Source organism: Bombus vosnesenskii, unplaced genomic scaffold (assembly GCF_011952255.1).
Source record: "Bombus vosnesenskii isolate JDL3184/JDL3185 unplaced genomic scaffold, Bvos_JDL3184-5_v1.1 scf7180000013368, whole genome shotgun sequence".
Classification (NCBI taxonomy): Eukaryota; Metazoa; Arthropoda; class Insecta; order Hymenoptera; family Apidae; genus Bombus; species Bombus vosnesenskii.
The window spans coordinates 78,533-150,621 of NW_022883001.1; the positions used below are offsets into that span (position 1 = coordinate 78,533).

Below are 72,089 nucleotides of genomic sequence, written 5' to 3' on the forward strand. Positions count from 1 at the left end.
TTTGAATTGCGCGCGGTAATAAATTTGTTTGATGTGGTTGGTTTTCAGAGACTTGGTTTCGGCTTATTCCTTGTCTTAGGATGTCTGAGAACTACGGCATGAAATTGCGGCTTATTTGCGCAACACGTTTGTTATTGATGCTTTGCATTTGTTGATATTTTCCCAAAGTTTTTTGCAAAGTTCCACGAGTTTTGAGCATCCTTTATACAAAGCAGGATATCCGTAGTTTTTACAGTTCACGCACTGCACTTAGTCTTTGTTTACCGCGTCTTCTTTTTTGATTTGCACTCGCTTGCTCCGTGCGACTCCCTGAAGTTTACATTTGTGACATTGCGTTATGTCATTTTTCTGATTCTTTCCCAATTTACCCTAAAGTAATTTAGACGGTTCATTTTTAGTAGGCTATTCATATTGCTTTGTGGGAATACTTGGATTATGCAAACTGGAAGCAATACATTGTTCTCTATTGATCTTTTTGTTGAGAAGCGCCAAACTTTTGTCAATTGGACGTCGCACATCTATAGTTGCAACTCTGCGAATATCTCTGTCTCGGAGAAGCTATTGTTTAGACCCTTTAGTAAGACCGTGTGGCACTTCTCTGATTTGGATGTATATGCGTAAACGTTGTCTTAACCGCAATTAGAATTTTTTTCGCTTTGTTAAAGTCTGGTACACTTCGTAGGAATAGCACGTGTTTATCTGCGTGTAATGTGGAATGACTTTTGTATTTAGAGTCTCTTCAATGAGTTTTACTGTCTCCTTCGGGTCTTGGTGGGTGATGTATATTGGAGGCGATTTGTCTCTATTTGTGGGTGCTGTGGTGTCAGCGTTCTTCCTTGGAAAGGTTAGTGACCTGTCCAGGTTGTGTCTGGCTTCTCGGTAGCGTTGTCGCTGGCGATGGACCCCCTGCGTTGTCCATTTCGCTGGGCTGTGTCTGGGACGTTGAGGGTTTCGTGGATGATGGTATACCTCTTCATCCATTCTTTATTCTCTTTCAGCTTGTAATTTCCCGTCCTGAGAGGCCGTATGTCTACTTACTTTCTTCGGTACGTTTTCGTTCTTTTTCTGGCTGGACTCTTGTGATTGCAATACGCTGAACCTATTTTCCGTTCGTATTGCAGATAATGGGAAACTATCTGCTGAATTTATGATTTCGTTTGTTTCGTGGTCCGCGTCTCCTGTTCTGCTTTCCTCTTTGATTACACTTTCCTGGCTACTTTCTGCCCTTTTATTCCTGTTCACCAGGTTTGGCAGACGGTTCAGTGTCCGCTTCCTTTGGGAGCCAAAGCTTGTGTTGCTAAGGAAGTTCTTGATCCATTTTTGCTGTAGTATTTTTCTTTTGGTTGTTCTATTCATTCTTTTTCTTTTCTTCCCTTCTCTTTTCTTGTTTTTTTTTATAGTGAGTATTATTTATCACTTTTCGTTATTGAATATCACAGTATAAATTGGCAAACTCATTAACGAGTTTAACGCCTGGTATTTTGGCCAGTGAAGTCCGACCTGCTAGGGGGTTCACAGCATTCTGACGAGAAACAATGCATTCAGCTCGGTATGAGCGTTACCTGAAGTAATCAATTTTCTTATTTAATATTATTGAATAAAAAATATTTACGACGTACAATTATGTAGGAGGATAAAAAAGATATGTAAAACCTTGCCCGACTTCGTTTTCAAGAAAATGGACTGTGAAGTTAAGTAGGGGCAATTTCATAATTGATTTTCGCGAAAACAAAGCGAAAAATGTCATTTTACATTTTCGACTTCATTTTCGCCACGCGCAGGGAATCATCACCCTTCGGTTTGTATCACAATTTTCAGCACATGTATTTTTGCATTCTTTCAAACGACATACGTATGTATAATACTTGTACATTCTCCAATTCCGAATATTAAATACATATAACATTATCGGAAAATATAAACAAAGCAATATATAAGTAAGCGTATATGCGAGTATGATATAACCTATGGTGATAATCGCTTAATGCTAAAAAGATATTTTCTTGATGTATACGACCATAGCTTATTAACACTTAGCCAACCGCGCGCCAGAGCGAACTATACCCTTCTCTGTCCACCGTGCCCACACAGGCCAACCTATTCGCTGTTTAATAGAATTTTTGGGTTTAAGCCGCTGGGGAGCGGAGCTTTCATGTGATTTTGTTTTTATTTGATTTTTTCTGTCCTGAAAACTTGGTCGTAAAACAGGACGCTTTGGTCGCAAAACAGGACGCTTCATGAGAACGAGTACTTTCAACGCGGTATGAACGTTGCCTGAAGTAATCAGTTTTGTTATTTCATGTTATCAAATAAATGAAATATTTAAGAAAACATACATTTATGTATGAGGATAAATGGTATTCTTAAACGTGCATTCAGATATATAAAATTTCTCCTGCCTTCGTTTCCCAAACAATGGATTGTAAAGTTCCGTCACATAGGTACGCGTATACTTAACAAGTAGCGAGTAAAGAGGACGAAACTTCATAATTGATTTTCTAGAAAACCAAGTCGTGTGTCAAAACTTGTCACTTCGTACTCGATTTATTTTTGTATAGGAAATCAGGCCCTTTCGTCTTGCACGATCGTAATACTCTAATTTTCTCGACTACTTCAATCTTAAAACAATTTAGTTTCACTGGATTGCGTATAACTACCAGCAGCAAAATACTAACATTCACGGACGACACGACTGTACTAGTCAGGTGACACTGTAGAACGGCTTCTTTGTTCTCTATTATAGTAACGTGGATAAAGCGCAACTGCCTACAAGCAGAAAGGGTCGGAAAACTTGAATAGGCCTGTAGCGGCACTCGACAACAAAACTTTCCAACGGTATCACCGAAGAGCAAGTGCCGACAGACCTAATAAGCCATCGATATCAGTAAGGTCCTTCCGCCGAATATTTGGAAGAAGGCGTAGGTGGCAACGATTGCGGACGCGTAACGAACACGTGCATAGGAGGGATATTGACGGATGACAAAAGACACGAATCGGATCAACAAAACAGTTGAGTTGTAACCGAGGGGAGAGAATCGTCAGTTGGAATCAGGAGTTGTACGTAGAGTCGAAATCGTGAATGGTACGTAAAGAGTCGAAAGCGAGAATTATTAATAAATATACTGTTAAACACCACCGAGTATTTCTCTGATACCTTACACGTCCTACACCAAAATCACCTCAGGGCTGACGGCCATCAATATATTTCGCCACCGCAGACCTCAGTTGATCCTCAGTTAGCCACCGAAGAGTCAAGAGTCGTCAACCGAGAGTCGTTATATCACGCACTGTCCAACATTCTTAACCGTCACTCTGTTGAATTCACATAATAAACGTCTGAATTTTTCTTACCTTGCTCGTGAAACGTTTGAACCTAAGCGAAATCACTCGAACGACGACGGAAACGATCAGTGATTTCTTAATTTCACTACTCCCCGTGCCTTCGACGTAACACAAGCACTCTAATCCAAAAACAGCAGTCATATTACTACCAGAACGTATCAGAAAAATAGAAAAATGACTGCAAGATAAAAGCAAACCTCAGTCGATTTAACCACGTTACATTTACAATACGAAAGCGGAAACCACCTAATATCCAAATAAATGGCATGCACATAACACAAACAAAGCAAGTTAAATACTAAGACTCCACTTAGATTCATAATTTACATGAAAGCAACATACTAAATCAATTATAGACAAAATACGGATAAAAGACAGATGTACTGGCTAACTAGTCTAAAATCTAAAGTCAGCGTGGAAAATAAACTAAAAGGTTACTAAACGATAATAACACCAATTTGGAATACCACTATGGGGGACAAGAGCAATGAGTCATGTAAATAAACCAGAGTTGCTTCTAGAAGATTCAGAACAATAGCTAACGCCCCATGGTATGTCAGAAACGAGGATATACACAACTCTTATTTCCTCTTTGAAATGTTCCAATGTATTTATAACACTCTCTGCTATTTCTTTTGTAGCTTTCCTACGCGGGTCATATTACCGTCATATAATATAATTTTGTATCTGTTCGTTCCTTAAATTTTCCATGATCGCACGTCTTTTTCTCAAATATGTCGGTTTCAACAGTCGGATAACATTTTGCTCTACACACTTAAAGAATACAGAAGTTCTTAGAGAAAGAAGGGAGAGCAGTAAGAACAAAGAGACCCGGAGACCGCAGCAGGGTTAAATAAAATAAATATTTATCACAAATATGAAACAATTACAAATAACAATTGCTTAATTACAGCTATGGTAAAATCTAGGCTAAAGCATTAGAAGACTTTCTCAAAATTGCAAAGGGAAGGCTCCGGTTTTCCTTTCATCTCCGACATATATATATATGTCGATTTATCATTGGTGTAAGGGGCGTATAATGAATCACCACGTGAATTGGCCATCGTTGTTATGTATGATAAATGATATCTTACTGATGCTAATGTAATTATTACAGAGTTTAACAAGTAATAGCGGCGATTAGATAATCAATGAATTTAGGTTCGATAACGAATCCACGGTCAACGGGATGACGTATGCGATTTCTGCCACAGTCTAAGTCGAACTTAACTTACTGATCCACGATTCGAGTATGTCTCAACGTACTTGTCCACGGTACAAGTAGAACTTATCTGACTGAATCTCAATCCAAATGGAACTGCCCTTATATACTCCTCTCCGTACCTCTCGGGTCAATCTTTGTTATTCCATACCTCTGTTAGGTACACGTCTCTCCCGTAATCGTGGCTACGTCCAGTGATCCGTTGTCACTTCGAGCCCAAGCCCACAAACCTCGGGCCTCCATAACATTACAACTATTTTTCAGTTTTATTATTGAAGTGTAGCTATAATAAAAGCTTGAACTAAAATATTGGGGACCTTCCCAAACATTTCAAAAGAAAGGCCCCGATGTCCTTTCATCTCCGACATATATTATATATGCTACATATTCAGATAATATATGTCGGAGATGAAAGGACACCGGAGCCTTCCCTCTGGAACTTCGGGAAAATCCATTAACACCGTAATTTAGATTCTACCTCAGGTGTAATTAAACAATTGTCGCCATTCAAATCGATTGTATTTGAGCGAGATTTATGATAATGAGCTTGAGCTCGAGGCGACAATCAGTCGCCTAACGTAGCCGCGGTCAGGAGACGAACGTTTTTACCTAACAGAGGTATGGAGTAATTCTATAGCTCTCCTTAAAAGAAATATTTGCAGCGGCACGCGACAGTAAACATCCCAATGGTTTCTATGATTTGTGTTGCTTTTGAATAATTAGCTGTGTGAGATGGCAGCTTCGCGTACATTAATCATCTTCAACCATTATTATGCCATCTTTGTTAATGAAAGGACTTAACGATAATAATTCATTATTTCGACTCACGGTAGAGTTTTTCATCAATGTATTGAGTGTTCATTATGAAGTGCTGCTAGTTATAGTAACTTAATGATCGCAAAGAACGATGTACAGTATTTTCTCCGTAATTGGTCGAAAATCGAGACTCCACGGCGATAAATTATCGCGTACAAAACTCGATCGTATATAATTACATGCAAAATACGTTGAGTCTGTGTCACCTGCTAGCGTGATTTTTCCATTTGTAAGGAGGTCCTAAGGCACCGACAAGATTATCCATTTCAGATATTTTCTGAACTGTCGCGTCTGCAAGGTAGATATCGACTGCTAAACCGTTATGTTGCTAAACCGTTTCAGACATCATTGATGATTAAAAATGTTAAACTGTGTAACAATTATAACGTGAGATTATTTTGGTTATTGCCAGATGGTTTGGTTCGAATGCCATTTCTTTGGTAACGATAACGAGTATAGATAGCTTTTGTGCTTTTAAACCTAATTTTTTGTGCAGTTATTAAATATGTTTGAGAACTGCAGTCTACTAACAACATGCATTCTTACGTTTGACCTTGATTTTTTAGGATGTTAACCCTAACCTTACCAGGCCCGGTCAAATGACCGGTTTCAAAATTTGATTTAAAATTGCACATTCATTGTTATTTTTTTTTTTGTTCATTTAACTTTATGGAAATTCATATATCATCTCATTAATCAGATTGTCAATTTTTATTAATGCAAGAATGATAAAACAGTAGAAGAATTAGAAAATTCTAATACAGAAACGAAAAAATTCCCTCTTGTGAAACGTCCTGTGTTTTACAATATTAACCCACTACGCGCCAGGGCAATTTGCTGCTGAAGTCACGTCGAAGACGGTTAGACGAGGTTAGGCTTCTTTAGTTTTTCTATTGCTAATTGATGGCTCTGTGACATTCCTCCCTTCTTAGCTTTGTTTTGCTCTGTTGAAGCGTGTGACTCTAGTGGTTCGTCTAGGTTGAATGGTCCATTTATCTTCGTTGTCAGTTGTGTTTTGGAGAGTGACTGTCTACTAGACTGCCACAGATGTATTCAAGGGTCGAAGTTGTTAATATTACGGCCTTCTTTCTGGATAGTAAAGTTGTAATCTGTTGCCATGGATTATTTGCGTTTAATATTCAATAAAATAGGTGGGTCGATTGGATAAAAGAATTTCTGCTGGTCCCAGCCATTCGTGGTCTCGTCAGTGAACTATATACTCGTTATGTTTCAATAACTTTTCGTGTCTGGTCGCTCTGATATCGCCTTTTGTTCCATTCGGTTATTTGTCTTGTTTTTTGTCTTGTTTTTTGTCTTGTCTTTGTTATTTTTGCAGAGGTTAAACAATTGTTCTTTAATTAGGCTGGGCTGTAGTTGATATTGAGATTAGCATGTTAGCTTGTCGCCCAAATGTTCGTTCAAACGAGGTATGGTCTCGTTGTTTCGTGTACTGAAGTATTATATCTTATACATATTAGATTTAGGTTTTTGTTCCAGTCGTTTTGTCGCACAGTCGTGCAAGTTCGAATAAGGTCTGAGGTGTATGTGATGTCCGTGACGATTGGAGATGCTGGTTGTAGATGTCGCTGCTGGGGTACTGCTATTTTTCTTCTAATTTAGATGCGTGGAAGAAAAATAGGATTACGGGCGCCGGGATTCGAACCCGGGTCCCGAACGTTCGTAACCTAAGGCGCCAACCACTGCGCCACCGTCATCCGGTTGAAGTTAGTGCCGAGTGGCGGTATTTGTTGTCGAGTGCTGCCACAGGTCTTTTACCACAGCATATGTCCGTTAGATCGCGGGTGAAAAGATGGTAGTTTTTATGTATCGCATCTCGAACGTTTGTTCAAATGTATTTATCGATTTACACACGAAATTCCGTCCCATATACCACAGGATACTTTCAGGTACGGAAAATATGTATGCGTAGTGATCCAAAATTCCGTTAATGGTCGACTTGGCTGTTTGGCCTTTCAAAGGGAGAGAATAAGGTATTTGGTCAATTGGATAGACAGGGTAAATTGGTTCCCTTGTTTGGTTTTTGTGAGAGATCCGAATATGTCCATTGCGACTTTGTTATTTGGGTTGACGGATCTGTCAGTTATTACTGTTAGCTCTTTTGCTTTGATACGTTTTCTCGTTGACAATTTCGTGTGATTCGGCAACGATCTCTGACGCAGCTACTTAAGTTCGGTGTTCTACTGATTTCCCTATTGCTTCGATCTGATATATAGTGTCGGCTACAGTGTTATCTAGCCCCTTTATATACTGGATGTTGTCGTGAATTGTCCAATATAGTCAAGGTGATGGAATTGTCGCGGCAAACACTTGTCGAGATTTTGATTGAATGCGTATGTAAGGTGTTTGTGATCTCTATAAATCGCAAAGTCTGTCCCTTCGACGGCGTGTCTAAAGCGTTTAACCGCGGTGTACATCGCGAGTAGTTCGCGATCATACGCGTTAACTTTCGCTGCGCCGGGGTCAAGGATTTCATAAGGAATCCTAACGGCTGTCATATATCGTTGACGTGTTGTTGCAGAACTGCTTCGATCGCGTAATCGGATGCGTTAGAACACATTTCGGTTCGCTAGAACTGCCTCGAATTTGCTCCGACCATTCGATGGGCGCGTCGCCCTCTTTCGTACCTTTTAACAGGTAGTTAAATGGTTGTAGATTTGCTGCGTGCTCCTGTATGAAACGTCGGTAGAAGTTGATCGTTTTGAGGTACCTTTGCAGATAATGGCGTCAACATGGTTCAGCTAACGGTGTTATCTCGTCAGCGGTTACACTGTATCCTAAAAATGTTATTTCGCTCGCGCCACATTCAGATTTCGCGGGATTTATTATTGCTCGTCTAAGCGTTTAAACGAAGTTCGTAAGAGTTCGCGGTGTTGTCCTCCGTCTTCCGAAGCTATCTGAAAGTCGTCGACGCACGCGTGAACGAAATCTAAACCGCGTATGATTTCATCGACGAACCTTCGATATGTCTGTGTCACATTTCGAAATCCGAACGAGGTATGAATTGCAGCGAACAATCTGAAAGATGATCGAGATTTTCGACGTCGTCGGGCGCTACCGGAATTTCGTGATACACGCGCACGAGATCGATTTTCGAGAAGATGCGCTTATTATGTGGTCGCTGTGCAAAATCTTCCATGCGCTGTGGCAAATACCTATCGAGTACGTTGTGAGCGTTCAGCTCACCGGTAGTCGCCACAGATTGTAGGCCTCCGCCTTTTTTGGAAACGGCATGCAACGGACAATTCGACGGTCTAATCACTCCTTGCTCTATCATCATCTCGAATTCCACTTTCATCTGTTGAACTGGTCGGGGGCGATACGTCATTGAGATTTGCAGTTGACGGGAGATCCTGACGTCGTCTTCACGTGTTGTTCCAGACCGCGCCGTGGTATACTTCTTCCGAAAAGGAACGGCCGGGATAGATCCAAGAATTTCGGCCGAACTTGATAGTAGGTTTTTTTCGCCGATTATCGTCTTTATCGATGATACGGGGACTTGGCCGCATATCCCATTGATGATAATTGTGTTGTCGTGTAAAGCAATGGTCAGTCTCGCGAGTTGACGGGCAACCCATAGCAACTCAAAAAGTCTATGCTGATGTTGAGAGTTTGATTGTCAGCTAGAACAAAACGCCATTTGAAAGCTCGCCTGAGCGACAGGTTCAGGTTAATCATAATGATACCGTATGTCGCGATTTTCTTTCCGTTTCCTAAGAACAGTTCCTAATCGTTTCCGATCGGGGGTCTGCGTAATCAGTTTTGCAAGTACACACATATATCGCCTGTGTCCATAAGGAAGGAAATTCTCGAACTCAAGTGTGTGACAAATATACGGCGGGATACAGAACCGTCTTCGTGCGTCGCGTTCACGGACAGCTGTTTCCGTGACTCTACGTGCATGGGCAGTGACACTTTTTTGCGTGGTCTTGGAACGTCGCGTGGCGGTAGCAGAGGCCGGGCTGCCGCAGTTTTTCTCTCGAATACGATCTACGACGAATTCTGCTTTTTCGCCGTGTAGGGCGGCCATTGCCGAAATTCAGCGAGCTTATTTGCACCCACAGTTGAATAATTTGTTCATTCAACGCATTGTTGCGCCCAACCTATCGTTCGCTTGCTCTAGTGTTTTGTATTCGTTCGCGTAGCTTGCTGACCGCTGCAATTCGGGATGTGCCCGTTCGAGTCTAATGGACCCTGTCCGCCAGCTCCTTCAGGGCTTTCGGCTTGGAATCCGTCGCGGCGGCTAGGACTAACTGTACGTCTACCGGCAAGTGGATCTTCCAAGGCGTCAGAACGAACTCGTCTGAGACCATAAGGGATAGTTTCTTCAGGTGACGGTAATACTGGAACGACATCCAGTCTCCGATTTCCTCGGTCTCGAGCAATTTTTTCATTTCTGTACCGTCGGAATCGGCCAGTCGTTTAACCAGCTCGCTTTTAATTCGTTCGTAGCGTCCCGTCTCCGGCTGATCGACCACTATATCCTTCACTTGAGCCAGGATTGTTTCATCTAGGTTCCCGATAGTAGTAGAATACTTCAGCTCGTCACTCGCGCTACGAGCGAATTTAAAGTACGTTTCTAACGTGACGTACCACAGCGCCACCCTATGCAGCCAAAACGTCTGTATGCGGTGTCGTTGCACTGCGTCAACTCTGTCGGCGGCATTCGACGCGGGTATTTGCTCGCTCGCTCGCTCTTTCCATTGCACAAACGCTCTCAATTTGCGGCAATCGAGGTCTCTGTAGCGCTATCACGTTCACCTCTTTCACGGAATTTTCCTTTGATGTATTGGGTTGAAGTCGGAGTTTGACCAGGTCTTATCTGATGTTTTGACTTTGATGTAGTGACTTTGTAAGGAATGGAATTCGGAGTATTCCATCTTCGATTAGACGAAAGTGGTTAGAGACTACGTTGAATTGATAGTTTTCTTTTAGCATGATCAGATAGCAAATTTTGTTGCTGGCGAGTTCGTTATTTGTCCATTAGGAAACTCTTTGGGAAAGAGGTTTTGTCGTTTGGTGGCGCTTTTTCTTGTATGAGGTTTATTCCTGTTCCGATATCGACGAGGAAGAAGGCTCCTCTCCATCCCTTCGTTGCAATACAATTGACAGTAATCTTCCGGTGGTGGTGCAGTTGACTCTAAATATGTTGCTTCTGAATTCCTCTATTGTTTGGGTCACTCGAGGTGGGATCTTTCCATGGTGGGTGAATCGAAAATTTCGAGAATAACAGCTCTCGGTTGAGCGTCCGATCCATAAACACTTGGAACACATTAGTTTCGTTCATTATTCATCATTTCGGAGGGTCATTATTTACGTATTCAAATTTTCTTTCGGCTTCATTCAGTTCGCGGGATGCCAGTGTTATGGCTGGTTTCCGTGCTCTTTGTTTCTTTCTGATATGTAGCTCCATTTTCGATGCGAGGTTCTGGGCTTTGACCAGTATATCTGGTTGACTTGGGATAACTTATTGTCCGATGTCTTCTTCGAGGTTCATGACGTATGTTTTAATAGAGTCGTTTCTCTTACGGGTTTTGAACGTTTGATTAGAATGACATAAATTAATTCGTTTAATTGTTGTCTGAAGCGCATATTCCATGATTGTACGCTTTCCGTGTTTCCTTGTCTAATCATTCTAAGTTTGTAGTGGTAACTGGTTACTGTATTTGGTATTGAAAGGTTTTGCCTCTGAGTAACGTATATATCTTCGCAGTTTTCTATTACCATGAAGGAGATACTTCTTTTCGCACTTTTATTTTCTTGTAAGATAGCAATTTTAGAAATAATGGTTTTCGTAGCATTGGCTTCTGATGTATCTGACATTATTTATGAAATCTATTAGACCAACGTCGTCTCTTCGTTAACAAGGTTTCGATTTATTCGTTGGTAGCTTTTGCAGGTAGCTCGCCAATTTCTTGTTGGTATTGCTGCTAATGGGGAGCATTCTGTTGAGTTCATGATTTCGTGTCTTTCGCGATTTGTGTCTCCTATTTTGTTTTTTTCTTTGCTTTTACCTTCTACTTTCTTTCTTTTTGTTCCTGTTCATTAGGTTTGGAGGAGGCTTGAGTTTCCGCGTCTTTTGGAAAGCCAGGCTTGAGAAACTAAGAAGGTCCGTGGTCGATTTTAGTAGTATCTTCTTTTGTTCTTTTATTTTCTTGATTGTTTTCATAGAGAGGATGACACGTGCACTATTTATCACTTTTGTTGCTAAATGTCATTGTATAATTTGACACACTCACTGACAAGTCCTACGCGTGGTATCTTTTTTGGGTACTGCGGTCCGAATTGCTCGGGTTTCGCTAACTGACGACAACCAGAGCACTCGGCGCGGTATAAAGGTTGGCTGATATAACTAGTTTTCTTATTTGTTTTTGATCTTCAAAGAAATAGAATACTTGAAGAAATATGAATTGGTGTAAAAATAAGTTGTATTCGCATACCTTCAAAAAAGTGGCTATGAGGTTCCGTCATGTACGTGTGCACTTGGATAGCGAGGATAAAGTGGACGGAACTTTTTAAATTAATTTTTTTCAAACTGAAGCTTTGCATTTAAAAATTATGATGTTACATTTTCGACACACTGTGTGCAAGAAATAAATACGATTGGTACCACCCAATTGAGAACTTAAGTCCGCAGGAAGCTTCCCGTGTCTTTGACCTAACAAATTTGGCCATCCCTCCCAGGATACTCATCATCCTCAAGGGGAAAACTTCCAACCAACTCTACGGACGTTTGGCAACCGAAGGACTACGGTCATCCCAGTTGAAGACACGAGTATTCTACGAGCCCAGGTAATGTACCAAACTGGCTTTCATAAGCCATAGGAATCGAAGACCTACGATTCTACGAGTTCTATGGAAAACCCTGGCGAAATACTATTAAAAGCTGTCAACGTATAAGTCGAAACCTTGTGACGCAGACACGCCGTTCGTGTAGAAGACTTTATAAAGAACGTCAGATACGCCAAAAGCCAATGCTACCAAAAACCATTGCTTCTAAAATTAATTCTTGCGAAGAAAATAATTGAAAGTGAGAAAAGAAGTAGCCGCTTCGTCGGAATAGAAAACGGAGCACAAAGGCAAAAAAAATCTATATGGAGCACAAAGGCAAAACGTTTCAATCCCAAATACAGTGACCAGTTGCCGCGACAAACTTAGAACGACTAGACAAGCAAACACGGAAAGCGTACAAGCAGCTGTAAGCAGCAAAATCGCTACAAAAGAAGAGAAAGCCAAAGCAATAAAAGCATACATCATGAACCTCAAAGAAGACATCGGACAATAAGTCAACCCAAATCAACAAGATACGCTGGTCAAAGCCCAGAATCTCACATCGGAAATGGAGCTATATATCAGAGAAGAAGAAGGTGCACGGCGACCAGCGATAACACTGGCATCACGCAAACCGAACGAAGCTCAATGAAGATTCGAACACGTAAATAACGAATGGACGAACGAAACTAATATATCCCAAGTGTTACGGATCGGACACTCGAACGAGAACTGTTCACACGGCATGGAAAGATCGCATGCAAGTGAACCAAACAGTAGAGGAACCCAGAAGCAACGTACCTAGAGTCAATTGCACCACAGAAAGATTACTGGCAATTTTATTGCAACGAGAAGATGAAGAGGAGCCACATTCCTCATCGATAGCGGAGTAGTAATAAACCTCATAAAGGGAGAAGTCCCACTAAACGACAACCTAAACCTCTAACCTAAAGAGTTTCCTAATGGGCAATGACAAACACACCAGCTATAAAATTTGCAACCTGACCATGCCCAAGAGAAATTATCAATTCGACATAGTCCCTAACAACTTTCCTCTAATCCAAGATGGAATACTCCGAAGCTATTCCTTACAAAGTATCAGTACAACGTCGCTAACAACGCACAATCTGTATACGAGATTATATAACCATTTCAGAACACCAGACAGAGCAAGGTCAAACTCCGACTTCAAGCTAATACATCGAAGGACAGCCCACACTAATATGTTTAGTCAACACCGGTAAACAAATCTGTCACGTTACAAACGAAATAGAAAGACCTGACAAACTAAATCGAATCAAGAAATTTGCACAATTCGTACTCTCGAGAAAACCATTATCAACTACCTAGACGTTTGGCCGCATAAGTTTGAAACGTACCTTAAGTTTGCGCGTAACGCGAGTCACAAATTGAAGTACCTTACCATTGTCGCGAACCTCGATGAAACAATCCTAGCTCAGGTGGAGGATATAGTGGTCGATCCGCCGGAGACGGGACGCTATGAACGCATTAAAAGCGAGCTGATTAAAGGACTGGCCAATTCCGACGGTATAAAAATGAGAAAATTTCTCGAGAGCGAGGAAATCGGAGACCGAATGCCGTTCCAGTTCTACCGCGACTTGAAGGAAATAGCCATCCCCATGCTCTTATACCAGCTTGTCCTGACGCTTTGGAAGAACCGCCTGCAAGCAGAGACATAGCTGATACCAGTCGCCGCGACGGAATCCAACCCGAAAGGACTGGCGTTGACGAACTGTATCCATGAGACCCGAGCAGGCACATCCCGAATGACAGCGGTAAGCGAGACACGGGAACGAATACCAAACGACAGAGAAAGCGAATCATGGGCCAGGAGCAGCAATGCGTTGAACGAACAAATTATTCAACTGCGGGCCCATAGAAGCGCGTTGACTTTCGGCAATGGCACTTCACGATGACGAAGCAGGAGCCGTCGTAGATCGTATTCGAAGAAAAGATTGCATCTATCCGGCCTCTGTTACAGCCACGTAATGATGCAAAACCGCGCAAAGAGGTGTCGTTCCCCGAGCACCTGGAATCACGGAAGCAGCCGTCCGTGAATGCAACACGCGAAGACGGTTCTGTATCCCGCCGATATTTGTCACAAATGAGAGTCTGAGGATTCCCCCCTTGTGGACACAGGCGCCGATATATGTGCGCACTAGCAGAGCAGATCACGCACACCCTCGATCAGAAGCGAGTATGAACTCGTGGCCAACAGAAAACAATCTATGACATACAGTCACATCGTGGTTAACTTGAACCTGTCCCTCGGACGAGATTTCAAATGGCGTTTTGTTCTAGCTAACAATCAATCTCTCATCATAGACATGGACTTTTTGACTTGGTATGGGTTGCAACTGAACCCACGAGATAAACCACTCTCTACACGATAACACAATTGTTATCAATAGGATACGCGGCCAAGGCCCACGTAGCGTCAATAAAGACGATAATCCGCGAATAAACCTACTATGAAGTCTGCCGAGATTCTCGGAACTAACTCAGGCGTTCCTTTTCGGAAGAAGTACAGAGCGGCACGGTGTGGAACACCACATCAAGACGACGCCATGATCACCATCAATAACAAACTTCAACGAAGCCTCAGTCCCGACCACATGAAAGTGGAATTCGAGACGATGATAGAGTAAGGAGTGATTAGACCGTCGAATTGTCCATGGGCATTATCCTTACTCGTCGTGCCCAAAAAAGGCGGAGGCGTAGGATTTGTGACGATTACCGAACGCTAAACGCTCATAACATACCCGATAGGTATGCACCGCACATCGAAGATTTCGCACAGAAACACATAATAAGCACATCTTTTCGAAAATCGATCTTGTACACGCGTATCATGAAATTTCGAGGTCATCGAAGAAACAACGATCACGACCTCGTTCAGATTGTTCGAAGCAATTAATACCATGTTCAGATTTCGAAATGCGGCACAAACGTATCGGAGCTTTAGATTTCGTTTACGCTTATATCGACGATTTTCTGATCGCTTCGGAACACGAAGAACAACACCGCCAACACTTTCGAACTTTGTTCAAACGCTTAGACGAGTACACCTTAGTAATAAATCCTGCAAAATGTGAATGTGACGCGGGCAAAATCACATTTTTAGGATACATCGTAACCACCGACGGGATAAAACCGCTAGTCGAACCTTGTTCACGCCATTTTCGAAGTACCGCACCCTGACAAACATCCGCAAAGACACCTCGAAATAATTAACTTCTACCGACGTTTCATACACAGCAAATCTACAACCATTCAACGACCTGTTAAAAGGTGCGAAAGAGGACAACACGCCCATCGAATCAGATCACAAACCCCTTACATGAGCGTTCAATCAAAATGTCGACAAGTGTTTGCCGCGACAATTCCGTCACTTGACTATATTAGACAATTCCGGTATACCAACATCCGGTATGTAAAGGCTAGATAATAATGTAGCCGACACTTTGCCTCGGATCGAAGAGATAGGGAAATCGGTAAATCACCGAATTTTAGAACACCGCGCCAGAGAACATTGCCGAGTTACGCGAAATTGTCAACGAGAGGACCTGGACCTTATAAGGGCAAGAGAGCAACCCGTAATAACTGACACACCCATCAACCCAAATAAGAAAATCACAATGGACATATTCGGATTTCTCAGGAAAACCAAACAAGGTAATCAATTTATCCTGTCTATTCAAGAGCAATTGATCAAATACCTGATTCTCTTCCTTTAAAAGGCCAATCAGCCAAGTCGATCATTAACCAAATTTTGGACCACTATGCTTAAATATTTTCCACACCTAAAAGTATCCTGTCGAATATGGGACGGAATTTCGTATGTAAATCGATCTAGATCTGAGACATAAAAGCTACTTCTTTCCACCCGCGATCTAACGGATCCCTCGAACGAACACATGCTGTAATAAAAGACCTTATTCGAACTTACACGACCGACCGGCAAAGCAACTGGGACGAAAACCTAAAACTAATATGTATGGTGTTACGTTTTGTCTGGCTCGTTTTGGTTGCGTTGCCGTTAATTTTTGAGTTTAGATTGAATTTGAAGTTGTAGTATTGTCTGTTATTTAATGCGATTTGAAATTAAACTCCACATTTCGGCTAACCTGCTATGCGCAGGAATACTGGCACGGGAGAGGATTAAAGTCGGTGAAAATAAATGTTCGCTTAATCCTGCTATATTATTAGACAAATATTCTTCACAAAAAAATGTTTATTCGTATTCTAATTGGATATTGTTAGAATAGTCGTTGAAATTTCGAATGCTCGGAGTTACAATCGTTCGCAATACGTTTCGCTCTTATTGATTACAAGATTTTAATTTCGATAGATTTTCAATAGTTTACAAATTGACAAATACAAACACGTCGATTAACAAGACTAACAAGAATTGGAAACTAATAAAACAAAGAACTAAAAGCTAAAGAACTAAAGGACTAAAGAACCTAAAAGCTGAGAGCAAAACTAAGAGCTAAAGGAATTAAGAGCTGAAAACTAAGAAACTGAAGAATTAAAAACAAAGGAATTGAGAAATTAAGAGCTAGAGGAATTAAGAATTAATCGCTATGAACAAGAAATTACTTGCCAGGAAATGGGAACTGATCGCCAAGAACCAAGGAGTTAATCACCAAGAACTGAGAAAACTAATCACCCAAAACTGAGGAATTAACTACTCTAAAACTAAGGAATTATTACCGCTTCTTCTATGCCGCTACGCTTATTTATATTTAGGTCTACCGTGGAGGGGTTGCCATGTGACGGGTTATTCCGTGGGGGTTGTGAGGTTCGGATTTGGTTTATATACAAATTGTTAAAATTTATTTAAATTTCAAATTGGAACGCTCACTCGCGCTATTGGTAGTTTTAGCCTACGTTACGGCGCGTGCGCAGCGCGGGACGTGACAATGGACATTAACATTATAACATTAACAATTCTAACCCTTGAGTACATCAATGGCAATCTAGTAGACAGTCACTCTCCAAAACACCACCGAAAACGAAGATAAATGGATCATTCGACCTAGACGATCTACTGGAGCCACACGCTTTTACGAAGCAAAGCGTAGCTAAAAAGGGGGGTATTAAATTAGCATTACAAAAACCAGGGGGATAGAGCCCTAAGGAACATCCTGCATGCCATCGAAACAACAACGTTGTTAGACCGTTCCCAGAGAGACATGATCGCGAGGAAGCACGCCAACGGGAGCCGTAGATTCCCGTTAGGATTAGGCAATCGACGGCGTGAAATAATCGATCTCCTATTTCGTTTAGGATAATAAAGGGGTGGTTGAATTGATGATAACACTGAGGTAACAGATTACAATACACACTTTATTCCAACAACTTTATAGACAAGATAGTTACGCTCGGTGCGTATAGGTATAAGTTAACTAGGTGATTGAACTAAGACATAAACAATGAGTTAAGATTGAGAATGAGCAGAGTACGCAATATAAGTTAACTAGATGATTGAACTAAGTGTAGAAACCCGATCAAGAGATTGACTGAATTAAGGATGGAAAATCAGTCTAGAGATGTTGACTGATCTAAAAATGTAAGACCAGTGAAGTTCGGTCACGATGCGGTGGTGAAGGAAAACTAGTGATGGGAGTATCTAGCGCACGGGACCATCGAATCGTTGCTCCTGATTGGATAAGAAAAAGGTTGGTGGGTAAGGAAGGGTTCTAGCCGCGCCTGAGACACCAAACGTGAGAAAAACCAACTGTCCGGTATTTTCACGTAGTAGACAATAAATTTACGGAACACTTGAAATAAAAGATACTTGCTTGGTCTGAACCTTGCTCGTGAAAAGTTTAAACCTACGCAAAATCATTCGAACGCCGCGAGGAAACGATCAATGTTTTCTTAGTTTCACTACTCCCCGTGCCTTCGACGTAACACACTCGTTTAAATCCGATTACGAAAGTTAAGCAACGCCGAGCGCGCATTGTACTACTTAGATGGGTGAACGCTTGGAACGCTGGAACATCAGAGACAAATAAGAGAACCAAACTATTTTAGCCAACGCTCATACCGCGCGTTCTCGTCTGAAGGCGTTTTGAGAGATAGAATAGAGTTTGGTTCATTTGATGTAAAAATTTGATTTCTCTGTAGTCATGCTAGCGGAGTCCTTTTCAGAGATATTTTTTATTTTGTTTGCCCAGTGTTGATTTATAGAGTTTGCGAATTCTTGTTTTAAGCACAACTTTATTTTGTGCAAAAGGTACTTCTCTTTTATCGTAGGAATAGTTTTATTTTACATTGTTTATTTTGCATAGTATGAAGCTTTTGCCTCCTAATTTTTTTTTTATTATTGATATAGAGCTCGAAAATCGACTTTTGTTTTATTTCTAGTGCGGATTCTTGAAGGGCGGTTTGTACATGTTTTTCTATTTCGTCTATAAACGAGTCGATTTGCCTCTTTGTTAGGTTGACGTTGTTGTGGATATTTAAGTCGCAGTTCTTTTCGAGCTGATTTTGTAATATTTCCTACTTTCTTGTCTTTGTACTTGTACCTGGGTCCGCCACTCCGTGTTTCTAGCGTTAGGAAGTCAGATGTATTTTTGTTTATCTGGAATACGAGAGCGTTATGGTCGCAATCGTAGTCTATGGTTTTGAGCGTGTTAGTTACCCGTAAATTAAGGAATTGTAATTGTGTGTCTCCAAGGCATATGACTAGGTAATGAGCCTCCTTTTGGTTAAGACTCAATCCTTCCTTCGTGCGTTTTTAATGATTGTTTTAGTTCGTTTAATTGTATTTTTTGTTCATTTAAGGCTTTGAATATGCTTTCTTTGAAGGTTCGATAAGTTTATTACGTTCAGTTGTGGTATGGTTTTAATTGGGTTTAGATTTTGAATTGCGCGCGGTAATAAATTTGTTTGATGTGGTTGGTTTTCAGAGACTTGGTTTCGGCTTATTCCTTGTCTTAGGATGTCTGAGAACTACGGCATGAAATTGCGGCTTATTTGCGCAACACGTTTGTTATTGATGCTTTGCATTTGTTGATATTTTCCCAAAGTTTTTTGCAAAGTTCCACGAGTTTTGAGCATCCTTTATACAAAGCAGGATATCCGTAGTTTTTACAGTTCACGCACTGCACTTAGTCTTTGTTTACCGCGTCTTCTTTTTTGATTTGCACTCGCTTGCTCCGTGCGACTCCCTGAAGTTTACATTTGTGACATTGCGTTATGTCATTTTTCTGATTCTTTCCCAATTTACCCTAAAGTAATTTAGACGGTTCATTTTTAGTAGGCTATTCATATTGCTTTGTGGGAATACTTGGATTATGCAAACTGGAAGCAATACATTGTTCTCTATTGATCTTTTTGTTGAGAAGCGCCAAACTTTTGTCAATTGGACGTCGCACATCTATAGTTGCAACTCTGCGAATATCTCTGTCTCGGAGAAGCTATTGTTTAGACCCTTTAGTAAGACCGTGTGGCACTTCTCTGATTTGGATGTATATGCGTAAACGTTGTCTTAACCGCAATTAGAATTTTTTTCGCTTTGTTAAAGTCTGGTACACTTCGTAGGAATAGCACGTGTTTATCTGCGTGTAATGTGGAATGACTTTTGTATTTAGAGTCTCTTCAATGAGTTTTACTGTCTCCTTCGGGTCTTGGTGGGTGATGTATATTGGAGGCGATTTGTCTCTATTTGTGGGTGCTGTGGTGTCAGCGTTCTTCCTTGGAAAGGTTAGTGACCTGTCCAGGTTGTGTCTGGCTTCTCGGTAGCGTTGTCGCTGGCGATGGACCCCCTGCGTTGTCCATTTCGCTGGGCTGTGTCTGGGACGTTGAGGGTTTCGTGGATGATGGTATACCTCTTCATCCATTCTTTATTCTCTTTCAGCTTGTAATTTCCCGTCCTGAGAGGCCGTATGTCTACTTACTTTCTTCGGTACGTTTTCGTTCTTTTTCTGGCTGGACTCTTGTGATTGCAATACGCTGAACCTATTTTCCGTTCGTATTGCAGATAATGGGAAACTATCTGCTGAATTTATGATTTCGTTTGTTTCGTGGTCCGCGTCTCCTGTTCTGCTTTCCTCTTTGATTACACTTTCCTGGCTACTTTCTGCCCTTTTATTCCTGTTCACCAGGTTTGGCAGACGGTTCAGTGTCCGCTTCCTTTGGGAGCCAAAGCTTGTGTTGCTAAGGAAGTTCTTGATCCATTTTTGCTGTAGTATTTTTCTTTTGGTTGTTCTATTCATTCTTTTTCTTTTCTTCCCTTCTCTTTTCTTGTTTTTTTTTATAGTGAGTATTATTTATCACTTTTCGTTATTGAATATCACAGTATAAATTGGCAAACTCATTAACGAGTTTAACGCCTGGTATTTTGGCCAGTGAAGTCCGACCTGCTAGGGGGTTCACAGCATTCTGACGAGAAACAATGCATTCAGCTCGGTATGAGCGTTACCTGAAGTAATCAATTTTCTTATTTAATATTATTGAATAAAAAATATTTACGACGTACAATTATGTAGGAGGATAAAAAAGATATGTAAAACCTTGCCCGACTTCGTTTTCAAGAAAATGGACTGTGAAGTTAAGTAGGGGCAATTTCATAATTGATTTTCGCGAAAACAAAGCGAAAAATGTCATTTTACATTTTCGACTTCATTTTCGCCACGCGCAGGGAATCATCACCCTTCGGTTTGTATCACAATTTTCAGCACATGTATTTTTGCATTCTTTCAAACGACATACGTATGTATAATACTTGTACATTCTCCAATTCCGAATATTAAATACATATAACATTATCGGAAAATATAAACAAAGCAATATATAAGTAAGCGTATATGCGAGTATGATATAACCTATGGTGATAATCGCTTAATGCTAAAAAGATATTTTCTTGATGTATACGACCATAGCTTATTAACACTTAGCCAACCGCGCGCCAGAGCGAACTATACCCTTCTCTGTCCACCGTGCCCACACAGGCCAACCTATTCGCTGTTTAATAGAATTTTTGGGTTTAAGCCGCTGGGGAGCGGAGCTTTCATGTGATTTTGTTTTTATTTGATTTTTTCTGTCCTGAAAACTTGGTCGTAAAACAGGACGCTTTGGTCGCAAAACAGGACGCTTCATGAGAACGAGTACTTTCAACGCGGTATGAACGTTGCCTGAAGTAATCAGTTTTGTTATTTCATGTTATCAAATAAATGAAATATTTAAGAAAACATACATTTATGTATGAGGATAAATGGTATTCTTAAACGTGCATTCAGATATATAAAATTTCTCCTGCCTTCGTTTCCCAAACAATGGATTGTAAAGTTCCGTCACATAGGTACGCGTATACTTAACAAGTAGCGAGTAAAGAGGACGAAACTTCATAATTGATTTTCTAGAAAACCAAGTCGTGTGTCAAAACTTGTCACTTCGTACTCGATTTATTTTTGTATAGGAAATCAGGCCCTTTCGTCTTGCGCGATCGTAATACTCTAATTTTCTCGACTACTTCAATCTTAAAACAATTTAGTTTCACTGGATTGCGTATAACTACCAGCAGCAAAATACTAACATTCACGGACGACACGACTGTACTAGTCAGGTGACACTGTAGAACGGCTTCTTTGTTCTCTATTATAGTAACGTGGATAAAGCGCAACTGCCTACAAGCAGAAAGGGTCGGAAAACTTGAATAGGCCTGTAGCGGCACTCGACAACAAAACTTTCCAACGGTATCACCGAAGAGCAAGTGCCGACAGACCTAATAAGCCATCGATATCAGTAAGGTCCTTCCGCCGAATATTTGGAAGAAGGCGTAGGTGGCAACGATTGCGGACGCGTAACGAACACGTGCATAGGAGGGATATTGACGGATGACAAAAGACACGAATCGGATCAACAAAACAGTTGAGTTGTAACCGAGGGGAGAGAATCGTCAGTTGGAATCAGGAGTTGTACGTAGAGTCGAAATCGTGAATGGTACGTAAAGAGTCGAAAGCGAGAATTATTAATAAATATACTGTTAAACACCACCGAGTATTTCTTTGATACCTTACACGTCCTACACCAAAATCACCTCAGGGCTGACGGCCATCAATATATTTCGCCACCGCAGACCTCAGTTGATCCTCAGTTAGCCACCGAAGAGTCAAGAGTCGTCAACCGAGAGTCGTTATATCACGCACTGTCCAAACATTCTTAACCGTCACTCTGTTGAATTCACATAATAAACGTCTGAATTTTTCTTACCTTGCTCGTGAAACGTTTGAACCTAAGCGAAATCACTCGAACGACGACGGAAACGATCAGTGATTTCTTAATTTCACTACTCCCCGTGCCTTCGACGTAACACAAGCACTCTAATCCAAAAACAGCAGTCATATTACTACCAGAACGTATCAGAAAAATAGAAAAATGACTGCAAGATAAAAGCAAACCTCAGTCGATTTAACCACGTTACATTTACAATACGAAAGCGGAAACCACCTAATATCCAAATAAATGGCATGCACATAACACAAACAAAGCAAGTTAAATACTAAGACTCCACTTAGATTCATAATTTACATGAAAGCAACATACTAAATCAATTATAGACAAAATACGGATAAAAGACAGATGTACTGGCTAACTAGTCTAAAATCTAAAGTCAGCGTGGAAAATAAACTAAAAGGTTACTAAACGATAATAACACCAATTTGGAATACCACTATGGGGGACAAGAGCAATGAGTCATGTAAATAAACCAGAGTTGCTTCTAGAAGATTCAGAACAATAGCTAACGCCCCATGGTATGTCAGAAACGAGGATATACACAACTCTTATTTTCTCTTTGAAATGTTCCAATGTATTTATAACACTCTCTGCTATTTCTTTTGTAGCTTTCCTACGCGGGTCATATTACCGTCATATAATATAATTTTGTATCTGTTCGTTCCTTAAATTTTCCATGATCGCACGTCTTTTTCTCAAATATGTCGGTTTCAACAGTCGGATAACATTTTGCTCTACACACTTAAAGAATACAGAAGTTCTTAGAGAAAGAAAGGAGTAAGAACAAAGAGACCCGGAGACTGCAGCAGGGTTGAAAAGAACATGAATTTAATTTGTAAATATTTTGGATTCTTGCATCCTGATATTAACATTCTGCTTAATCTATTTTCAATATTAAGAAACATTTTAAACACTATTTACAATACAAAGATAAAATACTTTATTTTGTATACCACATTGTGAAAGTAAAGGTAGTTTCTTTATTATGACATATTTAAAATATTTTATTCAGCCTGTAGACCAACAACTACTTAAAATAGTATTTAAAACATTTTTCCTATAAATTTGACCCATCACTGCTCAAGCACAGTTAACATATTCGCAAGAAAATTCAGAAATAGAAATAACTTTTAATTATATAAATATCTAACTCATCGATTTCATCAGTCTCTGTAAAATACTACTTCGAATCAATTTTACAGTCTCTCACACCAGTAGTGACAAGTTTAACCGTAATTAAAAAAGTATTGTAATCAATATTGAAGTAGTCGAGTAATAATAATCTTTTAATGTTTTGAAAATTATATAGAGTAAATAGAACAAAAATTATTTGCTTATAATATTGACATAATTTAACCGTTTGAGTCCTAGGGGTGTTTGAAAAACCAGGTTTGAAAAATCCCGAACGTCACGATAGCCTCTTAATCGATTGCGAAGAGAAACGAGCGGCACATTAGTTTATAAATATTTTAAGCTTTGTTCAATAAAAATTATTAAGATAACAATGAAATACAAAATACCGTCAGTCGTGCGTAGCGTTCAAATGTACCGAGACTTTTCGACACAAAATCTAAACAGCGCAATTACGCTGCTTGGTACTCAAGCGTTTAAAGAATAACGATATCTCTAACATGCGCGTGTGTCTGATATCGACGATACCGCGCTGTGTAACTTGTTCCCCGTCGAATTAACCTTGGGTAACAGATTTACGAAGGAGAGTAATAACTCAATGCGCGAAGAACAATTGACGAAGTTAAAACTCGAAAACAAAATATCGAAGAACAAACGTTGAGAAAGTTTCGACGTTTAGGATGAAATTTATCTATGCTTACTGCGGATGATTATGCGATACGAAGCAACTAAAGCGAATGCCGCGACGCGATATATGATTGAACGAATGTGACTGAATTATTGTACGACGATAGGAATGATTAACGATACACTCGTCCGCAAACGCGTGTCGATGCCGCTCGCATTTGAACGATCCGCACGATGCGGTTTACTAATCGTTCGCTCACTAAAATGATACTTACCTTCGCGTATGCTTGGAGATGCTGTTCACAACTGAAGATTTCGCATAGGACTGTCCACGTTAAGCCTGATGGAACGACTCTGTCTCCACCAACGTTTACAGCCATGTCCACGAATGCTTGAAGATATTGACGCACCGAAGAAGCCAGCTCTGAAAAGTATCAACTGATAATTACGACTGACGAAACGATTTCGCCTGCACGAGCGCTTAAAGAGCACTGAGAGATTCGTTCTGAGCACTGAGTGGTTCGTTACTCCACGTTTAGCGATTCGAAGGCACAGAAGCTGACTCTCTCGTCAACGTTCACCACTGAAATACTCGAACGAGACAGCCGCTACCGTTATTATACTCGGGCGGGCCCAACTCCTGCTAGCGACTCCAACAAGGCTCAAAACAGAGGACCCGAAATACGCATGCTGATTGGTTTTCAAGAAAGTCGTCAAGCGGCATATTCGCCAACAAGATGGCGTTTACTGCGTGAATACGCCCCAAGTGAGGGGGATCCTCCGCGGGAAGAGCGTGAACGATACCTGGATGAATGCGAGGCTTATTGGTTAAGGGTGGCGCTCGACCTCTCGGACCATTAATATCCGTCAATTATCCTTACAAGAAACTCATAGCATAGGAAATCAAAAATACTGCTACGAATGTTGAAGGGAATCGTTTTAGCTATTGAAGTACCATTGTAAAATAGCGCCTTAACTACGAAAGCGAGCTACAATGAGCTACAACGAGACAAAAGCTACATAGTATCCAAAATAAACAATCTAAAGTACAACAATTCTTACGATAAAAGAGAAGATGGACAAACAAAATAAAAAAATATGTCTAAGAAGACTCAGCTAGCATATTACCACAGACAAATCAAATTTTTAAGTCAAAAGAACTCTAACTCTAACTCTATCCCTTCTTTCAAACTGCCTCCAGAGGAAGCTCCCCTCATCCAAGAATCAAGTATAGCGATACAGAACATCAATAAAGACATGAAGTGTAGTTATTTCATAACTTGTAAGACGACGGAAAAACTAAGTTATCGGCACTCACTTTTCCAAAACACATACACACACACACACAAAACGAACACATGGACAGAGGATAATTAACAGAATTATTATCTACGAAACAGTTAAACTGAAAAATGAAATACAGCAAGACATATCGCTAAATAAGACAGTCTTCACATTCTCTGATGAAAACACCTCGAGCAACCACAAACAACCAGACACAGAAATAAATTACTTTACAAATTATAACCAACTAAATATCATTTTCTCTAAATTAAATAATAAACGCTTACCCAACAAAATAAAATGATATTACACAGCGCTCTTTAAATATGCAATAAATAACACGTATTTCCCCAGAAAATAGAAAAAAGCTAAATTAACAGCCATCACAGAAGAAAAAAAAATGAAGACCGCTCCTCTCCCTCAAACCTGCGATATATAAGTCTCCTACCCAACATAAGCAAAATATTCGTAAGAGTCATAAATAAACCCCTAGTCTCCTTTTGCACAAAAAATAAGGTAATCCTAAGAAATCAATCCTAATAACCAATTCTTAATATTCTATATTCTAAGCATCAAGAAATTGCAATATTTTAGTATTACGCGACCATTATCATACATTGTATCATTCTCATTTTAGCACACACCTGTTTCTTGAAATATTCTATTTTTTGCTCATCAAAAACAAATAAGCAAAGTAGTTACTTCAGCCAACGCTCAAACCGCGTTGAGTGCACTCGTTCTCGTCTGATCACGAAAGTTAAGCAGCGCTGGGCCGGATAGTACTTGGATGGGTGACCGCCTGGGAACTCCGTGTGGTGTTGGCTTTTTTTTATTTTTCCAATATTTTTTACTTTTCTTGACAATCTATTTTTAATAATCTATAACCTAAGCATCGAGAAAAAGAAATATTTTGATACTACACGACTATTACTTCACAATTATATATTATATCAAAAAATAATATTATACAGAGTGGTTGGTAACTGGTGGTACAAACGGAAAGGAAGTGATTCTACGCGAAAAATGAAATCGAAAATATAGAATAAAAATTTTTTTTTAATTTTTCTATCAAGACAACGATCTACAGTGAGATCCGTTATAACGAGATGTGATAAAGTGCACGCGTACCGAGCGAAAATTCAACTAAAATTTACAAAACGATAATAACACCAATTTGGAATACCACTATGGGGGACAAGAGCAATGAGTCATGTAAATAAACCAGAGTCGCTTCTAGAAGATTCAGAACAATAGCTAACGCCCCATGGTATGTCAGAAACGAGAATATACACAAAGCTTAAAAATACCACAAGGTCAATGAAGAAATTAGCAGGTACGCAGAAAAATACAAGGAACGAACGGCAACACATCCAAACCAGCTAGCTACTGAAGCGAGCAAAACACTCATAGAAAGAACACCCCACTGACCTCGCTACAGAAATAAAATAAACAAACAGGAAGATGGTATCCCGCTAGGGATAGAAATCCACATATTACTTAGCAATTAAGTTAGAAAAATGTAGTAAATGCCCATCTGAACTAATTGTAAAGTACAAATTAAATAATAAAAAAAAAATTTGTCGCATACGGCGCTCAAACTTATTCCGAATACAGCCGAAGAATGACGATTGATCTGTTCGGCCATCTCTTACTGTCATGCCAACTTCATTGTTACCAGTGAAGGAGCATTTTATTCGTTCTGAATCTTTTCGTGTTCTCTTTCGTTGCTCGACAACTTAACATAGTAAATAGGGGCCATTCTGACTAAACCATCTTTGGAATATTCTCTATCGAATGATTCGAGTCCAATTTAAATCGGTGCAGTAGTTTTTAAGTTATAACCGAACGAACATAAAAGTATTTTGCACTTTATACATGTATATATGTACATGTATAAGTATACCAGAAATAGAGATGTTACAAAATTTGAAACATATACTGGGCCCTTGACTGTTAGGCTCTGTTGGTTATAGACAACATAAGTTAGAAGATGTAACAATTCTGATTGTAATAATTGCGTAATGTAATTAATTTTTATCTGCGGAAGACACGTCTGCATTTCGGACTAAATTCTTAAGAACTGACAATTAACAATGATTAAACTGTTTAACAATTGAACTATTAAATAAAAGGAAATAATATCGGCATCTTTTATATATATTTATATATAAATAAATGGTTGCTGTGTCTTTTTCCCACTTATATTGCAGTCTATGTATAAAGAAATTTATTTTCAATACGTTGAATAATATTTGTTGTCATATACTACGCACAAGCACTCATTTCTCGTAATAATCCAACAGGTACAAATAGAAATTTGTACGTACATCTTTTGATGAAGTTTCGAAATAGTCCAATAAAAAAAATTCTAATTTGTCCTTAGAACTCATAAATTGAATTATATTCGAGAAGATGACAAACCAGATATTAACGAATCTTCTTTCAGACGATATTAACGGGTCATTCATATTGTTTACGTGTACCAAACGCAGAATTTTCCTTTTTTGCCAATTAACATTAAAATCTAAAAACTCTTATAACATTATTATTCAACTTTATTGCAATCTTATTCTACTCAGCAATTAATCTATTCTAATGACATAACGAATCTTTATGTAGTTACCATCGTCAGTATGGCTAGGTGGTTTTTTCAATCCTCAATCATTCCTAACTGCAATTATGCAACAAACCGCAAGCAAAAATGAATGGCCATTGGACAAAATGTGTTTATATTGCGAAGTACTGCAAAAAACCAAAGAAGAAATCATGTAATTATTAAAAACATTACTCCGTCATTCCTTCAAACATATCCTTTATTTTTGTTTTTCCTTACTGTATGATGTTAATGTCGGGTATAATATACTTATCGCACATGTACAATGGTGAAAAAAGGTATTTGTATATACACATCCTTATTTTTTAATGAACCTTTTTATGGCGAAATCCACGATTTATTTTCGTAGTATCAATTTTTGGTAATCGTATGAAAGTACTATTACATATATTATTATATTATATTATATAATATATAATACTATTAAATGACACAAAGATCACTGCGGATGAGCGGGGAAATGAAGAGGCACGCGCGCGTACACACGCACACAGGCTTAGAGCGTTGATTCATTTATAGTATTGTATATCACTTTTTGTTATTTATTAATTTCATTTTATTATTAAGTTGATATGATTTTTTGAGAACGCGATGTAAACTTGTGAGGATTTGTAAGGTTAAACGAAAGTGAGAGTAGAGTTTATAGCAGCGAAAACGAGCAACGGATTATTGTCTGAACTAGAAATCATGTAACCCCATAAGGGAAACAATAAATAATGGCATTAGATTTAATATATATGAATCTAATTAATTAGTAGCTATATAAATGCTCTAATAAGTACAATGATGTACAAATATTATTTATAGCTACTGAATTTGCGATTATCTTCTTATATATGTGTGTGTGTATATATGTGTATATGCAAATATTTTAAAGTATTAATAAATAAAGATATCTTAACTGTATTTTTAAATATTTTTAATATTTTATTTCAAGTACATTTTTTTAAATGAACTCACTAGTTTCCATCTTTAACAAAATTCAGTTACAATTTGTGTAAATTTTATTCCAGAGTAATAATAGATTTTTCACTTAAACTTTACAAATCAGCACCAAGACAAGGCGCATATATAGACGGATTGTACATGGAAGGTGCACGATGGGATGTTCAAACAGCATGGACTCTCGATTTAAAGAATTGTTTTCATTATTACCAATAATGTATATTAGGGCGATTACACAGGACAAACAAGATTTAAAGAATATGTCCTGTGTATATATGAATGTTCTGTGTATATATGAATGTCCTGTGTATAAAACACGATCGCGAGGTGCTACTTATGTGTGGACGTCCAATTTAAGAACTAAGGAGAGAGCTAGTAAGTGGATTCTTGGTGGAGTGGCAATTCTATTACAAATCTAATTTTATTAATTAAATTATGGACTAAATATGCAATTAAAATAAAGATTTTCGAAATTGTCGTAGAGTGTTGGTATTCATTTTTCAAGACACGGTATTATTTTATGCAAGATAATATTTATGTAGAAGAAGTACAACGCTTCTCTACGCACAATTACAATTTATTTCTCCATTTTAAATTTCTTTCCAACTTACAAAAACGTTAATTCATACACACATTTTGTAACAAAGAGATTGTATGATCGCAAATTTGAAATTATGTTTTTAACTTAAAAAATAGATATTATTACAATTTTATAAAAAAAGTTGTTTATTTGCAACATTAGAAACATTTTGTACACATCAAAAATTGTTGGTACCAGTACTTATCTTCTTTTGAAACCATATTTTTTCCTTTCATAAAATAGATCAGTCTTTGAACTCCCAAGATTTACAATCTTTGGACAACCATCACGCTGCAACAAACCAAATTTCAAATCTTAATCTATTACTACACATTATAAGTCATATATATATATAAATGCCAGCACATTCTGTCTTCCTTGATATGCTGTAACTGTCTATAACTTTTGATTTTATTGAGATATTTTTTCATATCTTTTTTTATATCTATTTTAATATACTTATCTAAATGAATTAAACTGTAGCACTCTATGTTGTAGTTTTATTACCAGAGTACACAATACATAGTATAGTAGTGCTGCACAATCTCTATTCAATTGACATTGTCATAGAAAAAGAATTAATAACGTGCTTTAAATAAGATTTAGATGTAAATCCAGCATACTATTTAAAATGGAAATTGTGAATTGAAGTATTTATTAAATACATAAACAAGAAAAGTATGTAAATATTTCTCCCTTTCTCCCTCTATCTCTTCCTTTCTCACTATCTCCCTCTGTTTGCCAAAGAATATGAATGTTGATGAATATGAATGAAAGAGAAATAAACTATACTTTTAAAAGATTCGAGCATTAAATTTATAAATTTTTCTTTAAAAAAGTTGTTTAGATGTTTCCCACTCATCTGAAAAATCGTGAACAATATTATTGAATTCCTTTTGTTGCCTTTCTTAATTTAAATAAAATAAAAATTTTACAAGATATATACATATATATATATAAGTTCAGAAGATTCTGAAATATTATAAAATTATTTCTGTTCAAATTGACTGACTTCAATATGCTTTCAAGTTAATTAAAATACTTGTAAATATGATCATAAATTTATGGTAAAATGAATGATTCTATTAAACAGTTTATTAAAAATTACAAAAACGGAATTTACTTTTCCTACAAAGTCTTTATGTGTGCTTGAATTTATCTCCATTTATCTCGCACAGGACATGAAACAAGAATTACATGAAACTAACTACTTTGGTGATATAGGTGACAAAATAAGGTACTTCCGTTTAAAGAATCTTATAAAGATCATGCTACTTATAAATAAATTTATAGATAGATATAATAATTGATATACATATATTGTATTCAAATGAAATTGCAGTTCTAAATAAGGAAGTTTATATGCGAAGAAATTTTATTTTTATCAATGTATTTCTTTAAAATAATTTCCATTAGAATATAAGATGTTTCCCAAACTATAATTAAACTAATATAATTATTTTTAAAGTTTCTTCATTCCTTACTTTTACTTTATTTTCATTATAACAAACTAAATAAAGTATTATATACAAAGTCTATAAAATAGATACATTAAAAACATTCATTTAATCAATCTATTTAATCATAATCAATTTTTAAATTTTGTCTTTCTTTAAATCTTTTACTATTCGACTTTTCTTATAGGAATACATAAAAAATTAAGTAATATCGTAAACCAGCTTTGAAGTATGACATAAAATGAGAAATAACAAAGATATAAATCACAATAGTTAACAATCTGACCATTTAATAAATCAAATTTCATAATTTTATACTCAAAAATAACGAATGTATCATATTAAGAACACATATTAAATTACTTTTTTAAAAACTTACATCTTTCTCTTGGATTGTACATTCTTTGCAATAATAGGCATCAGACACACCAGGTCCACCACAGATAACACATCTGCCTTGATAAGATCCATAATTGCATTCATCACAAATCCGAACCAAAGTACAAGGTCTTACATAAGAATCACAAATTACACATTTACCGTCACATTTCTCGCATAACCTCCCTATTGCTGAAAATAAAAACTATTTTAATTATATATATATATATACATGATGTTATTATTATCATATAGCAATTATACGATATTGGTAACGTTTTTATATATAAATCTATTTATCCCATAATTGTAATTTTACTTCTTCATTTTATAAATTTCTAGGTAAATGGAGTACAATGTAAATAGAAGATTAATTTTATAGAAGTTAAGGTAAAAAATTGTTTACAGATACATATATCTATACAAGAATTTCGACTCATATACTATTGATACATATATATATAATGAAAAATTACATAATCAATTAACAAGGTACAAACAGATCTAATTATTTATTAAGGAAGTTTGTTGTTTATGTAAGAATATCACTATTTCTGATGAAAATATATTATAGTTAAAATCTGTAATAATTAAATATTTATTTAAATATAACAGTAATAAAATAATTTCTTTTGTCTTTAAGTAAGAATTTCATAACAAAATATATAAAGCAAACTTAACCTAAAATTCAAAATTGCAATTTAAGTACATGTATAAATCTTACCAACTCCCGGTTGTTTTCTACAAAAAATTAAATCTGGATGATGTTTTGCCATATCACAGAATTAGCAAAATTCTTTTAACGTATACGAAATACGAATTATTGTATGAATCTTTTTGTATCATACGTCACAAGCCAATACATTTAGAAATTTTCAACTTTGTTTACGTTTTATAGTGCCTTTTAAATCGACGACAGTTTGGACAATTTAGCATACATGCGAATAACTGTTTGAGAATAGTATTTAAAATATACAATATTTAACCAAATAATATGGAAATTTTCAATTTTATATTCTTGTCTTATTTAAGTATACCTAATATGATATAAGATTGTACTAAGGTATCATAATACAATTCTCTTATTACGTATTTTAGCGATTACTTGGGTTTGTTTAGGCGATTTCGTGCCTGTGTATTATTACCGCACTAGTCACCGGAGATTAGAGAATATTAAAAACAGAGGAAATTTTTCTTTCTGTTAGAGATATAGGGAACTAGGGAGATCGTCAGTCAACGTTCATGTGCGAAATTCTGCTAAAAAATGAACACTAAGAATAAGGACCTCTCATGGTCAACGACTATACTATCAATACGACTCGTCTTCGATGCTCTTGGTAGAAGAAACATTTATAAGCAAAGCGGGGAGGAGGGGATGAGCGATCGTGCGACTCTGGCATATATTAGTAAGCAGAGACATGAAGAAATGTGCGTTCGGCATGGTGCACTGCTAAAGGAAACATATTGCTAGCCATATTATACACCTATGCATTTATTATACACCTATTATTCTATTTGTATTATACATTGTAGCATAAAACGCTAAATAAAATAAAATATATTAGAATTATGTAATAAGTATAACAAATAAATATATTAACGCCAGCTAATACCTATGTCTGGCAGTGTAGAAAAAATTTTTCCTATTATTTTAAATAATAATAATTAAATTGTTGCCAAAAAACGCAATTAATGAAAAATGTACACGGTTTCGTTTTGTTAAACCGGAAGGGATTGGTTCGAATCAAGTCGGAGACTTTATTTTTATAATGAATATAATAATAGTTCAAAAAAGTTATTTCTTTTAATTATATACAATATCTTTAAAAATATGGAAATTACAGTTAAACTGAGCAAATATGTAAATTATGTCAGTGTTATGGTAATATATTTTATATTGAACTATTTACAGTTTTTGTTGCGGTTTATAAAAGAAAAAAATAAAATTACACAAAAGAGGATGTGCGTTTACTATATAAAATAGTCTAAATAATGCTTTTAAAAAATAATGCTTAAAAACACTAAAATCTTGAAGTGTAATAAAAATACTATTTGGTGAAACTTCATGCGGAGTTTTGTAGCACTAGTCGTGTTCTTTTTGCATTACCGGGTTTGCAACTGTTTACACTGCTAGCAAATCTCAATGAATTCAATGTTTCGTTATAACATTCGTCTAAAGGAGATACGTTCAGTAACATCAAAGTTTTTGAATTGCCACCCAAAGACGGCATTAATAAATGAGTGAGTTTTGAGTTTCTGTATGGAATATGTTCTTGTTTTTTCAAAAGGGCCAAGATAACGTTGCCCAAGTTTGCTAACGATTTATTAATGTTTTTTGTTTCTGCCAGTCGTACAGATTCTTCCCCTTTTAATCTTTCAGATCCCGCTAGGTCAACTAAATTTAAGTTTCCTATTGAAATCTCCTCTTTTAACTGATGTGTTCCTACAAGCTTTATTCTTGTTACTGAATGCGACCTAGACGACCTAGAAAATTAAATTATGCATTTATTTTTAAGTCTATCATGTTTGTACATCCAAGACAGAAAATGCGAATATATGTTTTTATGTATGTACCGTTCGTTCGATTGAGTAGCCGCAACTGCTCTATTACATTGCGCCGTCAAAAGGCACTCGTGCAATTCTTCGGGGCTATTAATTTCCTGTATTTTCAAATTACTGACATACAAATTGTGTCCCTTACTATCAGCCATTTTGATTTCATGTGTCTTAGCTTGAGAATCAAGCAAGTCAACAATATGCTCATTGTAAATCTCAAGGAAACTAGCTTCTATCCGATATTCCCAACCAAGTAACTGAAATTCTTTCATTTTTTGGAATATATGTCGTACCTGAATCATTAAAAAAGATCATACTATTTTACATTGCAAGTAGTAATAATATATATGTATATATATACACACAGGGTGGTTGGTAACTAGTGGTACAAGCGGAAAGGGGGTGATTCTACGCGAAAAAAGAAGTCGAAAATACAGAATAAAATTTTTTTTTAATTTTTTTTTTTTAATTTTTCCATCGAGACAACGATCTACAGTGAGATCCGTTATAACGTGCCGCACGCGTACCGAGCGAAAATTCAAAGTCGATTTTCTCGAAAACAAAGCCTCAAACGAAAAATTTTTATTCTATATTTTCGACTTCTTTTTTCGAGTAGAATCACCCCCTTTCCGCTTGTACCACCAGTTACCAAGCACCCTGTATATATATGTCGGAGATGAAAGGACGCCGGAGCCGTCCCTCTGGAACTTCGGGAAAATCCGTAAAATTGCAATTAAAGTTTACAGTCGTAATTTGCCGTCATCCTGCCCAATTGTACTTGTTTGCGATTTGTGATAATAAACTTGGGCTCAAGGCGACCAAACGTAGTAATCAGTCGCCAAACGTAGCCGCGGTCAACGGGACGGGCGCTTCGCCTAGCAAGGGTGTGGAATTATAGTATGACCCTCATTAAAAGAAATACCAATAGAGGTACTTGACAGTAAAACATTCCAACGGTTCCTTCGGACAACGAATACCTGATGTTGAGGCACGTACACAGCACAAGTCCAGTTAGCCCGAGGACCCGCTATAAAATCTGGGTTTTTCCAGCAATTCTACGGATTTTGCCGAAGTTCCAGAGGGACGGCTCCAGCGTCCTTTCATCTCCAACATATATATATATACTGTTCAATGTATACCGTTCTAGGTATCATGCCTTCCATTTCAATACCCGGTAAACCTTCCATAGTATATGTTTTACCAGAACCAGTCTGGCCATATGCAAATACACAGACATTATACCCCTCTAAAGCGGACTCAACTAACAGGGCTAATTCTTCAAAAATATGTTCTTGGGTAGCAGTTGGTGGGAAGACTTTATCGAAAGAGAACTCTTGTCTGGTTCCTCTCGGTCTTCCGCTGCAACTAACTGAATCAGACCCATCAAATTTTCCTACTTCGATAGTGCATTCATCTACAAAGTTGATATTACACATCCTGGATAAATAAAATAAACATCATTAGGAAATTGTGCTGTATTTGTGAAAATCAAATATTTATATATATAAAATACATACACTTTTCCAAGTTCACTTGGAGTTCTAGGTCGGACTCTGCAAAATACCCTGATATTTCCTTTCATTTCTTGTATTGCATTATGGAGGACTCTACGATCTTTGTCCATGGTATGAACCAATGTTTGTAACTCATTTTTAGTTGCATTTAATTCTTTATTCTTTTCTGTTTCAACTTCTAAACTAGCTTTTAGATCCTTTATTATAAATTCATGTTGTGATATTAATGACTCTTGAGACGAGCATTTTTGTTTAAATTCTACTAAAGTATTTGAAATGCTTTTACATGACTCCTCTGATTCTTTCAAACATTTTGTCAAATTCTCTTTTTCTTCTTGCAATTTACTCATTTCTGCTTTTAATTCTCTGCATTCATTTACTAATGTCTTATTCAAATTTTCATATTCTTCTGCTTTTAGTTTATGTACATTTTCATTTGCCTTTAATGTGTTCATTTGTTCTTGAAGTTCATTATATTTTGCTGAAGTTTCTGCATATTTCTGTCGTATATTAGATAACTCATTACTGGTATGGGCCAATCGACCCTTTAAGTCCCATTTGGAAGGCTTAGCTGCATTACTACTGCATTGTACCTTCTGGGCTATGATATTCTGACTAGACTTATTGGTGGTATTATTTCTTAATGTACTACCAACTTGCTGTGTACTTATTTTAGTAGAAGGCTTAGCAAATTGTCTCTTGGTTTCGCCATGTGTAATGGCTGCAACAGCTGGTCTTTTCACAGCTCTGGTAGTAATGGAAGACATAGTCTTCGATCTACTTAAAGTTTGTTTAATTGGAGGTTTATTTTCATTTGAACATTTTGCTATATTTACTGTACTTTTGGCTTTTGTCAGTCTTTCAGGAACAGCACTAGAACTTGCATGGGGCACATCATTTTGGCTTTTTACCATTTTTTGATTATCTTTGTCTGTAGCAATGTTTACTGTGCTGTTAATTACTTTTGATAAATTAATTTTTGGTTTTGGCAAGCGTGATTCCATCTAAACATGAAGATCAATTATTTGGATTAATATAATAATAAAAAAAAGAAACTACATGCTTTAAAACATTTAACTCATACCCATACATGCAAAACCAATATTTCCAGTGTACTGTTTAATTATTACCAAACTACAACATCCATTAGCAGACAAGCCCCCCTTTACTGTTTATGTTGCCCCAAGCCACATTTTATTCAAAACAATAAAACAAATGTAGTTAGTTAAATAGTGGATTACGTGAAATTGAAAATATATTATACATGACAAAAAATTGATGTGTACGATTGATATAAACAACTATCTGACAAAACAAACCTCGTTCAACAAAAGAACACAATTAAGTCACTCGTGGTTACACACTTATCAATTATTTGTTTACTTTTAAATTATATTACCTAATTTGTTATGTTCGCATACACAAAATCACACTAATAGTGTTACTTGTACAGAAAGAAAGAAACGACAGTTTACTTCACTTCACAGCATTCAAGAGTCGGTTAAGCTGTTAAACAACTGCATTTATTTAAACTTGAATTTGCTTGAATGTAGCCAATCAGAGGAGTATAGTATGAGAGCTGAGAACCAATCATTTGAAGACATAGAAAAGATTTGCCCAATAGTAGTCACTGATATATGTATTTATACTTGGTTATATTTTAAAGTCGATACACGTATCGATACCTGAATGTGTCGATTCTATTTAATTTTCATTAGCAGTTTGAAACTTAAACAACAATAAATAAAGATTATCAGTTGTTCCGAATTATAATTTTCCGATTATAAAATTATCAATAATTTATTATTTTTATAGTGTCATTAATTGATATTTAATTAAATATTTTAATCAATAAAAATCACTTTTTCCAGATGAGTTAGTAAAATATACATTCAATAACTTTTTGAATATACTTAATTTATGAAAATAATTTATGGTAAGTATATGTAGGTTATGATAAAATATGTATTTCAAAATTAAACGATCAGGCTGTAGCAATGTATTTTATGAATAATTCTAAGAGAAATATTAAATGAGCATAGGTTTGTAACTATTTTATTAAAAATTTTTTAAATAGGTATTCATCAAGTAGTAAATTTCGATATCTAACACTATATATAAAAAAATAAACGTTGTTTCCTTAATTTTCCTAATTCAGTTGTTGCTTATTTGAAAACATTAAAAGTTATTGTTAATATATTTTCTTTTTTTATATCAGATGGAAAGATCAGTATTATACTCTAAAAACTTTCGTGTTTTCGAGAAAACACTCGTGAAATTATAAATGACTAGAGTTTAATTTTAGTTAAATCAATCTTAACTGTCACTATGAATCTTCCGGATAACCTAGTACATTTATACACAGCCAGTTTATTTAATTTCGGAATACTTCCTATTTTTTTGAAAAAATGTAAATTATGATAATACAGAGTAATTAAGTAAAAAAATATTTCAGTGTGATTTACAAAATTGATATATGCATACAAATATATATATTTATATTTTACTAAACAGTAATCTTAGTTTCTTATAAAGATTTAATGATCTTATAATAAAAATATTATATTTAAATTTGTATACCTAATTAGTGTATATCCGTGTGAAATTAAACTATATATAAATATATATATAATTAAACTATATGTATATATATAAATATATGTATTTAATCATCACAAGTCTTATATTTATTTTATACAAGTATTATAAATAGATTAGGAATATATTTAGTCTTTGATTATAGATTGAAAATATTTAACTGATCTTTAAATTACTTTTTAATTCATTTAACAAGATCGAACCTATTATCATCTTTTCGCAGGTAACATGGATTTCCAAACATTAGCTATCACTTTTATTATCACCAAGGACTTTGATGCTTAAGTATGCGACGTAAATCTGCAAGAAAACGAATTTTTTTTAAGCAAAATTTCATTTTTATCATGTAATATAAAAGAATCCTGTAATATTTTAAATTTTTATATTACAAATTTGTAAATTTATGACATTTAACAAATTATATCATAAATCTTATCATAAATTAACAAATTTGTAATAAAATTTATAATATTAATTCGTAATATTTTATTTGAAAACATTCTCAAAAATTTTCTAAGTAATTAAGTTTTAATTTAGAATTCTCTTACTTGATTCCTTCATCACTGCAGGATGTCATTACAACATTCATAGTCTCAAACACTTTCTGGCATATAGCTTTCTTATTCCCATAATATTACACATTCACATATTCATCCATATCCGTCAATTTTGCCTTTTCCTTGTGGACATACTTTCTTACCAGAGAATAGCTCTTATTATTTCTCTAATTGGAATTACGATAGTAAATGGACAGGAATGAGTGCTTTTTCAATTGCAAAGTCAATAAAATTTTCTAATTGTGTGAAATCATTAAAATTAATTTTCAACATAGTGGACAAATTTGAATTTATTTCTAATAGTGATATTTGCATAAAATCATGTATAACCATTCCTTTTGGTAAATCCTATTAATGAAACAAGTTGCATTATAATACTGGTATATAAATATTATATGCCAGTTAATATATTAAACATTAAAAACTAATGATTTAATTGCTATATACCATATAAATTTACCTTCACTCTTATTTGTATTTCTTTAACAAAATACGATATCTGTCTATACTATTACTATTTGTTGGAACTTTGTATAGTGTTTTTGTAGTGATGCTCATAGGATAATAACATTAGTCACGTTCTTTTTCTATTCTGGGATTAGCAATTGTGTACATTGATAGCAAATCTCAATAAATTCAATGTTTCATTATAATATTCGTCTAAAGGAGATACATTCAGTAATATCAACGTCTTTGAAATGTCAGCTAAAGATTATTAATCTAGATTAATCTAGATTAAGACTATTAATAAATGAGTCAGCTACACAGACATTATACTCTTCTAAGTGGACTGATCTAACAGAGCTAACTCTACAAAAATATTTTTCAGGCTAACAGTTGCTGGGAACATTTCATCGAATCAAAATTCTTGTCTGGTTTCCTTTGATTTTCCACTGCAACTAACTAACACTACTACGATAGTGTGTTCATGTACAAAGTTGATATTATATATCCTGGAGAAAATAAAATAGACGTCATTAAGAAACTGTGCTGTATTTGTGAAAATCAAATATTTATATATATATATATATATATATATATATATATATATATATATATATATATATATATATATAAATACATACACTTTCCCAAGTTCATTTGGAGTTCTAGGTCGGACTCTGCAAAATACCCTGATATTTCCTTTCATTTCTTGTATTGCATTATGGAGGACTCTACGATCTTTGTTCATGGTATGAGCCAATGTTTGTAACTCATTTTTAGTTGCATTTAATTCTTTATTCGTCTCTCTTTCAACTTTTAAACTAGCTTTTAGATCCTTTATTGTAAATTCATGTTGTGACAGTAACGACTCTTGAGACAAGCATTTTTCTTTAAATTCTACTAAAATATTTGAAATGTTTTTACATGACTCCTCTGATTCTTTCAAACATTTTATCAAATTCTCTTTTTCTTCTTGCAATTTATTCATTTCTGCATTTAATTCCCTGCATTCATTTACTAATGTCTTATTCAGATTTTCATATCTTTCTACTTTTAGTTTATGTATATTTTCATTTGCCTTTAATGTGTTCATTTGTTCTTGAGGTTTACTATATTTTGCCAAAGTTTTTATATATGTGTTTTATCAGTTGTATTTTTTCCTTCATCAGTTTTTGAGGAACAGCATTAGAACGTGCAAGGGACGTATTATTTCATATCATTTTTTGATTATTCTTTTCATAGCAATATTTACTGTGCTGCTAGTTACTTTTGATAAATTAATTTTTGGTTTTGGCAAGCATGATTCCATCTAAACATAAAGATCAATTATTTGGATTAATGCAATAACAAAAAGAAACTACATACTTCAGAACATTTAACCAATATCCATATATGCAAGATCAATATTTCCAGTATTCAAACTACAATATCCATCATTAGACAAGCCCCCTTTTACTGTTCATGGTGCCCCAAATCACATTTTATTCAAAACAATAAAACAAACGTAGTTACTTCAGTAGTGCGTTACATAAAATTGAAAATATAACGAGCGATATAAACAAGTATCTGGCAAACAAATATCGTTGTGCAAAAGGACACAAATAAGTCGCTCGTAGTTAAACATTTATCAATTATTTGTTTTGTCATTTATAATTATAATTATAATTTGTTTTGTTATTTATAATTATAATGTGAAATATTAAATAAAAAAAATGTTACGAGCTGTCTTTCTTGTATATCTTTTTCTTCTTGTTTATTTTTTAATAAATATTTTGATGGTTCTGGTACGGCATTCCCCTTCAACTTTTTTCTTCTATGCGTATTTTTTGTAGGACTTGGTTTGAACATTTCGGATAAAAATTGGTCAGCACAGACACCCATGTTTCTTAAAGTGGAGCTGGCATAATATTTTAGGTTGGGAGTGCCTGTTAAAAGAATAGTGCATATAGATAGTAATAAAAAGTAATATAGATAAAAAGAGTAACAAGAGTATAAAAGACAAGGATAGAATGACAATCGAGGCTCGAAACTGAGATAAATTTAGAAGTCAGCATATTGGCGTAACATACAGAGCTATCCACTTAATTCGGAATCTACGCTCGCGAAGAACATTGGAAATGGCAACAATGTACATGTACATTTACTATTGCAATCAAATATTGCGAGCCATCTATGAGCTGTCCATTACTGATGTTAAATCTGTTATTTAAAAATACGTTTGGCTTCTTACCGTTCCAACATAAATAAATTCCGTTGTTTGTCGACTAGTTCGACAGACTCGGGCACTGCAATACGAGAGTTAAATTAATTTCTCTTTAAACTAGTCTAAATTCTGTGAAGTGTCTTGTTATATCTCAACCGTTTAGCTTGTTCCTTATCCTTACTAATAGAAAATGTTCAAAACGTTAGAAATGAAAATTACTAAACGAAATAGAAAAAGAGTCTCGATATTTGTAAGAATGTGAACAATTATTTTCATGCTTCAATATATCTGTCGGAGATATAGCAAGAGTCAACAAACACCGAAACCCCCTAATCACTGGACTACTTGATACGACGGACCAGATCCGCAGGCTGAAGAGGCACTACCCGATAGACCTAAACGCTGGATTATTTATAATATAAATACATATTACATATAAATTATACTTATCTATAATAAGTTAATACTTATTATAAATAATCAGCCATGTCACTGCGCCACGCCAGAAAAATTACTGAAAATTCTCAACGCGAGAATTGATTGTAATTTTAATAAATAAATAAACAAAAAAATATATATCTGTCGGAGATAAAAGGACACCGGAGCCTTCCTTTTGGAACTTCGGGAAAATCCGTAAAATTGTGATTAACGTCTATAGCCGCAATTAAACAATTGCCGTCATTCTACCCAGTTGTATTTATTTGAGATTTGTGACAATGAGCTTGGGCTCAAGGCGACAATTAGTCGCCGAACGTAGCCTCGGTCACAGGACGAACGCTTTGTCAAACAAAGGTATGGAGTACCCTCATTAAAAGAAATATTTGTAGAGGTACTCTAAAGTAAACATTCCAATGGTTCCTTCGGGCAAAATGATTACCAGATGTCGATGCACCTATACAGTAAAGGTTCAACTAGCCCGAGGACCCGTTAGAAATCTTAGGATTTTGTTAATTAAGGTTCTTCAAACGGACAAGCAGTCTTTGTCCCAATTATGGGAAGATCGGAAACAATGCTTCCGCTAGCAACTTTCCCTCAAGGGCGGCTAGCATCATTTTCTAGCCACCAACATGGAAATTGACCAATTAACAGCAACGTCAATTTCCCTCACTTTCCGAACGAAGGCGTTCCTCGACGAATCCGATGATCTCGTGCCCTTAGACACACCCCATCATAGTTTTCCTCTGGAGCATCATCGCGATGGAAAGTCATTCTCTCTCGTGAGGTCGTATTAGCGAGTGACTTATCGTCTTTACGCTCGGTGGATATTCCACGTTTTAACAAAGAGTTAGTTTAGTAATACTTACACTTACAGTGCCGGTTATAACAGCGCAAGAACTTACGACCATCGTGCGCGAGTTAATTCAGTCGCTAGTGCAAAAATCGAATGTGAAATCCAACAATTTTTCGCCACCGTGTTTTAACCCTGAAACCGCGGGCTCCGACTCCGCTGCATGGTGCGCAGCTGTCAATCTGATTATGGAGGAAAATCCTTTACAAAGCAGTGCCCTGAATATAATTTCAATAACCAGCGTCGAATCGATTTCTACGTAGTGGAAGCATCAACCGGTAGATCAAGTCATCCCGGTGAGTCGTTTCCATTTTACTTCGATTTTGGAGCCGAGTGTTCGCGAATTAGAGAATCTTGAGATTTTCTGGCAAAAGAACGATTGATGTAGCAGCAATGCGAGAAATAAGAAATATTTGTGCTAAACGTACATCTCAAATCTTGTCCGTTGCAGGTATTAGTGGTTTTACATTAGAGATAAATTTTTCATGTCCTCGCTTATAGTTATTTAAAATACGATATCGTGATTGATCGTTAAATTTTAAGTCAAGGTTTTGACGTAATATTACACAAAATAGCCTCGCTATGTGTAAAACAAAAATAATTAATGCCTGTAATAAAACCGCTGAAAACGAGATCGATGTTAATGAAGTTGATACTGATGTACGTGGTAGTGATAAAAGTCGATTAATCTTTCTTTTCGAAAATTCAAAGATTCATTCGTTACGGGTTTCCTATGTACTCGCGTAAATACAGGCCAGTTAGAAATACGATTAGTTGATCCTAACGTCACTGTGCAAAGAAGCCCTTACAGACTTCGCGAGGAAGAGCGCAGAATAGTACGTGAGAGAATAGGCGAAATAATTAGAGCAAAAATTGTAAGGCCTAGCAATTCACCGTTCGCGAGCCCTATGTTACTCGTGAAAAAGAAAGACGGCTCAGATAGATTCTGTGTAGATTTCCGAGCGCTAAATAAAAATACGGTATCCCTTACCCCTTATTGCTGATCAAATCGCGAGATTGCAAAACGCGAGATACCTTATTAGCCTGGACATGGCCAGCGGGTTTCACTAGATTCCCATTCATCCTAATTCGATAGAGTATACCTCGTTCGTTGCCCCCGCTGGTCAGTGCGAATACGTGGCAATGCCGTTTGGATTGAGCCATCCGTTTTTCAGAGAGCCATTCTCAAGGCCTTAAGTGACCTCGCTTATTCGTATTTTTTTTTTTATTTATTTATTTTACAATTTTACAATTTGTCCAGTAGGACATTTGGTAACATATGCTTATTCGTATGTCGTTGTTTATGTGGACGATGTTCTAATTATTGCCGACTTCATAGAACAAGCTCTGGAAAGGTTACACATTGTATTAAACATCCTCGTAAACGCCGGATTTTCTTTCAATTTCGCTAAATGTTCCTTCCTGAAGATGTCGGTACTATATTTAGGATATGTAATTCATTTTTTTTTATTTATTTGTTGAAATTACAATCAATTCTCGCGTTGAGAATTTTCAGTAATTTTTCTGGCGTGGCGCAGTGATATGGCTGTTTATTTATAATAAGTTAATGCTTACTATAGATAAGTATAATTCATAAGTATTATAAGTAAGTGCATATGCTTAATTTGGATAACTAAATGAATCTAGCGTTTAGGTCTAACGGGTAGTGCCTCTTCAATGTAATTCATAACGGAGAAGTCCGTCCAAACTCGGGTAAAATACAAGCCTTGAGTTCTTTACGAGCTTAGGCAATTCATAGGTTTGGCCTCTTACTTCCGAAAATTCATTCCTAAATTTTCACAACTAATGAAACCCCTGTATGCACTTACTTCTAGTAGCAAGAATATAACTTGGACGGATAGGCACAAACAAATAAGACAAAAGGTAATTTCCGTCCTGATTGACGCGCCGGTGCTAATGACATTTAATCCTAATTATCCGTTAGAACTACTGACGCAAGTTCGGAAGGATATGGGGCTATTTTAATGCATAAGGTAGAAGGTAAAAATAGAGTAGTAGAGTATTACGGTAAATGAACTAGCCCTGCGGAATCTAGGTATCATTCCTACGAACTAGAAACGTTAGCAGTTGTAAACGTCAAGCATTTCCGTCATTATCTACACGGACGAGAATTTCTTGTTGTCACTGATTGCAATTCTTTGAAGGCATCCAGTAATAAGGTACATTTAAATGACAGGGTTGCAGATGGTGGGCTTACTTACAAACTTTTAATTTTGATGTGATGTATCGAGAAGGTAAACGAATGGCACACGTAGATTTCTTTTCGCGGAATCCCATATACACAACAGGCAAGTTAAGTGGTAAAAGTGATTTGAAAGAATGTTATTGCTTTGGTCGATGCTTTCACTAAATTCATATACCTGCATCATACTCGTAAAATAGATTCCCCTAATACCATCAAAGCGCTTATGTCCGTCATATTGTTATTCGGCAGTCCCTGCCGGATAATAGCGGACCAAGAAAGATGTTTTACGGGCAAAGAATTTCAAGATTTTTTTCAAGATAGACACATTAAACTCCACTTAAGGGGTGGAGGGGGGGGGGTGTAAGGTTAATTCGAATAAAAGAAGGCATGTTTTTGTGAATTTTTTGTGACGATACAGTTAAAATCTCTTTTTTAAAACCAATAGTACATTAAAGTACGACATTTGAAGAATATTGTATTAAATTTTGACGGAGAAATATTAAAAAATACGGCAATGGCAGCAATTATTCGGACGTGTCTTGGAAAAAAGTATAATTGCGGTGCCCCTCAGAACTTGGTGCTGGATCATCTGAAATCAAAAAGTTAAAGTTCATTCGTTAGATAATAGTTTTCCCCAGGTAACGCTGCGAGGGTTTTTCGAAATTTCAATTTTTCACTTTTTGGAACACTTTGAAGGGAAAAACGCGATTTTGTGCGAAAATTTGCGGCTAATTTGTTATTGTAAAATAAAAATAATTAACAAATTTGAAAAAACTCTGCAGCGTTACCTCGTAAATTATGTACAGACATAGTGTTCAAAATTTCAAAAGTATCGGTATAGTAGTTTTGAAGTTATCAGGGTCACCGACTTTGAAAATGTGAGTTGTGGGGAAAACGCTTTAAAGTTTTGAACACTAAAAAATCTGGTATAAAACGTTCATAAGCGAATTTTATCGGCTTACCTCACACCGAATCATCAATGCCAGGACCATAAAGGATGTTGCTATCATCCATGATAGCTCTTCGGCTGTTGCTGCTTTTTCTTCTTTTATAGCAGATTAAAAAAATCGATTCGCTACTCCTCTTACAGTCGAGCACATTTCTTTCTGTACGTCGGTTTTGATAAAAACCTACTAGACAAATCCATCAAGCCGCAGAACTTTTCACAGCCAACTAATCCAAGGCCTAATATTCTCATCACGAAAACAAACCAATAATTAACATCGAAAGTACCAGAGTTTATTCTTGCACTAGACGGAACATTTGTAATCTGTTTACAGCATTCGCACGACACTTTGATGTCAAATCCAAGGCCTTCTTTCTTAGTCGAATGAAAATTTACTTTTCCATCACATTTCACACACTTCACTAGCGTAGCAATTGTTGAAAAGACTAATAAAAAATCAATTATCCTATAACGTTTTTCAAGATCCTTCGTAACTTGATCTTCAACGGTCACTTTTATTTTTTTAGCTGACGCGCTACTTGTTGAAATGCCTTCGTTTTTACGTTTATGCGGAGGTACAATTTTTCTAGGTCGATATAATCTCGAACCAGTTGATTGTCTATCAGATCTAGTAACTTTTTTAGGCATTTTAGTAATAATTTAACACAAAACTTAATGAAAATGGAATATTTACTCCTACACTAAATTTTTTACTCTACACTGACAAAATATACAGTACAGGTATAAGGAGGTTTGTACTTAAGTCGTTAACTACTATAAGTAGATCTGGGGAGTAAGATTAGGTATTATATAGAGAAAAGAACGTCTGCCAGGTAATAATAGCACGCTCGGGTCGGGTAGGTAATAAAATCCGACATGTATACAAATACTCGTTACTTCCTTAATTTTGCTCCAATCGACTTGAAATTTTGACACAATATTCTTAAGATATTATGCATTCAATTAAAAAAATAAAAAATGCAAAAAAAATTTTTAAACCCCCATTAATAGCAACCGGTACTAGTAGGGTCATAGAACCTAGAATCATTGTCATTAGCTTCTCGAGTATCTGATTACCGCGGTTACTTATCAAATTCTGTAGTAGTCGTATTTGCACTAGTCAATGTCTTCTCCATTGCATAGCAACAATGTGTAGTCCAAATGAGGGTTCGTTTCACGCCCCTAACCCTAATCATAATGAGAACTCGACATATCTTTTAGTAATAAGTTATCATCGCTAAGATATAATCTATCCGATGATATTCTCACTACGCTACCGTTCGTGTAGGCAGGATAATTTGCTACAAGAAAGAGAAGTACTACAATGTTCGACAACAGCGCTATGCGTTTGAATACGCTGTGATACGCAGCGACTGCCGATTCAAAAAAAGTAGTTTTCTAAAATTCTCGCGAGTTATACTGCAGGAAGATTTTATCAAAATACCAGGCTAAACAAGCTGTCAGCATTTTTATAAAAGTACCAGTCCTGCAAATCTGGAATCGCGAAACGTAAAACGACATGGAGCTCGACGAGAATCGAACTCACGCCAACCAATTTAAAAATTCGTGACGCTACGGACGCTGTTTTTTTTTTTTTTTAATGTTTATTTAAACCCAAGATACAATTATAAATACATTATGGTGTTCATAATAAACGGTGAATTTATATAATGGTATCTTAGGCAAAGGTACCGATACGCAACGGTATGACGTAGCCATGCTATAATATGTGTCGGCGCTTTACATTTTTCGTGATTAATATAATTTTTTGGTTTAAGCCGCTGGAGGAGCGGAGCTTCGATGTGATTTTGTTTTTATTTGTTTTTACTGTTCTGGAAACTGGGTCGCAAAAACAGGACGCTTCGGCAAAACACGGCGGCATGGTTTGCCCTTCTGGAGAGACAATTCGAGGCAGCGCGAATTACGGAAGACACCATTAAGTACGTGACGCTGGCAAAATGCCTCAACGATCAACAGCTCCAGGACGTCGAAGACCTGATGACGAACCCTCCAGACATCGGACGCTACGAGAAATTAAAACATGCGCTCATTCGCAAATTATCCGATACGGACGCGACCCGGATAAAGAAGTTGGTGGAAAGCGAGGTGATGGGAGATAGAAAGCCATCCCAGTTTTATCAACATTTAAAAAAACTCTCCAGCCCCTCCACGCCCGATGATTTTACCCTCACGCTGTGGAGGAACCGATTACCCGCCCGCATTAGGCGTATCCTCGCGGCAGTCGACGATTCGGACCCAGAAAGGTTATTGCGGCAGGCGGACCTGATCGCTGAAGAATTCACGGAGGATTTTCAGCGCACCGCCTGAGTAACGGCAGTAATGGACCCACCAGCGCAAAACGCTGGAGTATACGAACCAATGGCCGCCGCAATCAACGTGTTGAGCGAGCGAATATCACAGTTGCAGGCACAGATGAAAGCGTTGAGCATCATTAATCATCGTCGACCACGATCACGATCACGCTCGCGTTCGCGATACCACCGACGTTCGCGCTCGCGAGATCGGCCACGGCAAGACGGTCTGTGTTTCTATCATGCAAAGTTCGGAGAACGCGCGAGGAGCTGTCGTTTCCCATACACGTGGAAGTCGGGAAACGAGACCAGCCGTCCGTAGACGCGGCAGACGACGACGGCCTGAGATCCCGCCGCATCTTCGTTACGGATAAGGGAACGAAGATCTCTTTCCTCGTAGACACTGGCGCCGACATCAGCGTATACCCCCGCAGTAAAATCCATAGGCACGTCAAGAAAAACGCGTACGAACTATTCGCGGTCAACGGGACGCGCATCGCAACGTATGGTACCACTGCGATTGGCCTTAACCTGTCCCTAAGACGAGCCTTCAAGTGGAACTTCGTAATTGTTGACGTTCAAACGCCTATCATAGGCGTAGATTTTTTAAGCCATTATGGGTTGCTCGTGGACCCGCGAAACAAACGACTCCTCGACACGACAATCCAATTATCATCAAGGGGATATGCTGCCACGACGGAAGAAATATCCATCAAAACCGTAATCGGCGAATCGGTCTACCATCGACTTTTGGCGGAGTTTCCGGATCTAACTCGTCCACCGGCCTTCGGACGAGAGAAAATCCGACACAGTGTGGTACACCATATTGAAACCGCACCCGGGCCACCCGTCTACAGTAAACCTCGATGTCTCGCACCGGATCGTCTCAAGCAAGTCAAGGCGGATTTTGCAGCAATGATCGAGCAAGGAGTGATGCGGCCATCGAAAAGTCCATGGGCATCACCCCTGCATGTTGTCCCAAAGAAGGACGGAAGTCTACGACCATGCGGCGACTATCGTGCGTTGAACGCTCGCACCATACCCGACAGGTACTCCCCACCACACATCGAAGATTTCGCGCAACATCTGTACGGTAAGCATGTCTACTCAAAAATCGACCTTGTCCGCGCTTACCACCAAATCCCGTTCGCGCCAGAAGTTAAGAAAACGACGATCACGACACCTTTCGGACTTTTCGAAGCAACCAACATGATGTTTGGGCTTCGAAACGCCGCGCAAACGTGTCAAAGATTCGTTGACGAAATTACCCGTGGTCTAGATTTCGTGTTCGCTTACATAGACGATTTCTTAATCGCATCCGAAACCGAAGAACAACATCGCGAACACCTTCGGATTTTGTTTGAACGCTTAAACGAGTATGGCGTAGTCATCAACCCAGTAAAGTGCGAATTCGGTGTGAAATCACATTCTTGGGACACACCGTAAACGCCGACGGGATAAAGCCGCTAGCCGAACGCGTCGACGCTATTGTAGAAGTACCGTTCTCCCGGACCGTTAAAGCACTACGCAGGTACCTCGGTATGATTAATTTCTACCGACGTTTCATACCGGGGGTCGCAAAAATTTTTCAACCCCTAAACGACCTATTAAAAGGAGGAAAAAAGGGCAACGCGCCCATCAAATGGACAGAGCAATCCGAAGCTAGCTTCCGCGAGTCGAAACGCGCCCTCGCTAACGCCACGATATTAGCGCATCCGATACCTGGCGCACCTGTTAGCCTCGCGGTAGACGCATTCGACTATGCAATAGGAGCGGTCCTCCAGCAACGCGTCAACGACTCTTGGCAGCCGTTAGGTTTCCTTACCAAACCGTTGAACTCCGCGCAGCGAAAGTACAGCGCGTACGACCGCGAATTACTCGCTATGTACACTGCGGTAAAGCGATTTCGACACGCCATAGAAGGGAGAAATTTTATAATTTTCACCGATCATAAACCCCTTACATATGCGTTCAACCAAGATCCTGATAAGTGTTCGCCGCGACAATTCCGGCAACTAGATTACATCGGACAATTCACCACCGACATAAGATATATAAAGGGGTTAGACAATAACGTTGCCGACGCTCTGTCACGCATCGAAGCGATAGGAAAGTCTGTGGACCATCGAGCTCTCGCCGCCGCGCAAGAAGCCGACAAAGAACTAAGCAACATCGTCAACTCCGGTACATCCGCGCTACGGTTAAAGAAAATACGTTTCCCCGATCACGACGTAGAAATATATTGCGACGTATCGGGTGACTTTGTACGACCGTACGTAACGAAATCCTTGCGGCGCGACGTATTTAATTCGCTCCATGGACTTTCCCAACCAGGGATACGTGCCACTCAAAACCTGGTGACGACGCGTTTCGTCTGGCCGCCCATAAACAAGGACTCCCGAAATTGGACACGACAATGTATTCCGTGTCAACAATGTAAAGTCACCAGGCACGTATCCTCACCCGTCGGAACATTCGGAGAGTTAGCGGGCCGTTTCGAACACTTACACATAGACATTATCGCGATGCCATATTCAAAAGGCTACCGATATTGTCTAACGTGTATCGACCGTTTTTCGCGTTGGCCCGAAGCCATTCCCATCGCCGACATGGAGGCGGCAACCGTCGCTTCGGCTCTCCTTTCCACGTGGATATCTCGTTTCGGCGTGCCTTTAAAAATAACGACCGATCAAGGACGCCAGTTCGAGTCGAACCTATTTAACGAACTATGCCGGTTGCTCGGCATCAGACATTTGCGCACGACAGCCTATCACCCCGCGTCCAACGGGATGGTAGAGCGCCTGCACCGACAACTAAAAGCAGCAATCAAATGCCACGATACGAGCAACTGGGTGGATATCTTGCCGATAGTTCTATTAGGCATACGAACAGCTATTAAAGAGGACCTAAACGCGACGGCAGCCGAAATGGTTTATGGCACCGGCATACGATTGCCGGCAGAATTTTTTATACCGACTAAACAACAGGCCAATTCGGAATTCGCAAGTCGCCTAAAAGACCGAATAGGAAAAATCAGGCCTCATCCAATTACGCGACACGGCGAAAAGAGAACCTTCGTGTTCCGCGACCTCGAAACATCGCCTTATGTATTTCTGCGTCGCGACGCCATCGGAGACCCCTTACAACCACCCTACGACGGGCCGTATCAGGTTATAGAGCGAGGAAAAAAGACCTTCACTATTAAAATAAATAATAAAAACGTAATAGTGTCCATAGACCGATTGAAACCCGCATTTCTATTTAACGATAATATTGAACACCATAGCACGGAAAAGCGCAATGTAACAATACCGCCTGGTGCCCGAAACGAACAAAGCGAAGGGGACTCAAGAGTTCATCACACCACACGCGCGGGCAGGAGAGTTCGATTTCCTGATTGGTTTCAGGCGGGTCTCGGATAGGCGTTAGGAGCAGGCGAACGTGCATCCTTGCCTGTAACATTTATATATTTTCCATTTATATAGCGTTATCACTGGTAAGGGGGTACTGTGGCGGCACGGGCCACGGAACGGTGAACGTTGGCAGGGTCGTATATTATTTTGTTTCTTACGTATTTTTTGAATCCGCTGTGTTCGGATCTGTAAGTACTCAAGCAAGCCCTGATGCATTTTCTTTCGAATATGCGAATTTTTTCCATTTGGGAGGCTGATATGTTGTACCAGATTGGGCAGCCGTAGGTTATGATCGGTCTGATTAGTGCTTCATAGCATAGAATTTTTACTTTGCTGTCGAGATGTTTGGAGTGGAATAGTTTTTTCATTTTCCAAAATGCTTTATTGGCCTTGGTAAGTTGAACTTCGGTGTGCTGCTTGTAATTTAATTTGTAATCTATGTTTACCCCTACGTATTTTACGCAATTTTTATGTGGTATGAGGGCCCCTTTGTCTGTTTTTTCTCTTATCTGAAATTTTTTGCAGTGTTCTCTTTCTATTGGGCCGATTTCACTTGACTTGGGTTTAAACAGTATGGTTTCGCATTTGCTTATGTTGATTTTTAGTTTCCATGCGTGGTAATAGTCGTTTATTTTCTCAAAAAGTTCTTGGAGTTCCGTTTTTATTGTTTTGATTTTGCGGCCTGTTACGTAGATGATTAGGTCGTCTGCGAAGGCTATGGAGCGTTTATGGGTGGATGTATTGAGATTAAAGAGATTTAGTAAGTCACTGTTGTAAATACTGAAAAGTAACGGGGAATTTACTGTACCTTGTTGTAGACCGTTTTTTTATGGAGAATTCTTTGCTTGATGAGTGTGAACCTTCAGTCATTACGAATGTTCTGCTTGTGATCATGTCCCAGACTATTTTAATCAGGTGTTTAGGAAAATTTTTTTTGATCAATTTGTATATGAGACCTGGGATCCAGACTGTGTCGAAAGCTTTTTCGAGGTCTATTAAGCAGGCGGCTACTCGTTGTTTTGCGTTTACAGCCCAGCAGATGTCCGACGTAAGCTTGTTTATTGCGTGAATTGTGGAGTGTTTGTGTCGGAAGCCGAATTGGTTCTCTGGGATTATGTCATTTTTTGTGCAGAAGGAGGTTAGGGGGTTGTTTATGATTATTTCAAATACTTTGCTTATGTTGGGGAGGAGACTTATGGGTCGTAGGTTTGCGGGCAATGAGCCGTCTTTATCCTTTTTTGTTATAGCTATCAATTTGGCTTTTTTCCATTTTCTGGGGAAATATGTGTTGTTTAGAGCATTGTTGAAGAGTACCGTGTAGTACCATTTTATTTTGTTCTGTAGGCGCTTGAGTAAGATGTTTGTGATGCCGTCGAAGCCGGAGGATTTTTTGTTGTTTAGTTTGGAGAGGATTGTGTTTAGTTGATTGTAATTTGTGAAGTAGTTTATTTCTGGATCTGGTTGTTTGGGGTTGTCAGCGGTGTTTTCGTTTGAGAATGTGCAGACTGTTTTGTTTAGCGTTTTGTCTTGTTCCATTTCATTTTTGAGTTTGTTTGTTTCGGCGATGATAATTCTGTTTAGTTGTTCTCGGCCCATGTGTTCGTTTTGCGTATGTATTTTGGAAAAGTGGGTGCCGATGATGTCTAGTTTTTCTATTGTTTTAGGTATTATGAAGTTACCCTCGGTGTCTTTGATGGTGTTGTGTATCGTTATACCTGCTTCTTGGATGAGGGAGGCATTTTCTGGGGGCAATTTGAGAGGTGGGATGGGGTTTTGTTCTTTTGGTCTAAAGATTTGATTTATTTGTGGGAACATGTTGGCTGAGTCGTTTTTGGAGATGTTTTTTATTTTGTTTGTCCAGTAATGGTTTATAGAAATTGCGAATTCTTGTTTCAGTTGCGCTTTTATTCTGTGTAGTAGGAACTTTAGGAATTCTAATTCTTCTCTTTTGTCGTAGGAATAGTTGAATTTTATATTGTTTATTTTGGAGAGTATGTAGCTTTTATCTCGCTGTAGATCTTTTATTTTATTGTTTATATAGGGCTCGCATGAATTTTTTTGTTTCATGTTTGGCGCGGATTTTTGGAGAGCGATTTGTGTATGTTTTTCTATTTCATCTATGAATGAATCTATTTGTCTATTTGTTAGGTTGACGTTGTTGTAGATCTTTAGGTCGCAGTTTTGTTCGAGTGTGTTTTGGAACTTTTTCCAGTCTGTCTTTTTGTAATTGTACCTGGGTGTCTCGGTCTGAGTTTCGTGTGTTAGGAAGTCAGATGTGTTTTTGTTTACGTGAAATACTAGGGCGTTATGGTCACTGTCATAGGCTAAGGTTTGAGGGTGTTATTTGGACGTAGGTTTTGGAATTTTAGTCGCGCATCTGCTAGGCATATGAGCCTCCTTTTGGGTAAGAGGGTAGCTCGGAGCTGTATAAGTTTGTTTTGTAGTGGATGCTTTTATTGTCTAGCCAGTTTCTAATGAAGTTGCCTCTCGTGTTGTTTATTTCGTTTTTCCAGCTTGTATGCTTTGCCTTAAGGTCTCCTGCTATTATATAGTAGTTTTCAGGTTTGTTGAGCTGTAAGAGTTCGAAAAGATTATTGAATTCGTAGTTAAAGTCTTTCTGGTTTTCGTAGGTTGCGTAGGCTGCAGTGATGAATAAATTTTCCTTATTGCTTATTTTTATTTTTATGATCATTGTTTCTCAATATTGTTATCAATAAGAATTGTTTTGTATTTTATAGGGTTTTTATGAGAATCGCTGTTCCTCCTCCTTGACTGGCGTTCGGTCTGTCGTGTCTTATCATGGAGTAGTTTTTGAAGTGTACATTGTGTCTTTTGTTTAGTTTTGCTTCTGAGATGAGTACCATATCGGGGGCTTCTTTATTTATTAGGGTTAGCATACTGTATCTTTTTTGGATTGAAATTAAAGAGTTAGCATTTATTGTAATTATTTTCAGATGCTTTAGGTTAAATTTACGTGTTTTTTGCTGTAATTGTTGGTTTAGCGGGTTTTGGTTATTTGTCATCTGTACTATTAAAAGTGCTGAAGATGGCGTCGAACCTTTCTTCGTGCGTTGATAGTGTATTTTTTATTTCATTTAATTGCATTTGTTGTTCTTTTAACGCTTGGAGAATACCTTTTTTAAAGTCTTCAATAACGTTTATAATGTTTAGATGGGGGGAGTCATCGATTGTGATTGAGCTTTGGCTTGAGCGCGGATCTAAGTTTGTTAATTGTGGTGTGTTTTCGATTGTTTGATTTAATTTTGTTTGTTGTTTCACTACGTCAGAGAACTTTAGTTCTGGGACGTATTTGCGGCTTATTTGGGCAATTCGTTTTATCTTTGTTTCTTTGTCTTGTGGCGGCACTTGACAGTAAACTTCCCAACAGTCTACGTCGCGTGACGCATGACACAAAGACCCTATACCTGCGGACATGATGATTGCCAGATGTCGATACATTCCTACCGAATATTTCCAGCTAGCCTAAGAACCGCTATAAATCTTAGGATTTATTTTAGCTAAGGTCCTCCAAAGAGACAAACAGTTTTTGTTTATCAGTCTCGAAGTCGACCACCTACCACGGGGACACACGAGAAATCTGCTATCTCTCACGTACGATGCTGCCCGCTAGCAATACCCTCTCAAGGGCAGCTAGCATCCTTTTCCAACGACCAACACGAATTAGCCAATAAACATTAACGTACATTTCCCTCACTTTCCGAACCAAAACTTTTCTCAACGAATCCGATGCCTTCGCATCCTTAGACACATCCCAACGAGTCTTCCTCCGCAGCAGCATCGCGACAAAAAGTCAGTCTATTACCGCGAGTCAACATATCACGATCGTTATACTTACACGGTTCGAGCCGAATAATTATTTAAGCTTTCGACATCTCGTGCAATCATTGTCCGCACTCGCAGCGTATCTCGAATCGCAGCTATCCAAGCTCTATCTTATAACCGCGCATTCGCAAACCGAATATAATCGCGAATCCTGCGTCAAGTGTACTCATTGACATTAGAGTGAACAAACATTTATCGTTCAATAAATCTGAGTTTTCCTTCCGACCCTATCACGACATACCACCTCAGTCTTTTTTGAGTTTATCGGCTAGCTTTTTACGAAGCTCTACGAGTTTGGGGCAACCTTTGTATGACGCGGGGTGTCCGTAGTTTTTGCAATTGACGCAGAACATTTTGTCTTTGGTTACTTTTTATTTTGCAGTCGCCTGGGCCATGGGGCTCACTGCATTTAACACAGCGGTAGTTTAGGTTGCAGTTTTGCGCTGTGTGGCCTAATCGCTGGCATTTGTGGCATTGAGTTATGTCATCCTTTTTTTTTTTTACTATTTTTTCCCATTTTATTCTGAAGTAGTTAAAATGGTTTATTTTTAACAGGTTATTTATATTGCTGTCAGGGGATAATTGTATTATGTAAATTGGGAGCAATATATTGTTCTCCCTTGATCTTTTTGTCGTGAATCGTGTGACTTTTGAGAATTTTACGTCGTCTCGAATTTTACGAGTCTATCCCGGTGAGGGCTTGGTGTAGGTAATGGTTCGTCATTGAAGTCATCCATCGTCTTACCGTACATAAGGGACTTTTATTGTCACAATTAAGGATGTTACAAAGTAGCCGCGAATTCACGGCGGACACACGCACGTGTAACGTCAATTCATATCAGAGACCAGGCCATACACCACGGACAGGATGGCACCCAGATGTCTGCATATCCTTGGCGCGCAAAAAGAAAATTTAAGAGATGATTCTTGAAGCTAAAATAAGATGAAAATCCAGAATAAAAAAATTGCGTTTTCGGCTTCGTTTTCTATTGACAATTAAAAATTAACCGAAATACCCCTGTGCGCGAGCAAACCTTCTTACATGAATGAAAGTAGGTCAGCCTAAGCTGCAGGGTGTACAGGGTTTCTCAAATCGGACGATACATGAGCTTCCCTCGTACAAGTCATAGAGAAGAAGATAATGGACATTCGAAGACATAAACCATCTTGTATGACGTTTTGTAAGAAAAATCGCAGATTAAACATTATACCTACCTATATAACGTTAAAATCCATAACAGGATGTCGAAAACCCCTTCATGGAACTTTCGAGTAAAGAAGATTAATGTTCCCTTCAATCTTTTGTCTCCATACATAATTAAATAATAGCATGTTGAGGAAAATATTAGATTGGTATGATCACTAGTTCCTACATGCAAAGTTGGTACGACTTCTAACGACGCTTTTTTGTTTTGGCGTCCGCCACGTGTTAATTATCAGAGAGTATCCGGTGTGTTCATATGACTGTACATGATGGTGAAATATAGAAAGCTAAAATTGAATCTGTGTGAATCAATTAAATATCGAACTCCAAAACCTATTTAATAATCACACACATATCTTGACGCATTAGTTGAGCATGCAAATAGGACGTGTATCGCGACAGGAGGAATGTGTTTTGCATAAAATGGAACATTTTCTTGGAAACGATGCCTCTGCATTATTATTTTTAAAAAGCTCGTCTATCTTTGGGACAAAATGTGTACGTACTATTATATATAAAGTAAAGAAATCATTCAGTTTGGTAATAAGTAGCACTTTAGTTAGCAGACTACGCCAATGCTGTCGAGTCATCGTTTTACGTTACTTGGGTTCGATATAGTCGCCGTCGATTTCTATCACCGTAATCGATCAATAGCGACGCCGCCACGTAAAATTAAGGTTTAGGTTTTAAAGGCGTATGCAACGTAAAATTAAGGTTTAGGTTTTAAAGGTTACAAGAAGGTTGAGCCGTAACTCCGCTTTGTTTCTTTATTAAATAACACAAGTACAGTTTACGCGACTGATCAGAGAGATGTTGACTGATGAGAGTTAGTAGTTTCAGTGTCGAGGTGTTCTCGTATTATTACGGAGGAAAGCTCGGTGTCTCTTTGCACTAACAACGCGGATTCATTGTTTATACTTTTCGTTAGGAAAAGTGAGGGTAACGATCTGCGATGCCAATTGGTTATAGCGCACGTTAATAAATGAAGATAGGAGGAGGAAGCCTCCTACCAACGTGGCTTTTCGTTAGCCAAATATTCGGTTTTCCCATTAGGTAACTACCTGCTTCCTCCGTAATTTGTAGGAACGTATTAAACCTAAGGACTGTTCAAGGACCATCCATAAATAAACTACAGGAATAAACTAAAAGTTTAAGTTTATAGTGGGTCCTTGAGGTTATTGAGGGTACCCGGTGATGGCCTGCACACATCTGGCCTCTAATGTCACAGTGGCCTGGTTTCTGATGTGAATTGACGTTACACGTGCGATGGTAGGAGAGATGGGATAGGATGAAAACGAAATTGTACTTTGCCTCTAGTCTCTCCAATAAGATGAGAGAGTAAACATAAGCAACACGTGATTTCTGCGACTGCGCAGTTGTTAGCTGCCGATTAGTGACACTCGATTGTCTCTCTCTCGTCTCTTTGAACAGACTATAGAACTGCATATAAATTACATATACGTATATGTGTGGAACTTTCATGCCATGTGACATAACCACGAGAATAGAGCGGCAGTGGTGGTATAGATAATCGAATGGTCGCGACCACGATTACGGTCGAATATACAATAAGAAGCTGAGATTTTACTTGGAAGAAATGCGAGCTAAGTGTTGAGCTGCAGTTCTGCCCAAGCAGCCCAGGTAAATAGGCGTACAAAACAGTGCTTCTGACAAAGTGCGGTAAGTGGGGAAAATAAAGTTACAAACGTCAACACCCATAGCCAAGTGTTGGAAAACCGTGTTTTCTACTAAGAAGGCTATTATAAAACCTAAAATGTAGGCTCATATTCCATCAATAAAAATATCAAGTAAAGGCGAAATATACTGCATAAAGAAAACAACAAATATTTTAAAACCAAGCCAATCAATAAACGAAGAACAAGTATGCTCGGTTACAAACGAAGTTGAAAGGGAACCCATTCAAAACAATGAAGAGAATAAAAGCAGTAACGAACTAATCCACCAGGATGAAAGCTGAAAGGTGACAAGTTACAACAAAAAAACGGAAAATAAAAGCAAACGCAAACGGTAGGAAAACTATAGAAGCAGAAAAACAGCAATTTTTTTTCTTATTTAGTTATTTACATTCACAATTTGTCCGATTTGGACATTTGGTAGAATTTTTTGGCTGTTTGATTATCATGTGGGTGGCTACCCCAGCGGAGTACCATCTTCGTGCTTGTTAGGTTATATCCTGAATGAGATCTGTTTCTATGCTTGATGTGTTGATCGTTTCCGCTGCCAGCCGGTTTAGATGCGTTGCTATTCTTTCTCGGTACCTTCTTGCGCGTCAGGCTAATTGAAAAGAAAAAAGAAAACAACAACCAACACTGCTGGTAGCCGAAGCTGCGCGCAAGTAGTCAAGTAGACACTACAGAAATCAAAGAACTGCTTAAGGAATCTATCAAAAACACTGAAATACTAATAAAAATGATAAGCGAACAAAACGCAGTTCTCAAACAGCAAACGCAACAAATCACTGTCATGTTACAACTTCTTACAAACATACTAAGCAAAAAATAAAAACGACTAAGCTAAAAAAAAAAAAAATAGCAGCCTAGAACTCAGACGGCCTACAACAACGGGTCCTAGAAACTAAAACATTCCTGTATAACAACAATATTGACATATTATTCGTTTCAGGAAAGCAGTTCGCCCCAACCAGCCATATGAAAATACCATACTACACCATGATATCAAATACCCCTCAAAATCACAAGGAGGGACCGCAGTGATGATAAGAAACGATATTAAACATCACTTACACAGCCATGTAAGCAGAGAACGCATAGGCAAGAAGCAAGGAAAAGCAAGCTGAAGAATTTTCCAACCACCTATGCAACACATTTACACCACATAATATCAATAACAGCAACCACAATAGTCATACGGACGAGGTTGCGCTAACCACTAATACATCAACTGACAAACACTATACCATAGCTAAAACAACAGCACAAGAAATTAGAAACATAATCGAGAAAACAAAAAATAATAAAGCACCAGGAATCGACCTAATCAATGGCAAAATCTTAAGAAATCTTTCGCCAAAAGCGATAAGGCTAATGACAATAATATTCAATGCAATACTAAGAATCCAATACTTTCCTAAACTATGGAAACTGGCACAGATCGTAATGTTACCTAAACCAGGCAAAGGCCCACATCAAATTACATCTTACAGACCAATATCACTACTTCCTGTGTTTTTCAAAATACTAGAGAAAATAATATACGACCGCATAAAACCAATAATAGGTAATGATTTTAATCAGAAAAAGCTCATTGTAATATTGTAACATTGACAAAACTTTTACTCGACAAATATTAAAAATAATATTAACATTGTCTTACCTTACACTACTCACCTGTCGAGTTTCGCGTTATGTTAAAGAGAGCACTAAGACCAGGTCCTCTCGAGGGAAACTCCTCCATCAGTGAGCGATGATTTTCATGTAATTAGGAGGACCATCGTGACCGGCAAGTATCATAGCATTACTGTAAATGTAATCCATCTACGTTACTCATTGTTACGTCGCGTGATTGGAACCGTGCGACGTCCCTCGGTCGCTAAGGGTCCGCTGACCATTATGTACACCCTCAACAAACCTAAGGCCCCGCTATACCTGAATCTTATTAGCTTGCAGAAACCATTAATCCTGCAAATATTTTCGGTTTATAGAAAGTATATAGTTTATAGAAAGTTTTATACAGCTGGTAGTTATATAATGGGAGAAATCGGTCATTTACCTAATAAAAATGGATTTTTGCATAACGAAAAGTGTGAACAACGAATCAGCTTCTTTCGTTCAATACTTACACACATATCGAACTTTCCTCCGTAAGTATATAAGAGCAGACAGTTCGAATTCTAAAACAGTACAAAAACAATTCACTTCCAGATTAGTACATATCCAGTTCTCAGTACGAGACATCCAGTACAGTATATTACCAGTACGAGTTCAGTTCAACCCGAATACGCTTACATATCAAGACTCCTTCGAAGACCACATAACTACCCGTACTCAATCTCGGTCTTCAGATCAGGCTGCATATCTACTCGGATTCTCTAATGTCAGAGCAATCCATTTCCTCGTCACCTATATCTAGCAGTATCTAGCTTGTGTTATTGTACAAAGTTGTTGGTATTATATATATGTCGGAGATGAAATGAAAACCGGAGCCTTCCCTATGCAATTTTGAGGAAGCCTTCTAATGCTTTAGCCTAGATTTTATCATAATTGTAATTAAGTAATTGTCATCTGTAATTGTTTGACATTTGTGAAAAGCGAAAATGGGTTCGAGGTGACAACTGGTCGCTGAACGTAGCCACGATCACGGGATAAACGTTTTGCTTGATGAAGACAGAAATTGCCTAGTATCGGCGTTTGGATCTTTCTCGATGTTTCCAAAGAGTATACAACAAACTTTTGACAGATATTGCCTAGCAACAACGATTGGAACCTTCTCGATGTTTCCAGCGAGAATATAACAAACAAATGCAGTCGTATAACGAAAAAGATTTTAATCAGATATTCATTCGTGTGATTATCTTGGAAAGTGATACATCGAGTAATTTACCGAGTGATTCAGCAAACGTATTTTTGTGTTATAAAAATTGTTTAAAGTATTCCTGTTGGCCGTGGATTCGTTTGAACCCCGGATCATTGTTTATAGCGTAAATTAAATTCAATATTTGTAAATTTATCAATCGTTAATTTTCATTATTCGTTAAATTAGTAATTCGTAAGATATATTATTCGTTCCTTTTATTGTTCGATAAAACTTATTATTCTTTAATATAATTAATAATTTAATTTATCATTTGTTAATCAATCATGTCATTAACAAAATTCATTATTCATAATATTTTGTAAAACCTTGTTTATTCGTGTAAATATATTCTCTGTTTTGTAAAACAATGGCTAATTCAAATGAAGAAACATTTCGTGATTCAAATCCTAATGATAACCCGACATATATATATGTTAATCGCAGCGTTATACCACAACAACCATGCCTATTATCCTAATAGAAATCAGGGGATCGATCGACTCGCGGGGTCGATTCTTAGAATCGTAACGGGAATTTACGATTCCTATTGACGCGCTTCCTCGCGATCGCGTCTCCCCACGATCGGTCGAAAATACGCTCATTTTAACAATATTCGCGTGGATTTAGAGAACGAAAGAAAGAATGTGAAATAAAATGGTAAAGATTTGCCAATAATTGAAACAAAAGTTATGTAAAAATAAGTATATTTCTTATACATATTAATTTTTATTCAATGATAAAATCCAATTTAAAATTAATAAAGTACTGATATAGTAGAATATATACATACAGCCAAATAATCTCAAAAATAATAATCAATAATAATTGTTACGTCGCGTAACACTACCTAGCCGAGGCCAGACACCGCGGGCAATATGGCAACCAGATGTCATCGGATACTCGCAGCGTATCCTCCATAGTTTCAAGTATCTTCCATAGATCTCATAGATTTCCTAGAAAAGGTCCTTCAAACCAAACAAACGTCTGTTTCCGAAGAATTTCCAAAGACTATTGTCTACCACGGCTTAACTAAGGAAAGTTAGTTTTTCTCACGTACGCTGCAACTGTCCTCCCACTAACCACTTTCTCTCGAGGGCGGTTAAGACCCTTCGTTTAACCAATTAAAAACGAAGCCTATTTCCTCAATCTCCTAAATAACATCGGCACCAACAAATCCGATGGTCCCGTGCGCTAGACACACCTATCCTTAGCTTTCCTCCGAGACAGCATCGTCTCCCAAGACAGTACTGTTTTTGCATCCTTCGAACGATCAACATCCTTCCACCGGGTATACACACCCGCAGATCAGTCACTCATTCATCTCGTACATACGCACCAGCGTAACTGTCTTCGTTATAAGTTGTTGGAATAAACGGTGAAATATAACTTACTCTACTGTGTCATATTCATTTAACCATCTCTGTTATCTTAACCGAAACAGGGGAACGACTACTTCGCGGCGTCGATTCACCGAATCGTAGCGAGAATTTACGCCTCTCGCTGACGCGTTTTCCTCGCGACCGCGTCTCTCCGCGAACGGTCGTAACAATAATAATAGCCAAATAATCTAAAAAATCTCAACATTAGTTGTGGTTGGAATTAAAGTGAAATTTTACTATGAAATTGTGAAGAATATAATTGCAATATGAATATGCAACTCTACCATAGTTGGATTTAATATATTCTAGGTTAAACTTGAAAAAATATAGTGATAACTTTTAAAATTGTTGAACATGATACCTCATTAAAATAACTATGAGATAAAAATCTATCCTTATACAGAAATCAATGAAACTAGCTGATAAATGCTCTAACTATGTAATACAACCGCGATCGCAACCAATCAGCTCATAACGTTATTTATAATACAACTCATAACTCTATCATGTACGATGCTACAATTAGTAATTGTATGCGACATAATACCAAGTATCTACTAGAAGTGCCTATTAAGTGCATTAATTTTCACTGTATGGAGGTTGCTGTGAGTGAAGATTCTGCCTGTCCACGGTCTGATCCACTTTCTTTTTACGCAAAAATATGCTAGTTCCGAATTAAAAATTTCAAAATTTCAAATTCAATTTCTTCATGTACGTTTACAAAATGTTCATTCTTGTGATTATTGCCCCAAAAAAAAAATCGGACGGAAAAACGCCGACATGAAGAGCTAAACCAACGCTAATGGCTGAAAGTAAAAGATGAATTAAATCTTAAACTAAATTATGCTTATTTATGATACGGTATTTCGAATGAACATCAATATTTCATAAAAATGTGAAATATTTGATGCCATTTACCTGCGTTACTTTATGTATTCAAACACCAGCCTCAATCTTTGACTGATCACGTGCCTTAGAATCGCATGGTCGGTCACGTGAGGTTTATCAGACCCCATATGATAAACATGGTATGTGACACAAACTGTAATCTACATTATTATTATTAATATTTATTTTTATTAAGAACGTCCATTATGACTAGTATGTTATGTTTTTTAAATTAAGAATATAACGTAATGTATATTAGTTTTATCGTTATATTCCAAAAGAAAGGTTAATCTAAAGCTCTCACGAGTCCTAACTGCCATATGTAAATATAATAAAGGAAAGGGAAAAGATAGTATTTTATGAAATGATTCCTTCAAAGTTTTGCATCGTGAAATACCTCTTTCTAAGTATCTCGAAATACTTCGAGTATCTCTTCCCATTTCTTCCCAGTTTCGCAGTAATTTTTGAAACAAACTTGAATTCAAATCAATTTAAACAAAATTAAAAATTCTCTTATAAATTCTACCTATCAGAGATCTGGAAAGGTCTCTGATTTTGTAGATCCTCTTTTTCTTTTTCTTCGTCAGAAGGTGCTTTACGCATACAACAGCCTGTGCTTTTGGTTTATATGGGACTCACCTAGTAGCAATATCATAAAAATCCTTCTTCATATCCTAGCCCTAGTATGATGCAGGAAGAACTAACCTCAATTGCCATGTTATTTATCTGTACCGCTGTATCTACAAACATCTGTGTCAGCCATTTTTCTAGCTTTCCCACCGACCAATTAGCGAACGTTTACCACAGGCCAATCAGCGTAGGCCACTAAATTGGCTGCTTTGCGCTGCAAAGCAGCGCCACGGCACCACGCAGTGCGCATGCTCTGATGAGCCTCAACAATATGGTCGCCGTGTCATGTCAACGTCGCTCTCGTTAAGCTTAGTTGATCCAAGTGATATACATAAACAAATAATTCGATAATCGCTAAATAAAACATGTTATTTCAGCATCTTACTAAATGGATTCGTTCTTTGCTATATCCCCCGTTTCTTCAGTGCCAAGAAAACATTTGCGGCGGGTAGTTGCACAACGTTGCCATTTGTAGGCGTGGGCATATTTCGATATGGTAAACAGTCGTGTTATGAGATTTAAGACTAAAGTTACCGCGTTCCCTACAGACAACGTTATTGCACAACCATTTAGCCTCACAACTTTTTTGTGATTCTAGTCTCTCGATATAGCAAAGATAATAACAATAAGATAATATTTGTCTTTGAAAACATTGGGTCGCCGAAGAAGTTCACTCGAATTTACATTTCGATTCGATATACATTTGATGAATTATATGGGTGCCACTCTGTTCCAAAACCTCTCCCCATCTTTCACGCAACTTGAATATGTCATCTTTGCAGAATCTCTCAGGTCATTCCTCAAAAAACTTTTCGTAATAATACATAATATTAATACATAATATTACAGAGGCGGAACGATATGAAAAGTTAAAAGACGAGATCGTTCGAGAGTTGGCTGATACAGCCGGCATGAGGTCACGCAGGCTGCTGACCTCCGAAGAGATAGGCGACCGAGAGTCGTCCTAATTCCCTCAGCATCTGAGGAGACTAGCCGGCCCCTCCATGCCGGACGATTTCCTCCTCACGTTCTGGAGGGAGTGACACCCGGAATACCTCGACAATGCCCTGGCCGCGGTGGATAAAACCGACGTAGAAAAATTGACGCGGGCGGCTGACCGGATCTACGAGACATTCGTTGAGAAAACAGAAGGTCGCCGTTATCGAGACCGGCGAGATTGCTCCCCAGAATCGTCGGACGACAGGCTCTTCAGAATATAGACACAAATCGAGGCACTGCGCCTCGACCGGCACCGCCATCAACGTCCAAACACGAGACGGCACAGACCGCGCCCGAGAGAAGACTCACAGAACTCCGGTCTTTGCCATTATCATACGACGTTCCGAGCACACGCTAAGAAATGCCGCTTACCATACAACTGGAATCAGGGAAACGAGACTGGCTGTCTGTAAACGCGGCAAGCGACGACGGCCTAGCATGCCGCCGCATATTTGTGAGGGACAGGAGCTCAAAAATCTCCTTCCTAGTGGACACCGGCGCCGACGTATGTGTATTTCCTCGCAACAAAATACACGGGTCCGTGAACAAAGATACGTACGAATGTTGGCGGCTAACGGGTCAGGCGTCGCGACCTATGGCACCACCCTAGTGTCCCTCGACTTGGCATTGCGTCGAGCGATGAAATAGCGTTTCATACTAGTGGACGTTGATACACCCATCATCGGTATGGACTCAGTCATTACGAATTGTGGGTGGACGCGAGGAATAAACGCCTCACAGATTCTACCTCGAACCGGTCGACGGAAGAATACACGGCCACGACTCAGACGGCGTCGATTAGAACAATCATCGCAGAGTCGACGTAACAATTCTCCTCAAACTCCTTGCCGAATTTCCGAATCTAACCCGCCCACCGGCTTTCGGACAAGAGAAAACTCAGCACGGTGTGGTACATCACATCGAAACCACACCAGGCCGGCCTGTCTACAACAAACTCAGTCGACTCGCACCTGTCCGACTTAAACAGGTTTAAGGCATAGTTAGAAGTTGTGATCGAACAATGTGTGATGCAGCCATCGAGAAGCCCATGAGCAGCGCCCTTGCACGTCGTTCCAAAAAGGACGGAGGGATTCGACCGTGTGGCGACTACCAGGCATTGAACGCCCGCACCATTCCGGTCAGATACACACCGTCGCGCATGGAGGATTTCGCACAGAACTTGCATGGTGCATTTTTCTAAAATCGACCTCGTTCGCGCTTACCATCAAATTGCACTGCAAGACGTAAAGAAAATAGCAATAAAAACAGCGTTCGGTCTGTTCGAAGCGACCAACATGATGTTTGGGCAACAAAATTGTACGCATATAGACGATTTCCTCGTAGCTTCCGAGAATGATGAGCAGCACCGCGAACATTTGCGGGTTCTGTTTAAATGCCTCAACGATTACGGGGTCATTATTAATATCGCGAAGTGCGAATTCGGCGTCCGCGAAATTCAATTCCTCGGTTATAGTGTATAGTGTAGTATAGGGTATAGTGCAATCATTGAGGGGATAAAACCTCTGGCTGAACGCGTTCAAGCGATAATGAAAGTACCGCGCCCTGCTACTATTAAAGAACTTCGAAGATACCTCGGTATGATTAACTTTTACAGACGTATCATACTGAGAGCCCCGCACATCCTTCGACTACTCAACGACTTAGTGGAAAGCACAACGAAGCGCAACGCGTCTATTGAGTGGTCCGAGCATGCCGAAAAAAGCTTCCGCGATTCGAAACGCGCCTTAGTCGACGCGACAATGTTAGCGCACCCGATTCCCGGCACGCCCGTTAGCCTCGCGGTTGACGCACCCGACTACGCTATTGCTGGCGATGTATTACGCGGTTAAACGCTCCCGACACGTCGTCGAAGGTAGAGAATTCGAGATATATACAGATCACAAACAACTAATTTACGCGTTCAACCAGAACCTCGACAAGTGTTCGTCAAGACAGTTTACGATGGATATCCGACATATAAAAGGGATAAAGAACAGCGTAGCCGATACTCTATCTCGCATCGAAGCGATCGGGAAATCAGTAGATCATTATACGCTAGCCGCAGCGCAAGAGAAGGATAGCGAGATGCGGGAAATTATCAACGCTGGTTCGAGCGCGCTGCATTTGAACAAGGTACAATTTCCCGATCAATTTTCCCGATATTACAATGTGCGTGCTACGCAAAAATTAGTAACGACGCGCTTCGTCTGGCCGTCCGTAAATAAAGATTGCCGAACGTGGACGCAAAAAATAGCTCCAATTGCTTCTTATTAAAGATTAAATGCTTCGGAATACTCAAATAATGGAATAGATTTTTTTATGACGATTGCAACAGCAAACTATCATTTTTTAACCTAGGGCTACTTTTTAATGTAATGTGGCGGCACGGGCCACGGAACTTTTCAACGGCTCCGGATGCAAAGCGCGACGCCGCCAAAGCGCAACACCGACATGTCCAATGTACCATCGATATCTTCACACCCTTTCCGCCGAATTCTCGGAAGAGCATACACGTTCCAGCACAGGCGGCACATTTAATGAATGCATGTTAGTGGGGGATATCGATGGGCTACGATGGGAAGAATCTGCGCGATCCGAAACAAAAGGGCAAACAGTCTGTCTTACGCCATTAAATGTGTAACTCCTCGGTACTATTTGCATAGCAACGCGTCGAATGATCTCTCAGTATCTATCGTTATTTGTTAGTTGTTACCAGTTGTCTGTTAAGTGTAATTGTTAATTGGTAACTCTGATTGTTGATTAGTTCTAAATAAACTATTGTTCGTTAAAAACACCAAGAGTAGTTCCTTACGCACCTATCACCATACCACCTCAGTAATAATATAATGCATATAAAATAACTAAATTGGTCATAACTAGTAAACTACTGAGTGACAACTTACGACTCGTGACTAATTCCCAATTAACTCGCAACTAACTGACTTTCTCTATCATCCATTTATCATCAGTTTTTATATTCCCGCCACACATACGTGTTCCGTAGCCACCAACGATGTTCACGATACGTCGTTTCCAAGTAATTACTTTTCTTACAGGCCGCGGACACATCGATGGGCCATGTGGTCCATTGGTATGTCACGTCTCTTCTGGCCTGTTTACATTTCCACTTCCTATGTACATTGTAATTCGTACTCCTAGAGAGTTCTGTTCTTATGACTATATCACAATACTACAGCATATAAATATAATAGCAAGCAGCTCGCAAAAAGCATATTTCGGGGCGGAGACAGGACATACATGTCCCCGGTTCATCGGCGAGATGATACAACTGCTTCGAGGCACTGCAATGGTTTGGATCTTTACCGTCGACGATCGTACAGGGAATCTGTCACCTTACAACAGCTTCCGCGAGTACCTTCCGTGTTAATTTTTTATTGTAACTGTTCCATTCACTTTGCCAGTCCTCATAGGCTTTCTTACCAATTACATCTAGTTCTTCTTTTAACGTGTTACTATTGCGACTCGCATCGCCTTCGACAACCGTGCTTTTAGAGATCCTAGTTTTCTCGTTGGATTCTCTCCGCATCCTAACTTTGATTTAAATTGGTAAGTTACCCGTCAACACGCAAAGCGCATGAGAAACAGTGCGATATACCGTAGTCGTGATACACAGGGCTGTCTTCGTGCCCTTTTCAAAGTCCTCCTATTCTTCGTTCAAAATCTTTTAAGGGGCCATGGGTCACTACGTACAGTCAGTCTGAGAGTAACTAGCGAATTGTCAACAATCCATAACACTCACTTATATTTTAAATACATTTGGTTCTGTAATTTTGTTTAATAAATATCACAATATTATTTCAACATAAACATTGTGTCTTCCACAGATTATTAATCTTAACTTCAAGATTAAATTCTAGCAGTGTCTATTGTGACTTTTAAATATTATATACTTTCAACCGAGTTGGCAACCGAGTCACCCAGACTGACTCCAATAACTCACGGTACACGCATACCAGTTATGAACAATATCTCTGTCTTGCCCCTGGACAACGCAAGACCGACACTCGCGCAACAAACACACACTCATTTTTCTTGACCGCAAGACGTTATCGTCAAGTCGTCCAACACCATATTGTCCAGTCTTTCCAGAAGCTGGACATACACCAAGTTCCACAAGAATGGCCCAAAAACCGATCCATGCGGTACACCAGCCGAAATCTCGTACTCCACCGTACCAAACTGGTTACTAATCATAATCCTCCTCTCTGTCAAACAGTCGTTCACCAGTCTTCTAACCATCCAAGGCAGCTTTCTTCTGGCCACTTCATTAAATGATGCTGTCCCAACTAAGGGTGTTAAACGCTTTCTTAATGTCCAAAGCGACCATCATGCAGATCAGCCTTTTCTTCTTACACATATTCGCAAACTTCAACACCTGATTAATGGCCATCCTCCATGCTCCCTTTCTTCCTAAATTCATACTGCCTCCTACGGGTCCACTCCCGTACACCTCTCTATAATCTTTTTCAGCCACTTCTCCCATATCTTACTCAGCATCTGGAGTATGCTTATTGGCCTGTAAGCATTAGGAAGCCTGGGGTCCTTACCTACGGCTTCCTAAGCAGTATCACTCTGGCTGTTTTCCAGCGTCTGGGAATCCGTTCTATATTCGTGATATTTTTCATCACATCGGTTACAAGCTGTATCTTATGTGCGCCAACCAACTTAACAATATCGCCAGGTACACCATCTATTCCCACAGTCTTCTTTATTACCTAATATTTCCTTTACATCGTCCTCCATTAGAGTAATATTCTCGGCGTGAAAACGATTTCCGGTGATATCCCCCATCGTGTCCCCTTCTAAGACCGTATTAATCGGCATGTCATTCACAGGCCCTCTACTCTTGCATCTATTCATAACCGTAGGATATGGTTTACTCTACGGGTCACTCTCTAAAATCTTGCAAAACTCTACCCAAGCTCTCCTTTTATTTTCCACGATTTCTTTCTTCAGCTGCCTTCTTATCCCTTTATACCGTTAAAAACATCAATACCACTGCACTCCCTTTTCCTCTCTCTTGTTACCTTCCTCTGCGCTTTAAGGGCCTGTGCTCTTAATTCTGTAATCGTATTTCACCAGTAATTGCAGCATTTCCTTTTCGCCGTATAGCCCACCTGCCTTAGAGTACACTCACACTTCCTTCCAAAATACTGTTGTAAGTAAAGTAAGCCGCCTTGCATCCTTCGTCTATCATGTTAAAATCGTCCTTTATTCGTCGCTAAAATGTCGTCAAATCTGGCTAAAAAATTTTCAGACGCTAGGCCCTTCGTTACATATTTAAAAAATTTGTTTCTACAGATCCATGTGTTGAGAAATGTATAATTTTCTGTGCTGGTTAAATGAGTAGTAGAGATACTTGTATGTGGGTATCAGTGTGTGGAGGTGGTACGCGTGTCGCGGCGTCTCGAAGAAAGATGAATGTAAACTATTCACTCGGTTAACAGTCGGGCCTCAGTAATAGTAGTAATATCTTCAGTGTATAGCGTGTATATTATTGGCCCTACAACGATGCTATGAGGTATACCTACTTCAATAGGTTCGAAAGTTCAATAAGTTGTATGTTTATCATTCGCAGATCCAAATATTGGGGTCTTAGTAACAATAGTAATATCTTCAGTGTATAGCGTTTATATTAAAGGCCCTACAACGATGCTATGAGGTATACCTACTTCAATATGATTAAAGGTTCAGTAAATTGCATGTGTATCATCTGTAGATCCAAATATTGGGGTCTTGGTAATAGTAGTAATATCTTCAGTGTATAGCGTGTATATTACTGGCCCCACAACGATGCTATGAGGTATACCTGCTTCGATAGGTTCAAAAGTTCAGCAAGTTGTATGTGCATCATTTGCAGATCCAAATATTGAGGTCTTGGTAATAGTAGTAATATCTTCAGTGTATAGCGTGTATATTACTGGCCCCACAACGATGCTATGAGGTATACCTACTTCAATAGGTTCGAAAGTTCAATAAGTTGTATGTTTATCATCCGCAGATCCAAATATTGGGGTCTTAGTAACAGTAGTAATATCTTCAGTGTATAGCGTTTATATTAAAGGCCCTACAACGATGCTATGAGGTATACCTACTCAATATGATTAAAGGTTCAGTAAATTGCATGTGTATCATCTGTAGATCCAAATATTGGGGTCTTGGTAATAGTAGTAATTAATATCTTCAGTGTATAGCGTGTATATGTTAAAGTAACAATATATAACGGTTTATTAAATATAAAATTTATATGTAACAGAATAACTATCTTATATGCAGCAGAATAACTTTAAGTATTAACGTACACCGCTCTATTCTCTTATACATCGCGAACAAGAACGAATTTGTTTTATTGCACATTCATTAATTCAATAATTTAATGGTATTTTCCTTTTATCTCCCTCTCTTTCATTCCTAGCTCGTATAATACAGATATATACAGATCTATTTTCTAACAATATACCGGGTAATATAAAGAGTGGGGCATTTAAGACAGGTCACTTGAATATTTCACTTGTTTTTGAAGTTACAAGAAAATGCATTAGACCGAACTTACTTGATATCGAAGGGTTCGTAATCTGATATTACTAATTTTTCTGGAGCCGTTTTAATTTTAGATGGAGCCGTTAAGTTGATGTGAAGATCAACTCCACCTTTTTAAATGAAACGATGTGGTTTTTATTCATAACCTGGTAGAGTATTTCAAAGCAAAAAGTTAGCCAAGATCAACTGCAATAGAAAATAAATTCTCTCAGAGCACTTTTCAATACTTCGAAGATTTACATGCAACATGTTATGTATATACTCACTGTTGGTTCAAGTCTTCAAAATCACGACTGTACAAGAATACATTTTTTTTAATAACTCCAATGCACTACAATTTGTTCAGGAAAGACATTTGGTAAATTATTTTAAGTGTTTGAAATATTTATCACGTACATGTTCGCTCAGGACACATCTCCAATGCACATACTGTTTATGCCGTAGACAGGAGGTCATTTGGATGCGTCCAGCGTAGTCTTCTAACAAGGTTTTCTCGATGTAGATTATTTGCTACATTGCTAGGATAGTTTCCAAGCCCTA

At 38.1% G+C, this 72,089-nt stretch overlaps 3 protein-coding genes and 1 pseudogene across 4 annotated transcripts; 1 reads left to right on the plus strand and 3 right to left on the minus strand.

The window, feature by feature from the left end:
• The first annotated feature begins 26,186 nt into the window (after positions 1–26,186).
• On the plus strand, positions 26,187–26,304 carry LOC117237298 (annotated as a pseudogene).
• Positions 26,305–29,747: 3,443 nt separating this feature from the next.
• Positions 29,748–32,730, minus strand: LOC117237291 (PHD finger-like domain-containing protein 5A). Its single transcript, XM_033501077.1, has 4 exons — positions 32,593–32,730; positions 32,179–32,263; positions 31,456–31,646; positions 29,748–29,910 (listed from the first exon to the last, which is right to left on the minus strand). Exons 2-4 carry the CDS (start codon positions 32,228–32,230, stop codon positions 29,821–29,823), a joined length of 333 nt encoding a protein of 110 aa, XP_033356968.1. The 5' UTR covers positions 32,231–32,263; positions 32,593–32,730; the 3' UTR covers positions 29,748–29,820.
• A 567-nt stretch (positions 32,731–33,297) lies between these two features.
• Positions 33,298–37,232, minus strand: LOC117237287 (protein claret segregational-like). Of its 2 annotated transcripts, none has more exons than XM_033501073.1 (5): positions 36,924–37,232; positions 35,528–36,528; positions 35,150–35,447; positions 34,029–34,303; positions 33,298–33,938 (listed from the first exon to the last, which is right to left on the minus strand). In XM_033501073.1, the coding sequence occupies exons 2-5, from the start codon at positions 36,526–36,528 to the stop codon at positions 33,518–33,520; spliced, it is 1,995 nt and encodes a 664-aa protein (XP_033356964.1). In that variant the 5' UTR covers positions 36,924–37,232; the 3' UTR covers positions 33,298–33,517. The 2 variants fall into 2 exon arrangements, with proteins under 2 accessions (XP_033356964.1, XP_033356962.1); XM_033501071.1 differs by having other exon boundaries at positions 36,844–37,232.
• Positions 37,233–38,191: 959 nt separating this feature from the next.
• On the minus strand, positions 38,192–40,775 carry LOC117237294 (carboxy-terminal kinesin 2-like). The gene is made up of 4 exons (XM_033501081.1): positions 39,765–40,775; positions 39,140–39,632; positions 38,671–39,027; positions 38,192–38,422 (listed from the first exon to the last, which is right to left on the minus strand). The coding sequence occupies exons 1-2, from the start codon at positions 40,214–40,216 to the stop codon at positions 39,539–39,541; spliced, it is 546 nt and encodes a 181-aa protein (XP_033356972.1). The 5' UTR covers positions 40,217–40,775; the 3' UTR covers positions 38,192–38,422; positions 38,671–39,027; positions 39,140–39,538.
• Between the last annotated feature and the right edge of the window lie 31,314 nt (positions 40,776–72,089).

Bases quoted from the DNA above. Each gene is read 5' to 3' on its own strand.
- LOC117237291 (XM_033501077.1), bottom strand. From the start codon at position 32,230: ATGGCAAAACATCATCCAGATTTAATTTTTTGTAGAAAACAACCGGGA. The intron at 31,647-32,178 runs GTAAGATTTATA...TTTTATTTTCAG, and splicing joins TAGAAAACAACCGGGAGTTG to CAATAGGGAGGTTATGCGAG. The intron at 29,911-31,455 runs GTAAGTTTTTAA...GGTTTGTTGCAG, and splicing joins GTACAATCCAAGAGAAAGAT to CGTGATGGTTGTCCAAAGAT.
- LOC117237287 (XM_033501073.1), bottom strand. From the start codon at position 36,528: ATGGAATCACGCTTGCCAAAACCAAAAATTAATTTATCAAAAGTAATT. The intron at 35,448-35,527 runs GTATGTATTTTA...TTATTTATCCAG, and splicing joins CCAAGTGAACTTGGAAAAGT to GATGTGTAATATCAACTTTG. The intron at 34,304-35,149 runs GTATACATTGAA...TTAATGATTCAG, and splicing joins AAGGCATGATACCTAGAACG to GTACGACATATATTCCAAAA.
- LOC117237294 (XM_033501081.1), bottom strand. From the start codon at position 40,216: ATGAACACATTAAAGGCAAATGAAAATATACATAAACTAAAAGTAGAA. The intron at 39,633-39,764 runs GTATGTATTTAT...TATTTTCTCCAG, and splicing joins CCAAATGAACTTGGGAAAGT to GATATATAATATCAACTTTG.